At 55.8% G+C, this 54,856-nt stretch overlaps 6 protein-coding genes across 6 annotated transcripts in view; 3 read left to right on the top strand and 3 right to left on the bottom strand.

Moving 5' to 3' along the window:
• ROBO3 (roundabout guidance receptor 3) overlaps positions 1-7,751 on the top strand; it is a 9,197-nt gene extending 1,446 nt beyond the window's left edge. Inside the window, exons 2-26 of the mRNA XM_042837163.1 lie at positions 315-641; positions 949-1,106; positions 1,175-1,295; positions 1,366-1,504; positions 2,026-2,153; positions 2,394-2,518; positions 2,594-2,765; positions 2,840-3,048; positions 3,281-3,362; positions 3,447-3,612; positions 3,695-3,861; positions 3,944-4,047; positions 4,126-4,342; positions 4,418-4,530; positions 4,934-5,105; positions 5,207-5,392; positions 5,461-5,602; positions 5,670-5,740; positions 5,813-5,986; positions 6,059-6,209; positions 6,276-6,437; positions 7,001-7,107; positions 7,188-7,265; positions 7,332-7,436; positions 7,508-7,751. Coding sequence (XP_042693097.1) covers positions 315-641; positions 949-1,106; positions 1,175-1,295; positions 1,366-1,504; positions 2,026-2,153; positions 2,394-2,518; positions 2,594-2,765; positions 2,840-3,048; positions 3,281-3,362; positions 3,447-3,612; positions 3,695-3,861; positions 3,944-4,047; positions 4,126-4,342; positions 4,418-4,530; positions 4,934-5,105; positions 5,207-5,392; positions 5,461-5,602; positions 5,670-5,740; positions 5,813-5,986; positions 6,059-6,209; positions 6,276-6,437; positions 7,001-7,107; positions 7,188-7,265; positions 7,332-7,436; positions 7,508-7,668 — 3,737 coding nt within the window. The 3' untranslated portion in view covers positions 7,669-7,751. The remainder of the gene's footprint in view (positions 1-314; positions 642-948; positions 1,107-1,174; positions 1,296-1,365; positions 1,505-2,025; positions 2,154-2,393; positions 2,519-2,593; positions 2,766-2,839; positions 3,049-3,280; positions 3,363-3,446; positions 3,613-3,694; positions 3,862-3,943; positions 4,048-4,125; positions 4,343-4,417; positions 4,531-4,933; positions 5,106-5,206; positions 5,393-5,460; positions 5,603-5,669; positions 5,741-5,812; positions 5,987-6,058; positions 6,210-6,275; positions 6,438-7,000; positions 7,108-7,187; positions 7,266-7,331; positions 7,437-7,507) is intronic.
• On the bottom strand, positions 7,709-13,414 carry ROBO4 (roundabout guidance receptor 4). The gene is made up of 13 exons (XM_042837165.1): positions 13,303-13,414; positions 12,938-13,216; positions 12,725-12,863; positions 12,530-12,657; positions 11,733-11,848; positions 11,439-11,658; positions 11,240-11,364; positions 10,807-10,978; positions 10,578-10,728; positions 10,368-10,498; positions 9,725-9,847; positions 9,369-9,648; positions 7,709-9,259 (listed from the first exon to the last, which is right to left on the bottom strand). Exons 1-13 carry the CDS (start codon positions 13,412-13,414, stop codon positions 8,041-8,043), a joined length of 3,195 nt encoding a protein of 1,064 aa, XP_042693099.1. The 3' UTR covers positions 7,709-8,040.
• A 438-nt stretch (positions 13,415-13,852) lies between these two features.
• Positions 13,853-17,251, bottom strand: HEPACAM (hepatic and glial cell adhesion molecule). The gene is made up of 6 exons (XM_042837161.1): positions 16,828-17,251; positions 16,311-16,592; positions 16,129-16,222; positions 15,556-15,626; positions 15,418-15,488; positions 13,853-15,341 (listed from the first exon to the last, which is right to left on the bottom strand). Exons 1-6 carry the CDS (start codon positions 17,249-17,251, stop codon positions 15,123-15,125), a joined length of 1,161 nt encoding a protein of 386 aa, XP_042693095.1. The 3' UTR covers positions 13,853-15,122.
• A 3,323-nt stretch (positions 17,252-20,574) lies between these two features.
• On the top strand, positions 20,575-35,454 carry CCDC15 (coiled-coil domain containing 15). The gene is made up of 10 exons (XM_042837162.1): positions 20,575-20,739; positions 22,754-22,903; positions 23,698-23,877; positions 24,449-24,565; positions 27,936-28,094; positions 29,874-29,993; positions 31,804-31,907; positions 33,973-34,152; positions 34,220-34,368; positions 35,118-35,454. Exons 1-10 carry the CDS (start codon positions 20,575-20,577, stop codon positions 35,228-35,230), a joined length of 1,437 nt encoding a protein of 478 aa, XP_042693096.1. The 3' UTR covers positions 35,231-35,454.
• A 1,923-nt stretch (positions 35,455-37,377) lies between these two features.
• Positions 37,378-44,521, top strand: SLC37A2 (solute carrier family 37 member 2). Its single transcript, XM_042837152.1, has 20 exons — positions 37,378-37,449; positions 38,796-38,877; positions 38,987-39,074; positions 39,379-39,457; positions 39,544-39,679; positions 39,849-39,925; positions 39,996-40,162; positions 40,478-40,509; positions 40,766-40,885; positions 40,966-41,056; positions 41,140-41,202; positions 41,548-41,633; positions 42,234-42,282; positions 42,608-42,681; positions 42,970-43,048; positions 43,147-43,244; positions 43,365-43,429; positions 43,511-43,559; positions 44,042-44,069; positions 44,299-44,521. Exons 1-18 carry the CDS (start codon positions 37,391-37,393, stop codon positions 43,551-43,553), a joined length of 1,488 nt encoding a protein of 495 aa, XP_042693086.1. The 5' UTR covers positions 37,378-37,390; the 3' UTR covers positions 43,554-43,559; positions 44,042-44,069; positions 44,299-44,521.
• A 2,490-nt stretch (positions 44,522-47,011) lies between these two features.
• TMEM218 (transmembrane protein 218) lies at positions 47,012-48,610 on the bottom strand. Its single transcript, XM_042837151.1, has 3 exons — positions 48,423-48,610; positions 48,233-48,335; positions 47,012-47,572 (listed from the first exon to the last, which is right to left on the bottom strand). Exons 1-3 carry the CDS (start codon positions 48,608-48,610, stop codon positions 47,438-47,440), a joined length of 426 nt encoding a protein of 141 aa, XP_042693085.1. The 3' UTR covers positions 47,012-47,437.
• Between the last annotated feature and the right edge of the window lie 6,246 nt (positions 48,611-54,856).

Here is a 54,856-nt window from a genome sequence, read left to right as displayed (position 1 = left end):
TTTTTTCCTTTTTTTCCTTTTTTTCCTTTTTTTCCTTTTTTTCCTTTCTGTTTCCCTTTCCTTTCCCTTTCCTTTCCCTTCCTCTTTTTTCTTTTTCCCAGTCCCATGTCTCTGAGGTTCCACTCATTTCCTGCCCTGCACCCTCCTGGCCTTGCTCCCACTCCACCAGTACCCGGCAAGAGGACCAGGGAGGGGACACACCAGGGTGACACGGGGAGACACCAACACCTCTCTCCGCATCCTGAGCCCCAGCCTCTTTCCATCTCACGCCTTTCCACCCGCACACCCCTGGGCTATACCGCACCCTTCCCCAGGCTCCCACCCGCGGCTGGAGGACTCCGCACCCCGCATCGTGGAGCACCCCTCGGACCTGCTGGTGTCCAGGGGTGAGCCGGCCACGCTGAGCTGCAGGGCGGAGGGCCGCCCGTCGCCCACTGTGGAGTGGTACAAAGACGGAGAGCGCGTGGAGACGGACCACGAGGACCCCCGCTCCCACCGCATGCTGCTGCCCAGCGGCTCCCTCTTCTTCCTCCGCATTGTGCACGGCCGCCGCAGCAAGCCTGACGAGGGCATCTATGTCTGCGTGGCCAGGAACTACCTGGGTGAAGCCACCAGCAGGAATGCCTCACTGGAGGTGGCTGGTGAGCCCCAGTTGCACGATCCCCATCTCCACCCCCATCTGTGTCCCTGTCCCCATCCCCATCCCTATCCCCATGGTCTCTGTGGTCCCACACATCTCCAGACCTACACACTTCTGGCCTCGCCCCTTCTCAGACAGCGTCTTAGGGGAAGGGTTGTCACTCCACTGTGTGCTGGAAAATGTCACCTCGGGGCTCGATTCGAACACTTGGAGCAGGGACTTTTTGCCCCCAGAAGGGGCTCCTGCAGCAAAAGGAGTGTAGGGATGGGGAAACCGAGGCAACGACATTGCAGCCTCTGTCCCTGCAGTGCTGCGGGATGATTTCCGGCAGTCCCCTGGGGATGTGGTGGTGGCAGCAGGTGAGCCGGCTGTGTTGGAGTGCATCCCGCCCCGCGGGCACCCCGAGCCCACCGTCACCTGGAAGAAGGACGGCACCCGGCTCAGCGACAAGGATGAGCGCATCACGGTGAGGGCCAGGAGTCCCCAGCAACCAGGTCGGTGTTTGGGCCTCCGCTGAGTGCGGCTCCCTGGCAGATCCGCGGAGGGAAGCTGATGATGGCCACCACGCGCAAAAGCGACGCCGGCATCTACGTCTGTGTGGCCACCAACATGGTGGGGGAGCGGGACAGCGAGCCGGCCGAGCTGGTGGTCTTCGGTGCGTAGGGACGGAGAAGCAGCAGGGGGGGTTGGTGCCGGCAGGGGGTCTCACAGCTGCTGCCCCTCAGAGCGCCCCGCGTTCGGCAGACGGCCACAGAACCAGGCGGTGCTGGAGGACCAGGCGGCCGAGTTCCCTTGTGAAGCACTGGGGGACCCCCCGCCCACCGCCCGCTGGCGCAGAGAGGATGGTGAGCTGCCGGCGGGAAGGTGAGCGGGGTGAGGAGTTGGTGGGGGGCAGCATGTTCCAATCTGGGGCGTCTGCTATGGGATGGGTGTCCATGTAACCCATCCATGTCCCCATTGCACCCAAACCTTCACATCCAACATTCATGTGGCATCCTACACCATGGTGTCTCACATCCATGCGACATCCTGCATTCCTATTGCATTCCACATCACCTTTTGCATCCTGCACCTTCATTACATCCCAAATCCTGATCCAAATCTCTATCATATTCTGTACCTCTCTGATGTCCCACATCCCCCTCATGTTTCACATACTCTTCCCATCCCACATCTATAACACACCCCACATCCTTGTTGCATCCTTCACACTCACTGAGACATCATGCGTCTCCATCCCCATCTCCACCCCTACTGCCACCACGCCTTCCATCCTAGCTGCATCCTGCATTCCCATCATATCCCCACTGTATCCCACATCCCCGTGGCACTCTTGTGGCACCTGGTGCCCTGTCGGCACCGTGGGCTCTGGGGTCTCTCCCCAGGTGGGAGCTGCTGGCTGACAACACACTGAGGATCAGTCGGGTGCGGGCAGAGGATGAGGGAACCTACACCTGCATGGCCGAGAACAGCGTGGGCAGGTCGGAGGCCTCAGGCACCCTCATTGTGCGCGGTAAGAGGGGACCCCAAGTGTGTGTGCAAGGGTTAAGATCATGTCAGGGTCAGCGTTAGGGCATGGAACAGCAGTGGGCACAGCTCTGAGCTGCTAGAGCTCAGGGAGTATTGAGACACTGCTCTCAGACATAGGGCTTGGTTTTTGGGTGATGCTACATTTGGACTCAAAGAGCCTCGGGGGTCTCTTCAGCTGGGGATATTCTGTGATTCTGTGATTCGCTCTCTCCCTTTATGTCAGTGCCCCCACAGCTCATCACCCGGCCCCGCAACCAGACTGTGCCCCCTGGCCAGAGTGTGACCTTCCAGTGTGAGACCACAGGAAATCCTCCGCCGGCCGTGTTTTGGCAGAAGGAAGGCAGCCAGGTCCGTCCCCTCCCCACCCCCACCCCCACAGCACCCCACTGTGCACCAAAGCCTTCTGCCTCCCCCTCTGCCCAGACACTGCTGTTTCCTGGGCAATCCCCGCCGCCTGCCAGCCGCATTTCGGTAGCATCCAGCGGTGCCATGACCATCGCCGCCGTGCAGCCCACCGACGCCGGCTATTACCTGTGCCAAGCCATCAGCGTGGCTGGCAGCGTCCTGGCCAAGGCGCTGCTGGAGGTGGAGGCAGGTAGGTGTGGTGATGGGTGGCGATGCTCCGGGCACTGAAACAAAGGGGCTCACTCAACTTTATCTGCATGGCAGCACTCGCTGAGCCTCGACCGCCAGTGATCCGCTGGGGCCCCGCCAACCTGACGGTGCTGCCAGTGGGGGCCACGGTGCAGCTGCCCTGCTGGGCAGAGGGTGAGCCCCCACCCCATGTGGGGTGGCTGAAGGATGGGCGCACCGTGCCGGGCTCTGAGAGCCGCGCCAGCCTGCTGGAGAATGGCACCCTGCAGATCAGCAACATGCGGGTGAGCTGCACCAGCACAGGGGAACAGGGAGACACTGTGGAGCTGGGGGGGCACTGGGATGCACTGAGCAAGAGGTGGTGGGTCAAAAGGGTGGTGGGTGCTCAGAGTGATGGGCACCCAAGGTGATGGGTGCCCCAGGTGCTGAGTATCCAAGATGATCTGCACCAAAGGTGACGGGCACTCAGGGCGATACGTGCTCAGGGAGATGGGACAGGAGCTCTTCTCCTTGCAGGTGACAGACTCAGGCCAGTATGAGTGCGTGGCCACCAGTTTGATGGGTGAGATGCGCTGGAGTGGGTCCCTGCAGGTGCAAGGTGGGTCATGGGGATGCCATGGGACCAGAGATGCTGTGGAACTGGAGACGCAGCTTCCATGGATCTCAGTACCTTCACCTGCAGGTGATGGATCTCTCCTCTCCACACCACCCCCAGAGCCTGGCATCCTTCCAGGACCACCCTCCACCCCACTGGTCACCAATGTCACCAAAAGCAGTGTCACCCTGACCTGGAAAGGGAATGAGCAAAGCGGTGGCACTACAGTCACCTACATTGTGGAAGCTTTCAGGTACCCCAACCTCCTCTCCAGGTTCAGAGTGACATGGTGACGTAGTGCCACCTTGCCATGGGTCACCTCTATGCCCTCTCAGTGAGGCTGTGGGTGGCCCGTGGCAAACAGTGGCAGCCAATGTGGAGGGTGAGACACACACAGTGCAAGGCCTCACCCCTGACACCACGTACCTCTTCCTGGTGCGGGCACTCAACGCCCATGGGCTCAGTAACCCCAGTGGCATCTCAGAGCCCATCCGCACCCAAGGTGAGACCCAGCAGAGGTGCAAACAGACACGGCATCCTGGGTGCGCCCGCATGCCCACACACCCAGCTCTGCCCCTTTTCAGCAGACATCAGCCCCACGCCTCAGGTGTCCCCAGAGCTGCGTGTGGCCGTGCACCTGCAGGAGCCCGTGGTGCTGCCGCCGGGTGCTGTGCGCCTCGCCTGGACCGTGAGCGTGGGGACACGGCGGGTGGGAGGGGACACGGTGCTGCACCTCCATCACCCCCCTCATCTCCCGTGTCCGCAGGTGGAGCCCCCATCGCCCTCTGTGCAGGGATACCAGGTGCTGTACCGGCGGCGCGGTGGGCGCTGGGAGGCGTGGGATGTGCGGGCACCGGGCGAACGGGGGGCTCTGCTCACGGGGCTGCGCCATGGCCAGGACTACGAGGTGAAGGTGCGGCCCTTCTACCTGCACCTCCACGGCCCCGACAGTGCCGTGCGCGCCCTGCGTATGCCCGAGGCAGGTGAGTGTGGGGCTGGGGGTGCAGGGTGTCCCCGCCATGGGATGCACTGTGGCCGTGATGTTCCACGCCCTGCAGCCCCCAGTGCTCCACCAAGGGCTGTCAGCGTGGCTGGAAATGGCACCAGCGTCCGCATCTCCTGGCAGCCTCCACCGCCAGCTGAGCAGAATGGGGTCATCCTCGATTACCGAGTAAGTGGGGCCTGCAGGTCCCGCATCCTCCCACATCCCATATTCCCATCACATGTCACATCCCCATCAAATCCTCATCACATCCCACATATGTGTCATATCCATCATTCCTACAACATCTCGCATCTCCATCCCATACCTTATCTTCAACATATTCCATATCCTTATCACATCCTGCATCCCACAACCTTACTGCATCCTATGACTCCGCTGCATCCCTATCTCCATCTCGTTCCACATCCCCATTACCCCCCATGTATTGATCTCATCCTACAGCCCTATTACACCCTGTATCCCCGTTGCATTCTGCACTCCCATCGTATCCCATATCTCCATTGCATCTCGCATTTCCAGCACACCGCACGTCCCCAGCCCCCGTCCTAACACTGCGCCTCTGCCCCAGATCTGGTGCTTGGGCAACGAGAGCCGCTTCCACATCAATCAGAGCGTGGAGGGGACAGTGCTGGCCACAGTGCTGCGGGGGCTGGTGCCCGGCGTCCCCTACCGCGCTGAGGTGGCTGCGGCCACAGGGGCAGGTGTGGGTGCTCGCAGTGCGCCCATCTCCATCCGCATCGGTGAGTGCCCCATGGTGCTGCAGCACCCACGAGTGGGGATCTCTGTGGGGCTGGTAGCCAGGGATGGCTGCTTGGCACCGCTGGCATCGGTGTGCTTGCAGCACCCCCAGTGGAGCAGGACGTGGGGCCGGTGGGATGGGGCAGCATGGCGGAGCGCATGGCCGCGGTGGCGAGGCGGCCAGCCTTCATCGCTGGCGTCAGCGGTGCCCTCTGGCTCATCCTCGCTGGGTTTGCAGCATGGCTCTACAGCCGCCGCCGCCGCAGGAAAGAGCTGAGCCACTTCACAGGTGTGGATCGCAGCCTGGCACCCCCATCTGCTGCCCGCCCCACACTCACACAGGGTTTCTTGTTGCAGCCTCCTTTGCCTTTGCGCCCACGGGCGCATCCATGGGTGCTGTAGGGCCGCGTCACGGGCCCACCGCATCCTCACTGCCACCCCCAGCTCTGTCCACACTCACCTTCCCACACACCCCAGCACCAGCACACAGCAGCCCCAGGTAAGACCACATTCCCCCAGACCCGCAGCCCAGCCAGGGGCCCCCATCACCATCCGTATCCCTGCAGGAATGCTCACCCGTGGCTGGCGGATGCGTGGCGTGGTGGTGGCCTGGATGCCACCGAGAGATACTACAACGGTGAGGGGCTGCAAGGAGCTGGCGGTGTGCTGGGGGTGGGACCAACCCTAATGGGGTGGCCGTGCTCTGCAGAGGCCGGCATCTCCCGCTACATCGCCCAGACGGAGCCCTTTGGGCCCGGGAATGCCGAGGGGCCCATCTACAGCAGCATCGAGGCAGGGGGCGACGAGCTGCGCACCTTCCACCGGCCCTGCTCACAGCTTGGCCCTGAGACCTTGTATGGCCACTCAGCTCCTGGGCAGCACGGTAGGATCACAGCAGTGGGGGGACACTGGCACACGTCCCTGTGCCTGCAGCCTCACGTCCCTCATCCCAAAGGGAAAAATTTGGGGAAAGCGGTGCAGACGCCGGTGCTGAGCTGGACCGAGCTGCTGCCCCCACCACCCTCGGCCAGTGAGCTCAGCCAGTACACTGAGGAGGAAGAGGAGAAGGAGGAGCAAGAGGAGATGGATGAAGAAGAGGATGGCATGTGAGTGTGCATGGCTGGGGGAGCTGTGGTGTGCTGGCTCCAGTGCCCAACCTGTGCTCCCCACAGATTGGGGCTGGAGGAGCACTGTCCTTCCACTGAGGATGCCCCCCGGTGCGCTGCCTCCTCACCTGCCACCCCCACGGGCTGCTGGGCCCCGGCTGCAACAGCCTCTATGCCCCACGAGGACACTCGCAGCCTGCAGCGTTTCAACAGCCCCCGTTCACCCCGGTAGGAGATATCACATCACCCCTCACCCCATCGCCCCACCGGCACAATGGGATCATCACCATCCGTGCATGATGCTATCATGAGCCTGGGCTAGAACAGCCTGCCTGGGACATGGCAGTCCAGCCGTGCCGCCATGCCACTGCCCAGCTGTGCTGCAGTCCTGCTGTGCTAAGCAATTCAACCATGCAGCTGTGATCCATCTGTGCCATTGTGACCCAGCGGTGCTGCTGCACTTTAGTCGTGTCACTGAAATTCAGCAGCACTGTTGTTGGTCAGATGTGCTGTTGAAATCCAGTTGTTCAATTGCATTCCAGGTTTGCTGTTGGCATTCTTCTGTGCAGTTGCACTCTGGCTGTGCCTCTGTGATCCAGCTGTGCCGCTGCAGCCAGGCTGTGCCATTCAGTGCAGCCACACAGCTGTCATCCAGACATTCCATCCTACCCCACTGTGCCACCGCTCTGCTCTGCCCTGACACAGCACAGCACTGGGGTGTCCCCCGTGTCCCCTTCTCCCCCCCCTTCTTTCAGACAGCTCAACATCACTCCGTGTCCCCTCTTCCCCAGGAGGCCCCCGCGTGGCACTGCACCCTCACCCAGCCCCCCGCTGAGCCCCCGCAGCCCAGACACATGCAAGGGTCCCGCGCCCCAAGCCCACCGCCCCCATGGCGCAGGTGAGCCCCACAGTGCCGGCACAGGGCTTGGGGGGCCTTCACTATGTGGAGGGTGTCTGACGTGCCATCATCTCCCTCAGGGAAAACACGCCCAGAGACCCCGAAGGGCCATCCAAAGCCCAAAGGCGGCCGCTACCCTCGGGAGCAGTGGACGGGAGGTGGGTGCGTGCTCAGAGGGGGCCGGGGGCTGCCCGCAGCGCTCAGCCCTCGCTCTGTCCCCGCAGCAGACCTGCCGCCGCCCCCACTGCCGCCTCCGGGCGAGACCCCCTCTCCCAGTCGGGAGACGAGCGGAGCTGAGCGCAGAGCTGCCCACCGCCCGCCCCGCCAAGGTAAGCTGGGATTCGGCCGCAGCGCCAAACCGCCGGCAGCGCCGCCAACCCAGCGCCTCCCTCCCCGGCAGGTGACGTTGTCCCCTACAGCAAACCCTCCTTCCTGGCCCGCGGCTGCTCCACCGCCGGCAGCGCCTCGTCCTGCGGCTCCTCCGGCTCCCGCGGGCACGGCTCAGGGCGCAGCCCCCGCCCGGACCCCCTGGCTCCCCGCCCGCCGCAGGAGGAGCGATAAAGCGGCGCGGGGACGGTGACACGGGGACGGGTATGCGTGGGGTGCTCGTTCATTTCTGTCTGTAAATAGGTGTGCACAGAGCCAGAGGGTGGGGGTCAGCTTGAGGGGGTTGAGGATGCACTGGGTGGGGACAAGGACGGGATAGATGAGGGGTGAAGACACTGGGAGGGACAAGGATGTTTGGGACAGTCGCTGGGGATGGAAAGATGAGGACCCTGGGGACAAGGCCAGCTGGAGGGGAACATGAGCAGAGGGCCTCCCACCCACCTCAGTGCTCCCCAGCTGTGCACGTAGCGTTTGCCAGCAGAGAGCCCCTTCTGGGGGAAATGATGAATAAAGCTGGATTGTAGCCAAGCTGGGAGGGCTCTGGCCTCAACACTGCTTTAACACAGGGGCTGCCACGCTCCTGTCCCTTCTGTCCCTGGAAAGGAGCCCACCCCACTGGCTGCCCACTCGCGGCATCCCCATGAGGCTGCCCATCCCTATCCCCTTCCCTGTCCCTGTCCCCAGGGCCACCTCCCCGCACAGAGGGGATGATGCCAGGCCGTGCAGGGGGGCAGCAGCCCCCTCACCACCCCCATCGACGTCCTCGAGGCTGAAGCAGAGGCTGTCGACAGCCACAGCCAGCACACGGGCAAAGCTGGCATCCAGCAGGAAGGAGCCATCAGAGGAGCTGGCCAGGCTGCAGCGGGTGCTGGGGACAGTGTCCTCCGTGACAGACCCCCATCCGTTCAGCAGAGACCCCCCCGGCGAGCCCTCATGACCCCACACCTCGGGCTTCTCTTCCTCCTCTTCTTCCTCCTCCTCTCCCTCGCCCATCTCAGAGGCGGGAGGCCCGCAGATGTACCCATAGGTGTGGGGAGGGGACAGGGGGCGGGGCACAGGGACGCGCTGGGGATGTGCTGGGGACACCTCTGTCCTGGGGGTGTTTGTTGGGCTGTGGGCCTCCTGCACCCTCTCCAGGTCCTCGGCAACCCTCTGCGGGGTGAGAACCCCATCACTGAGCGCTGGTGAGAGGCGGCCGGACTCTGGGGACACGTCTTTGGTGGCCATCAGTGTGTCTCTGAGCACAGACATGTCCCTGGGGTTCTGGGGGACCATGGACATGTCGTCAGGGTGCCTGGCTGCTGGGAACATATCTCTGGGACACCTGGTGGCTGAGAACATGTCCCTGGGGTGTTGAGTGAATGGGGACATGTTCTCCTGGACCGTGGTGGCCAGGGAGTGACTAGAGGCTGGGGACAAGTCTCTGGGGCTCCTGGTGGCTGGAGACTTCTCCTTGGAGTGCCCAATGACTGGGGATCTGCCCCTGGGGCACCCAGTCACCGGGGACACATCTCTGCTAGGTCTTGTGGCCAGTAACATTTCCTTGCGGCTCACAGTGGCAGGAGACATATCTACGGGGCTCCTGGTGACAGACGACTTGTCCCTCTGGTTCCTGGTGTTCTTGCTGTTCCTAGTGACTGGGGACACAGTCCTGGGGCTCCTGGTTTCTGGGGACATGCCCCCAGGGTTCCCAGTAACCGTGGACATGTCTTTGGGGTTCCCAGTGACTGGAGAAGTGTCCCTTGAGCACCCCATGGCTGGGAACCTGCAGGCACATAGAACAAGTTGGCTTTTGCCACTGCAGCACCTGACCGGGGCAGGGAAGGGGGCAGCCTATAGCACCCGGGGCGTCCCCTAGAGACACACAGACTCACCGGGTCCCCATGGGGTGCCAGATGTGCGGATGTCCTGTAGGTGCCACCAGCATCCCAGCACCAATTGATGCCACCGAACTGCGCCGTGGTTTCGGGGAGCTGATGGTGGGCAGCCACCATGGGTCCTCTCCTGCTAGTGCCATGTCACCATCCTGTCCTTTCTGCTGAGGCCATCTGTCCACTGAGTCAAAATGTGTCCCCCACTCCCCACCACACAAGGGCACAGGAATGGCCCTGAGCCCAGCCACCGGCACTGGGGAGCTGTGCGTACGGTCCAGCTCTGCATGGGGACACAGCCATCAGCCACCATCCTGCTGTTCCCAGCATGCCGCCCCATCTCCCTGTCCTGTTCCCACCTCGCTTGCGGATGTGCTCCCACAGTGCCAGGCTGGACGTGCTGGTTTTGGGGTGTTCTCTGCAGAGGTGGCTGCAGCTGGGGGTCGTCGCAGGGCTGAGGCTCGGCAGCTCTGAGGTCAGGGCTGTAGGGGGAAAGCTGTCAGGCTTGGGCACCCTCGGGTGCTGAACCCCTGAGCCCCTCCATCCCAGGCACCATCTGTCCCAAATGGGGGCCCCGTACCCACTGTGTGTCCCAGGCACTCTGTAAGAGGCATTGAGTGGGGATCCCACAGCATCACCTGAGAGTCTCACTAGATTTGGTAAGAGTCCCACAGCATCATGGGGATGAGGAGGTTGGAGGTAGAGGATGGGGTGGCCATAGAACCTTGAAAGAGAGTCTCAGACACCTGGGTGGGCTTCCCAGGGCAGTACATGGGCATCCAATGGCACTGGATGAGGAGTCCAAGGTACTCTGTGAGTGTCCCACAGAACCCTGTGGGGGTCCCAAGTCCCAGTGGGGTCCCGTAGCCCTCTGGGGGCATCCCAAGCATCGGGCGGGACTCCCATAGCACCCTGTGGTGAAGGGTTCCAGGCACTGAGTGGAGGTTCTAAAGCATAGGGGGGTCCCATAGCCCTGGATGGGGGTCGCGACAGAGGGCTCACGAGAGGGCTGGGGGTCCCTGCTGTCGCTTCCCAGGAGCCGGCTGCTGAGGCTGCTGCTGCCACTGAGGTTCTGAGGAACACAGACAGGTTTCCAGGGGCTGCTGAGCCATGGCACATCAGCGTCCTTCCGCCTGCAGGGCAAGGGTTGTCATCAGGATCCCACCCCTCCTGTGCCAGAGAACCCCACAGATCCCCACCACAGTCACTCACCCGTGTTGTGCCATGGAGTCCTGGCTGGCGCGACGCTGGCAGATGAGGAGGAGGAGGGCAAGCAGGGCCAGCCACAGCAGTGAGCCAGTGGCTGCGATGACCGCAGGCTGCTGCAGCACCTGCACCACTCCAGTGCTCCCTGCCATCATCTCTGCAAGGGCACAGTCGATGTCACCCTGTGCCACTGCTCTATTCCCTGCTGCATCCCACAGCAGACCCCTTTTCCTACCCAAGACGCCACAGGTGACGTTGCTGGGGATCCCCAGCCCTGCACCATTGAACGCGGCTACTTGGATGCAGTATCTGGCCCCAGAGCCATGCAGGAGGGTCTCCAAGCGACGTGTTCCTCCGTCCACTGTACGGTTGGTGGGTTGTAGCCAGCCCTCGCCCAGGGACCAGACCTAATGGGTGCCGATAGGTGAAATTCCCTTGAGGAATCCCCTTGGGATAGATTCTCTTGGATGACTGCCCTTAGAAACCCCCTTGGATGGATTTTCTTGGATGGGCCCCTCTTTGATGGTCCCATCGGTTTGACCTCTTTGGACAGTTCTCCCACCTTGGATGGATCCCTCTTGGATGGAACCCCACCATGAATGTATTCTTCCATGGATGAAGCTCCCTTAGATGGAACTCCCATGGATGACACCCTTGTCCCCTCAAACCTGGTAGCCTCGAATGATGCCATTGTGGGCATCAGGAGGAGGTGGCTCCCAGCTCACGATAACGGTACCATTCCCTGGTGCAGCCTGGCCCACGGTGACACGCTGGGGTGCTGCGCTTGGCACTGCTGGGACAGCAACACTGAGCCCCTAAGACCTTCACATAGCTGCCCACATCTCCCTTCCCACCAACCCAACCTACCTTCCTCAGGGATCCAGAGGTGCCAGCTGTTGCTGTCCAAGCCCTGGGTCCCACCAGCGTAGGGTCGGACCTTGAACTCGTACTGGTAGCCCCGCTGGAGTGCAGGGATGACGGTGCTGAGCTCCCTGCCCACGTCCTGCTGGGACCAGGCAGTGCTGGCAGGGAGCAGGCAGCGATACAGCACCACGTAGCCCTCTGGAGCTGGCCCTGGTGTCACCATCTGGATGGAACAAGAAGGGTTATGGGAACATAAGGAAAGGATCTTATTCCTCCACCAGGTAGAGGCGCACCTACCTTCCAGCGGAGCCAGACAGTGCCGTTGGTGGGCAGTGCAGTGCCGTTGTCCAGCTGCAGCTGCACAGCCAGCAGGTTCCGCCGTGTGGCCTCCCACCGGCCTGCCGGCAGCTGCCCTGCAGGAAAGAGCGAGGATAACGGTGGCTCCTGCACCCCAGAAACACTGGAGACCAAGATGCCTCCTCACGTGGTTACACTTAAATGGACCCTTCGGATGAAGAGCTCTTGAACGGCCTCCTCCGCTGCATCCCATGGTGGATTCCCACTGATGCATCTTTCTTAGATGGAACCCTTGGATGGATATCTCTTGGCTGGATCCCACTGTAATGAATCCCCCCTGACAGAACTCCCTAGATGGATCCCCTTGGAGGAAGCAGCTTAGTTGAATCCCATTTGTCCTCTTGGATGGTTCCAAAATGTTCCCCTTTAATCCTCTTGTGTGGAGACTCCTTAAACTGACCCCTACTCAAGTGATTCCCCTTGAATGCACCTTGTCTGAATGGAACCTTTTGGATAGATCCTGTTGTATGGAATCCTGTAGATGGACCTACTCATACAGAACCCCCTTTTGGAAGGATTCCCACCCCCTTGGCTGCATTCTTCTTGAATGTATCCCCTGAGATGACTCAGTTAGATAGGCCCTTTGTTGATGGACGCCCTCGGATGGACTCCCCGTGGATAACGCTTTGGATGAACCTCTTTAAAGCAAACTCAATGAAACTGAGCTCCATGAGATGGCCCCCATCAGCTGCCCCCTCAGATGCCCCCACGTGGTGTCTCTGGTGGTCCCCACTGACCTTCCACACGGAGGCGGGCGGTGGCGGCAGCGCTGCCCAGCTGGCTCTGGGCTGTGCAGACGTAGGCACCACCATCGGCTGCCGTCACCGCGTAGAGTCGCAGCGTGTGCTCCTGATCCACCTCGTGCCTGTGGACACCAACATCCCATCACCCCGTGTCACCCACACAGGAGAGATGACCTCACCGCCTCCTACCTCCCCCAGGGCAGATCCCCACTCTCCTTGTGCCACTGAACCCGCGGTGCTGGGTCGCCCTGCGCGCCACAGCTCAGCTCCACCGTGCTGCCGGCCACTGCTGTGACATCACTTGGCCGCCGCACGATGACTGGCTTCTCTGCAGGGAGGAGACATCGGGGAGGTGACGTGGTGCGTCTTTGTGCCCCAGGACCCTCACCCACTGCAGCTTACCCAGGATGGTGACTTGAGCACCCCGGCTGTGCCGCTCGCCTGCTGCGTTGGCTGCCACACAGACATAGACCCCCGCGTCGCTCCTGCGTGCCGAGGCCACCCACAGCTTCCCCTGGGTGAGCTGGTGACGGCCCCCAGCCAGGCGCAGGGTGACGCCGTCCTTCCTCCAGGTGACGCGGGGCTCGGGCTGCCCGGCGGGGGGCACGCAGTCCAGCTCCAGCGCCTGCCCTGCCACGACCACCAGGTCCCCGGGCTGCAGGCGAAAATTGTCCCGCAGCTCTGTGGGAGAGGGCACACGTCCCTTGGTGGAGACGCCTTTTAGGATATCCCCCACCCACCCATCGCCATCCCCATGATGTCCTTACCAGCTGGGCGCTGGGTGCTGTGTGACTCCATGTCCCCTCCGGAGGGGTGGCAGCCCCCCAGGCACAGTGCAGTAGCCCAGAGCCCCAGCGCCATGGCCCAGCCGCCCTCCATGGCCTCCCGCTTTGTCCCTGGATGCGGTCCTTCCCGGTAGGGTACAATGGCCGGATGCGAGGGACGGGAAGCACTGGGGGACGCAGTCAGCCTGGCTGGAGGAGCAGCCAGTGGGCTGCACGGAAGGGTGGGTTAAGGAGAAGTGAGATCAGCATGGGGCGGGGAGGGCTGCAGGGCACAATGCCATAAGTAGGGACTGGAGTGAACAGTCTCAAAGGAGCACTGCAAACTAAAATCTGAGGGAAATTTCAGCATTTCCCAAACTGTCTTCGGGTGCTACTTCCCTCCAACTTGGTATTTCCCCACCAGCTGTCTTGCTGACCTCGTTCTTGCTGCCTGAACGGGTGCACTGAGTTGGTTCTTCCCAGCTGCCACCCGTCTTCCTCACATTGTCCCCCCTCCCAGCACACCGCCCCAACACACTGAGCACCTTGGAGCTGGGTAACACATGGAGTTTATTGGTTAGTAGCATCCACGAGTGCTTGCTCACGCTGAGCACCACGGGCTGCCCCAGCACCTGCTCTGGCGCCCCGGCCCTTCGGCTCTGTCCTAAACCTACTCCTGGGGATCCTGCAGCAATGCATATGGGTGCGCTGAAAAACAGGAGATTTTCACAGAAAATCCAGAGGCAGCAGAGGGTGGCTGGTGGCTGCAAGGGCACTGCTCACTGCTGGGACTTGGGCCTGTGTTTGGGTACAGTGCAGCCAGAGGGCTGGGGGCCTTTCCGCTGGTGTGTGTGGGTGTGCGTGCGCATGGGAGCCGGCACACCAACTGCATGCATGGGGTTGTGGTCATGTGCACAGTGCTCTTGCACATGCATAACACGTGCATGCTCCGTGCATGTTCTTCTCCCACACTCCATGCACGCTCCTTCCACACGCCCCATGCTTTCTGAACACTCATGCTCTCTACACGCTCCATGCACATTTGGAGCATACTCCAAACGCTGGCAAACTCTCTGCAAATTGCACACTTACCTGCATGTTCCATGCACATGCCATGCACACATTCTGCACAAGTACTTCTGCTATGCAGTCTGTCTGGTCTTAGCTGCATGCTTGGTGCACGCTCTCTTGACACGCTTTTGACATGTTTTATTTATGTGCTCTTGCACGCTACCTCTGCATGCTGTGTGCATTCTGTCTATACACTCCTGTGCATGCTCTCTTGCGCCCTTTGTACATGCCCTCTCTCCATACTCCAGGCTGCTCTCTCCACTCAGTCCATGCACATTCTCTTGCAGGCTCTGTGCACACTCTATCTGCATGCTCTCTCCGTATATTTCATGCACCATCTCTCTGCATGCTCTGTTCATGATATCCCCGCACAATCTGAGCACACTCAGCACTCTCCTGCATATGCTCCTGCACGCTCTCTTTGCACACCACATATGTGCTCTCTGCATGTTCTGTGCACGCTCTGTGCACACTCACTCCATGTGCTCCACGCTCACTTTCTCTGCAGACGGCGTGGGCTCTCTGTGCATGCTCCACATATGTCCCACGCATGTGTGTGTGTGTGCTCCCCATGCGCCCCACACCCGGCCCCACGGCCACTACAGCAACACCCCAGCACCCCAACGGAATGGAAGGGTGCAGCTCCGGCAAAGTTCAATACCAAATTAGTGACTTTCCACCATGCCCTGTGTCACCCCTCCACGCCTGGGCCAGGCCGGGCCATGCACGTGTTCCCCAGCACCACCGCTAGCTCAGGCACTGATCTCCAGGGCGCTGCCTTCCTCCTGTTCACGGATGGCAGGGACCCCGGTGGCCCGCAGCAGGCGCGCAGCAGAGCGGGATCGCGCAGGGGAGCCGGGGGGTGAGCGGGGTGGCCGGGCTGGAGCAGGTGAGCGATGGTAGCGGCGAGCCCCGCGTCCTGGTGAGCGCCCAGCGGGTGGTGATGAATCCTCCTGAGGTGCTGCAGTGTCCTGCAGGGACAGCATGGCACTGCGGTAAGCGCAATGTTCCGGACTGCCCTGCAGTGCATCCCCGCCACCCACTCACCTGCTCCTTGAGGATGTAGAGGGCCAGGGGGGTCTTGCGATCATGGTCGGCACCACGAGGGACGGTCTCAGCTGCGGGAAGGGGAGTAGGTGGGTGCCCACAGCGCGGTGCTGCCCATGCTGCCAGCGCCGCACTCACCCTCGTGCTTGGGGTGCTCCTCATCCTGCTCTGTGTAGTCAGGGGGAGGTGGCTCTGCTTGCTGCTTCGGTCTGGAGAGTGAACAGAGGCTGTGATGATGGTGGCCATGGGTCAAAATTATAGTAACCGTGACAGTCATGGTGGTGGTCATGGTCACGGTCATGTTGGTGTTGATGCTGATGGTCATGGTCACTGCCATGGCAGTGACGGTAATGATACTAATGAGAGAATGGCCCCAAACACAGCCATGGGTGACCATGGTGCTATAGGGAGAGTGGAACAGGGTGAGATGGGATAGGACAGGATGGGACAGAACTGGGTGACGTGGGATGTAATGGGATGAGGTGAGAAAGGACAGAACGGGGCAATTTGGGATGGGATGAGATGGAATTAAGTAGGATGAAATGAGACAGAATGGAACAGGATTACAAGGGAGGGGAGCAAATGGGATGAGACGTGGCAAGATGGGATGGAAAAGGGAAGGATAGGATGGGATAGATCAGGGAAGATAGGATGGGACGGGATAGGCTAGGAGAAGGATCCCTTTGTCTCCTGTATTCCCCCAAGCCATACTTCTTGGAAGGTTTCCAGCAGGCACAAACAGTCACCAGAGTTACGAGCAGGAAGATGCCACCCGTAGAGAGGATGATGTAGAGGGAACTCCGGCCTAGGAGAGAGCAGTGAGGAGGAAATACCCCCAAAAGCTTAACCAGCAGCATCTTCCAGCAATGGCCAGCTGTGGGGACACATCTTACGGTAGACAGTGAGCTTGACGGGGACACTGCGGCCCTGGCTGATGGGATTCTCCACCAGGCAGCTGTAGATGTCATCATCTGCCATGAGGACACGAGTGATGGTGAGGATCTTCTGGTCAGGGGAGAGGAGGAGGCGGGAGTCGTTGTTCAGCGGCCGCCCATCCTTCAGCCAGGTGTAGGTGGGCTTGGTGCCATTCTCGTGTGAGCAGTTGAGGGTGAAGAACTCGCTGAGCTCTAGCACTGTTGAGGAGGCCACCAACACTTGTGGCTTTGAGATGGGGACTGTGGATGATGGGAGCCCGGGTGACACCAATGCCCTGCGGGACATGGATGGACCCAGGGGATGGGGAAAGGACCTCAAAACCCCACTGGGGACACGATTTGGCTGCAAGCAAGCCAGAACCATCTCTCCATATGGCCAAACTCCCCATAACTCTCTGCTGCCCAAATCCCTCCCAGAACAAAGCTGTCCTGTTGGGAAAACCCAAACACGTCTGGCAACCCTCCTCGCCCTTACTGTCCACAGTGAGGTTGATGGTCTTCTCGCCAGTGAAGGTGTCATCGGTGATGGAGACCTCCACCTCATAGCTGCCCTCGTCGGCCAGCTGCAGCGGGCTGATGAGCAGCGAGCCATTCTCCAGCACGCGGATGCGGTCTCGGTAGTCGGGCCGCAGGTTGCCGATGATCTCGGTGCCGATGGACTGGACGACGGTGACGGGTTTGTCCCGCTTCAGCTGCCACTTCACCACCGGTTTGTCGGGGCTGGCGCTGGCGTAGCGCACTGACAGCAGCGCCGCTTTGCCTGCCGTGCCGCGCACCAGTGCCGACGGGCTGGTGATGTTCACCCCCGCCAGCAGACCTGGGGATGGGGGGAGACAGCGGGCGCCGCGTCCCGGCTCTCCGAAAAAGGGGAAATCCCCTCCCGGAGCTGCGGCAGGCATCCCCAAGAAGCCCTCGACTGCAGCACCCCCATTGTTTGCATGGAGTTCTTAAAAAACGCGTACGTTGCCTCAAAAAAGTGCATTGCAAGGGCTGATGCAGCTCTCTGCAAAATGCATTGGAGGGGGTTGATGCATTGGTTGCATCAGCGTCGATGCAATCATTTGCAAAGTGCATTGGAGTACTGACAAGAAGTGCGTTGGTGGGGTTGGTGAACCTCTTTCCAAACGCACAGCGGAGTGGATGCAACCCTTGCAAGGTGCACTGCGGGTCTGATGCAACTCGTGGCAAAGATGCATGCACAGGAATGACATTTTTGCACTGCACCCCCTGTAGAGGATGCTCTTGTGCAGCCAACACTCCTCCCTCTGTGCACAGCCACAGAGAAGGGGATTGAGTCCCCGTGTCCCAGTTTCAAGGGGACCCACCAGTCCCCATCACCCCATGGGGAAATGCAAACTAGCTGAGCTCAAAGCAAGCAACAAACAGCTTACAAAACTGTTCTTTGGAGAAAAAGAAATAAATACAAAAATAAAGAATGGGTTTACTCCCCAAAACTCCTATCTCCACCAATTTGGGGACTTCATGATTCTCTGTCCAGATGGCATCCCTCAGAGGTGAACAAATACCAGACTGAACAGGGGAAATCAGCTGGGGAGGGTGAGGAGGGAGGCGAGCAGAGCAAGAAAGGGTTTAAACAAGCTCGAAAGTCACGGGACCTATTGGTATGCAGCATCCGTCCATCCGCCCTCCCCAACAGCCATGAAGCTCAGCCTTGAAAAGGCACTGCGGGGTGAAATTCTGGGGGAAAATCTGGCTGGAGGTCTAGGATGCAACCCCTGCCCCATCCCTCAAACACAACTGGGTGCCTGTTTTAATCCCACTGCTTTGTTTTTTCAGGTTTTTGGGGGGATAAAGGGAGGGATTTAGAGAGCATCACACAAACCTCTCCAAAACTCTAATGCTTCCCCAAAAGGTCAATGATTTCTTCAACCCCACCCCCTCCACTCCATGTAATAAATTTTGGAGTTCAAAACTGATGCACTTTGCATCCTCAGTCCGACATCTTCTGTGCTACTTACGGGTCCAAATTTCAGAGAAATGGTGCAAAACAGCAGCTGCCTTCCTGCACCAGGCCCAGGGTGGGGGCTATTACCTCAGGGGGTGCTGAGTCCCCAGAATCAGTTTTCTGGGGGGGATTTAGGGAATTTGTGATACTTTGGGGTGAGCTGCAGCGGGATGGGGGTAACGGGAGATAACAGGGGCGACCAAAGGGCTGTGAGGGGAAGGTGAAGAGTGAGCAAGAAAAGAGCTGGGGAAGCCAAGGAGCTGCCAGCGCACGGGGGGCCGCCCCCCTTCCCCCCTCCCACAGCACAGCCCACTTTCCTGCAACGGAGTTCTTTTCGTATCTTTCAGCCCCAATTTCCCCCTTTCCACCCCTCTGCCAAGAGAGGTAGCAGCACCCATCCACCCCACCGCCCCCTAACCGTCCCCGAACAAATCCCCCATTGCATTCCGTCCCACCCCATTGCGGCGAAAAAAGAAAGAGCGGAAAGCAGCGCGGTGCAGGCGGTGCCAGCGGCCCCTACCTGCATGCAGAGCCAGGAGCCAGGCGGCGGGCAGCAGGCGCGGGGTGCCCACAGCTCCCCACATTTCGGGCCGGCTGCGGGGCCCTGCTCTGCCTTGCGGTCCCGCTCCGGGCACGTCCCTCCGTGCTGCTGGCCCTAAGCCCGGGCAATTTTTTTTCCCTTTTTTTATTTGTCCCTCGCACTCTCAATAGAGCCCTGTGTGTTTCGCCTCCCCGGCAGCCCGAGCTGACACTTGCTTGGGGAGAATTCACCCAGATTTGCAATTTTCTGTCCCCTTTCCATGGGATGGCTGGAGAGTCCCGGGCGATTTGGGGAGCAGGGTGCCACGTCCCATTTCCTTGTGCTTTTTTTGTTGTTGTTGTTATTTTTTGGGGGGGTCACATTTTGCAAAGCTGCCCCCACCTCCAACCTGCGCTCCCTTTTTGCTGTTTCCAGGCTGCGTTCCAGCTCCAGTGCCAATTAGTTCCCGGCACGGCTCAATGGGGCAGCGGGAGCGGGGCAGGCTGCCCGGAGCTGCGTCCCACAAAGCGCTGCCAGCTCCTCGCAGCAGAGCTGCGCTGCCCCGGGCTGCCGGCGTGGCTCAGAACGCATCCGGGGATGCTCAGAGGTGTTTGGGGGCGTTGGGGGCACTTTGGAGGATGCTCAGCGATTTTGGGGGAGTTTTTTGGGGGGAGCGCTGGTGAATGCTTGGAGGAACATAGGGAGGTGATCTGTAGGATTTTCGGAGATTTTAGGGGGATGTTGGTGAACGTTCAGAGGTGAAATGTTGTGGGGGATCTTTCAGGGGATGCTTTGGGAGATGGTTTGGGGAACGCTACAGGGCAGCTCTGGGGGTGCTGGGAGGGGCTTTCTGAGGGGGTGCTCTGGGATGGTCCAGGGAACGCTGCTGGGTTGCTCTGGGGATATTTGATGTTGTAGGGGTGCTTCGGAGATGCTTGGAGGGAGGTTTCGGGGGTGTTTTGGGGTGCCTGGTGAGATTTATGGGGGTGGTGCTCCCCAGTAAGTGATGTTTTCAGGGTTTAGATTGCGTTTTTGGGATGCTCTGTGGGATGTTTCAGGGAGATGCTCTGAAGGCTGTTTGTGGGTTGCCTCGGAGGATGTTTCAGAGGGATGACCTGGAGGGTGTTTTTGGGATGCTTTTGGGATGCTTGAGGGGAGATGTTCTCGAGGGCGACTGCAGGATGCTCCAGGAATTGTGGGGATGATGCTCTGTGAGGACTCTTTGGGGTCGTGCTCTGGACTGTCTCTAGAATGCTCTGGGGACGCTTTAGGGATGCTCAGGGATGTTTCAGAGCGATGTCCCGGGGGCTCCCAGCGCACGCACACCCTCCACACCATCCTCCCAGCCCCCGCCCCAAACCCCTTTCCGCCCGCGGCGGGACGCGAACCGGGGACGATGAGGGAGGGCGGCACGTGGGGGAAATGGGCGGGAAAACGGGCGGGAAAATGGGCGGGGCCGCGGGCGGAAGTGGCGCCAGGATTCAAACGAAGCGCTGAGGCGGAAGCGGCGGTTGGTGCGGTCCGCTGTGGGGCTCTGGGGGGCAGGAGTTCGAAGGGGGTCTACGGCTCAGGCGGGGCGAGTGGGGCTGTGCGGGGTGGCGAGGGATGATGGGCTGTGCGTGCGGCGGGGTCTCTGGGCCGTGAGGGGTCGCACGGGGGCGGGGGATGGCGGTGTAGGCCGCGGGTCCGCCCTCACCCCCCGTTTCTCCTCAGGAGCGGCCCGGAGCCGTGCCGGAATGCCGCCATCCTCCGGACCGCGGCCGCCGGCGCCACGGGGGGCCTTGGGACGTCCGGCGAGACCACCGCGGACGGGACGGGCGCTGCTGGGCGAGAGGAGCCTGCGGGTGGCCCCGGTGGGCGCCTGGGTGGAGAGCGGCCCCCGCGAGCAGAGCCGTGCCTTCGTGAGTGCTGTCCGGCCCCGCCGCGGGGGTGACGCGAGCCCCACCTGGGGCTGCAGGCAGCCGGGAGCACGAATTATTTTCTCTGATGGGGCCCCGAGAGGCCCAGGTGCCCGTGTAGCCCCGCCCCTCCCTTCTACATGCACTGAATTTGCTCACTGCATTTTTTATGAGAAACGTTGATTTCAGAAGCGATCAGATGAAGGCCCTTGCTGATTCCATAGAGAGCTGCTGTTGATTACTTAATTTTTTACACCAGCCACTGTAACGTTAGCTGGATCTCTGTTTCTAGCTTGCTATTGGCAGCTGACCTCTACCATAGGTAACAAAGCTAACGATTACTGGCATTTTGCCCCCTGCCAGTTCTCTTTGTATTGTTTGCCACCTCTCTGTTTGTGCCTAAAGGATGTTTGTGAGCAGAGGTTTTATTCCAAGTTACTGATTTAAAATAAAGAAATGCTGTAGGGTTTTGAGCCCACCTATGAAGTACATCCATTAGAAATACTGAAGAAAATCTTCTCTGGTGCTTATCTCAGGGATTTCTGCTTTGTGGGTTATTGTAAGAGGACTAAAAGTGCATTAAGTATAGGATGATGAGTTCAGTCCCCTTTAATTAATGTCAAAATGTTACAGAAGCTCCTGTGCTTCTGCAATGATTTATTTCCATATTGTAATTTAAATTCTGAAAGGTTGAGATAATATATGGAAATGAATTGTCTCTGTATTCATGCAACTTCCACTGCCAAACTTCGAGATGAGCTGGAGCTTTCCTGGGGCTCAGGTTTTGAAGCCAACTGAGAGCTGCTGGTCGTTGTTGGGGGCTGAGCCTTTGCAGTGCATCAGAGCACCTTCTGCATGTTTGCCACACGCCAGCTGTGCTCTTGCCTCCCCTTTGCCCTTGTGCCTTCAGGTGTGGGCAGAGTTGTGTGAGGTTATTGAAGCTTGTTTAATACACCTGCATACAGCAGTGGGTCGTATTAAAAAATTAAATGAATGCCTTCAATCAGCATTGCTAATGAGATTGCCAGCAGGGAGCATGGCGAGTTGGAAATGGCATCTTCAGTGCTGCTAGTAGTGTGGAGTTCTGCCTGCCTTCATGCTGTGGTTGTGCCAATGGGGTCCTGCTGCCATTCGTTTTCCTGGCACTGAGGTGTGGGGTGCAGCCATCCCTGGGATTTGAGGCTGTAAAAGTATGTGGTGGGTGGTAGGATGTAACCCATACCAACCCTGCAGCCCTGTCTGTCAGCTGCTTACAGTGGCACCACTTATTGCCCTTCGATCTCTTCCTCAAAGCTGTGTTTGATGTAAAGCAGTATAAAGCTGAGCATCTAAATAAATAAAACTGAATTACTCTGCAGCTGGTGACAATCTGCCCCTGCAGATCCCTTTTCCAGGGTTTTGCCCAGTGACTTGTTTATCTGGCAGCCAGGAAATGGAGCTGGTTTTCTTTAAGCCTTGGTAGTGTTAGCAGGATTTTCTGTTGTGGCTTCAACTGGGAACTATGAAAACCTAATTTCTAGGTCATTCCTTTTAATCTTTCACTTTGGATGGTAAAATCACTGTCAGAGCAGTAGCTCTGCCTGTGCTGTGGTCTGCAGTGTTTGATATGCGTCCAGCACTGCTCTTGCAAGGCACTCAGTGAAAAATGCACAGAGCATTAATGTGACCTGGGCCAGCCCTGTTCTTTGGCTTCGAATATTTGAGCATCTGTTTGTGGAACGGTGATCAGGAGTCACTGCATCAGGCTATGCTCTTATTTTTCCTTTCTGTGCATGGGGTCAAAGGAGGAAGCGTGTGTGCTCTGTAACAGCACCTGGCTAGTTAGATTTGATTCTAGCCAGTAGCAATCCAGTGTACGTTGTCCAAGCTGGGACTTTGCACACTTGAAATAAAATATTATTATGAAGCTCACTGGGTGCTGCTTATCTGGCCTGTTGCTGCAGGTCTTTGGAGGGGAAGCAGGGATGTGGGCTGCAGCGTTGCAAAACCACGTGAAATCTGCTTTCATCTCTTCCAGGCTTCAGCATTTCAGGTTGAGGAGGAGCTGAAGGAGCAGCAGAGGAGGAAGGCGATGAGGCTGAGGCACTTCCAGGGAGAGGTGAAGCGCCGGGTGAACCAGCAGGTCAAGACGAGAAGAAAGCAGCAGCTGCAGAGGTCTTGTGAGGCGGTGAGCAGCTCCTTCTCTCTGCCGTCCAAAGCAGTGCGTCCCTCTAAACCGGCGGAAAAACATTGTCAACCCCAAGTTAGGGTATCAGTAAGAGGAAGCTTGTGGCTCCAGCACCACTGCTGCAAGGGGCAAACCCACAAGTAAGGCAGCCCAACACCTTGGCTTGCTCTGATGCTGGAGGTGCACTGAGCCTTCTGTTTCAATGGAAAGGTCGCTGGCTCTCTGGGGCAATATCTAGAGAACAAAGTCCTGCTGACCCCTCAGATCTTGAGTGTTAAAAAATAGCCAGGCTGAGTTGTGAATGGTGCAGGTGTCTCCTGGCTGTGTCAGGGGAAAGCAGCATGTTTCTGCTTGTCTCTTCACATAGCAATTCCCAAGCAGCAATTCCATGACATACTCTCATTTCCCTCCAAGAGCTTGTTTTAGATGATCCTTTGAATGTATTATTTAATCCTTCCTCCTCTTAAACTCCAGTGATGGTTGCCAGAAACTCACTGTACAGTGAGAAAGGGAAGTACTGAAATACCAACAATTCTGGACACCCTGAGGGTGTTTGGGCTGCTTCCAGCGATGAGAAGGCACGGTCGAGTGGGAACGTCCTCAGGTTACTGCCAGAACCACTCAGAGCAGAGAGCTGCCAAGCTGCTGGTGTTTGCTTGTGGTTCTTTAGAGTCCTGGTTTTAACCACAGGAGGGTGCGATCCTGTAAGCTCAGCATGAGCTTCTGCGGAAGCACGTGCCAGCCAGGTGGGAGATGATGACTGGAGATTTGCACGTGGTTTTTTACCCTGGCAGACAGAGAAGGAGAGCAACCTTGCCGTGCAGTGCTTGGGCTCGGTGCTGCAGCAGACCCCCCAGAAGAACACGTGTGTGTTCCGGAGCCGCCCCCTGCCCGCCATCTGCAGCCCTGCTGCCCTGGCACAGCAGGAGGAGCACGGAGTGCCCAGCGAGCCCTTCCAGCAGCAAGCTGCCCAGGTGCGTGGGGCCCTTCCACCTCATCCTTTCCACCCCTGTTCCATCGTGCTGAGTGCTGTAGGATTAAGATGGAAAATGGGCGACATTTTGTTTTCTACCCTCTTACAACACTTGCCTAGTATGTTTATATATTTTATGCTGAACGAAGCGTTGGCTTACGCTTGTTTTTAACAAATGTTGGTGTACCGCTCCGTAGGACACTTGTACTTGCCCCGCTGCTTGCAGATACAATGAATTTTTGTTAAAACCTGCTGCAAATCCTCAGCTGTGACCTATTGCTGTGCTGGGATGCCATGTTGGAGAGGAGGCACTAGATGGTGCTACCTCATTGAGCGAGTGTTCTGCAGATGGACTGTGTGGGACCCTGAAATCTCGGCGAATGTGTTGTAGGGACTGTCGTGTTTTCAGTAGTGGTTATGGTGCGTTTGGCACATTATAATGTGTTTATCAAGGAGCTGGTGTTGAGCAGGGCCCATTGGGACGCCTCCTTCATGTAAATGAACTCCTTGGTGCAGCACTCCTGGAGGATGTCTGCTGACTTGTGTCCGTCCTTCTGTCCTCCTCACGACAGCTCAGCAGAGCCATGAGACAAGTCCGGCGCAGGCTGGCATCCTGTCGGACGGTGCCCAAAGGCATGGAGGCCCCAGAGCTCCCCGGCGGCACGTGGACACGAGGCCAGAGGCAAGATGTGAGTGGGGCAGCTGGGCAGGGAGTGAGTTACCTGCAAGGCCGTGGGCAGGGCTGGTGCGAACTGCAAACCCGAAGAGTCACTCGGGGAGGTTCTTCAGCAAAATCTGTGGCTTTGTGATCCTGGTGGTGACGTACCTGCCCCTGGACGAGCAGGGCCCGAGGGCTCTGTTGCGTGGATGCTTCTGTTCTTGCAGCCACCTTTCAGAGAAGGCAGCAGGACAGTGGGTAGAAACACCTCTGTTTGCAAGAGTAATGAAAGATAAACTAGGAAGTCAGAATTTAAATAATATTTTAAAGGCTTAGATTGTAATCTGGGGATCTGGGAGGAATGCGGTGATTGGCCCACGCCTTGTGTGCCCTTCAGCAAACTTCAACTGCTCTTACTGCAGCAGTCTGTTTTGTGAACGAGACAGAGACCTGGAGGACTTTCCTCATTCAGGGCTGGCTTCAGGCTTGTTGGCATGCATCTCCTTTTCTCAGAGCACTAAGAACATAGGAGCCGCATAACAAGATTAGTCCCAAGTGCCTGACCTTTTGTGCTGTTGAATTTCATCCTGTTCTGATTGCTCAAGATCAGCTTTATGCCACAGCTACTGGCATAACTGTGTCCTGCTTTGTATGCCAAGTCCTTTTTTTAACTGATGTACTTTGCCCATCTGCAAGTTCTGGAGAATGCTAGCAGCAGCCCAGCCTGCTGTTTTGTCTCATTGCCTCCACTGGAGCCAGCTTCCTGCCCATCTTGCACTTCTTCATTCCCTTCTCTTTTCGGGTTCATCAAAGGTGAAGTGCATTTTGGCTAGCTGTTATCTAGAAAATGCCTTTTATGTAAGGGCTGGTCTGACTCTTCCTGCTCCGTACTATTGGGTGTCTGTCTGAGAAAGTTAGCTTTGTGAACAAGAATTGCAGAAACGCTGTAATTATGGCTCAAAGAACTTGTATTTATTTCAAGCACCGCATGTAGCTTCTACTCAAGTCCTCGATGCTCAGCAAGATGGAGAGAGAACATTACTTAGCTGTTGGTGCTGCATCCTGACATGAGTAACAGCCTGTGCAATGCAGGCCCTTGGAGCAGGCAGCGGCTGTGGGATGTGTGGTGTGCGAGTCACACGGGTTGTCCACAGCAGTGAGGAACGAGTCTGGGAGAGGCTGCGGGTCACCACATGCACCCTTACCTGAGCTGCAGAAAAAGGCTGATCTGTGCTTCCTTAAAACCTCTGACAAGAAGGCGCTCTTAGCTTTTGTAGACAACTTTAGTCCAGAGTGAATATGTTAATTCATTGCACTGCTTTCTCGTATTATTCCAAGATAGAAAAGAAAAGAGGTCTTCTGTTAATGTGAATCTTTCTTCCTGCATACACGCCTGGTTTCCATGGTCATAATTAAGACAGCAGCTTATTCCCTCCTTTTCGGGGGTAAAGGCTGTTGCAGTTAACACTTTGATGAACTGTTGCTCTTCCTTTTTGTTGAACTTCCTTGTGCTGCCTTCTCCATCCAGTCTCTTTCATTTGGATGCAAGCATTTAAACTGTTCTGGCACTTCTACAACTTCACGTGGTTATGGGGTCTGCGAATGCCATCAAGGCTGATATCACCCTGGCTGATAATGAAATTACTGAGCAGTGCCCACTTAGTCCTTTCCTTTCTCAGCAAACCCAGTGTGACCGAGTCTTGATAGTGTTTGTCATCACTACTGCAAGTCCTTTTAATGGTTTTACCTAATAGATGTTTCCTTCCCAAAGTGCTGAATTAGGCCATGTCAAAAGCTGGGCTAAAACTGAGACGTGTGCCCATTCCTCAGGATCTAGATCTCCTCTTGTGTCTGAGGGGGCTCCTACCAGCTTGTCTGCCAGTCCTGGAGGTAGCCTGGGGCAGGTCCTGCACACTTACAAAAGCAGTTTCAATTTCTAGGAATATTCTGACTTTTCTCCTTCCAGGTTTAGTCCCGGATTTTCCTTGCTGCTGTTACTAGCTCAGAACGCTGCTTTGGCTGAAGGCTGATGCACACAAGCATAAGATGGTGGTGTGCCTGGTGTCCTCTGATAGCTGTCCCTCTCCTTGTCCCTTCCCTACTGAAAGCCTGATTTCTTGTTACCTTGATGTCTCTTGTTTTACTTACAGCCTTGGCCTTTGTGGCACTTGTTTTATGTCCCTGTGTGCTTGTGTTGTCTCCTACGTGATTCTTTTTGTAATCTGAACCATGCTCCATTTCCTCTGTGCTCGCATTGATCATGGGCACCAAAAGAGCTTGGAGCTGAGCCAGGTTTGTCTCACTGTGCATCGTGGCTCTCCACTCCGGCAGAGTAGCTTATACTTGTTCAGTTAGCATTGCTTACTGGATCATCTGCTTTTTCAGTCCCGTTTTCCACCTTTTGCTTTTGTTTTTCCTTCTTCCCAGTAAAGACTTGCATTCCCTGTGACTGTTAAACAAGAAGTCTATTTCCTGAAACCACTGCTGGTCTGTCCCAGGGATTTCTTTTCAGGTCAGACATTTTTCAGAGATCTTGCTGGTCTGTTTCCTGCTGCATGTCTGATTTCCTGCAGGCAGATACCTAGATTGCAGTAGTGTGGAAATTACTGGTCCTGTGTTCCGGGTGATCCTGCTTACCATGCCTTTTGTTGCTTTGTCTTTAGTGTTTGTAGGTCTCCAGCATGATAGCACCCGAATTCTTTTCCCCAGCTGATTGTTCCCCAAAGGTTTGTTTTTTCTCTCTGCAGTTTCATTTCCTTCTGGCTCCAGGCTGCCCTCCATGCCCCATGTATTGCAGCAGCACAACCATCTTGGGCGATTCCTGGCTTGACCCACATTCCTCCTGTTGATTCACTCTGCAAGCAATTCTGCTCTTCCCTTCCTGTCCCTGTTTCTATCCTGCTGAAGGGATAGCAAGGAAAAAAAAAAAATCTGGCTCAGAGCTTGCTTCTGGCATTTTGATTTTTAGTTTGTAGGAAACAATCTGCTGCCTCTCAAAATATTGTAATACCCTTTCAGGAGCCTGCCCACTTACCATCTGAACGAGCACAGAATGAGCGTCGCTCAAGCAATCCTGCTCACCCCACATCCTTGCAGTCAGGAAGTGTTGCCTAGAAAGGTGTAAAGGTGTTTTCTTTCCATCACCCCACACACTTCTGTCCCTCTGTTTCTGCAGTTGGTGAGAATGTAGTCAGGAGCCACCCTGCTAGATTTTCTGGCTCTTAAGCCCTGCGGTGATGTTTGAATACATTGCATTGCTGCCTGCCAGATCTCGACTAGCTTCTCAGAGCAGGTGGCCTGAGGTTAAAAGTATGTCTAACCCTTACTCGAGGACATTGCCTTTGCATTCTGCACCTAAAGCAGTCACATTTGAACCTCACGTTTCCTCCTCTCTCCTCCAGGAATCAGTGCTGTGTGCCCCAGTGTCCACTGAAGGTGAGAATGAGGAGCTTATTCTAGCAGGACATCACGATCTTCCAGCTGAACTGAAAGACCAGATGACAGCTCCACATCAGGCTGAGCAAGATGATGATTTTTACATCAAAGTGGAATTTAGAAAAGTGAGACATGAGTCTGGGCCAGTTGAACTTAAGAAGTGCAAGTCTTTGGGGATTACATTCAGGCAGGGGCAATGAGGCTGCTGTTGTAGTTCCATTTGCACCTTCACACCTGGCAAGCTTGTGCCTGCTGTCACCTCTGGTCAACAAAGACCAACGAGTGTGAAAGCAAGGTGAGATCGGTGGCTTGGAGAAGGCTCTGTGGCGTGCACTGCACGAGGGCTCTGCAAGAAGGTGCACAGGAACTTGTATCTTGATCTGTAGGCACAAGAGCACCGTTTTTAAGTGCTTGGAGCCTGTTAGTAGGTAAGTGTAATGAGAGCTCTGTTCCTGCTCTTAGAACAGCCATATCGTTTCGACGTTGTGCTCTCATGGCTTTGATCTGAGCGCTGTGGCTTCCAAAGTGGTTTCATGTGCGCCTGCCTCGTCATGCCAGTTGTCTCATGCTCCGCAGAAATCTGAGACTCACTGTGCAATTGCACTGGGTGCTTAATCAAGCTCCAGGCTGGGGCAGCAGGACCGCAGCTGTCCCGTGTCCTTCTGCCCTGCTGGAGGCAGTGGTGGGATGGGAGAGCTGTGCATGCATCAAACTGGCCAGAAACCTCTGTTAAAAGGGGAAAAACCAGAAGATTTTAGTCAGAGGAATGAGCCGAGATCGCTCATCCTTAGGAGCACCATTAATGTGCATCCTCCCAAGAAGGGAACTAATGTATTTATCAATGGGTTTTCTGTTTTCAGGCAGCTTTATTAAGCATCTGAGGTATGGAAATGTTTTGCCCTTTGGATTACTTGGAATAGTTAGCAAATACGATATGGCTGAAGCAATATGTGCTGCTTGTTTGGTGGCTGGTCCAGCTGAAATACTGACTTGACAAATACCTTGAGTGGAGTGAAGAAGGCAGAGGGTTTGGGGAGATGCTGTCTGTTGTCCTCTGCACTTTTCTCTGTGTTGCTATTGTTTTCTTGCACTTCATGAAGTTCACAATGAAAGTTCAACAGGTGAGAGGGTTTTATGAATCCTTGTTTGGACTGAAACAGAAAAGTCTAAGGGTACCTCTAGAAGAGTTTTGTCAAAGCTCTGTTCCGCATGCTCCCACATGGAGATGCAGAACATGTCTTCTCTCTGGTGATGGGGAGAAGCCAACCCGCTGGAGTGGTGTGGCACTGATAAGCAGCTGAGCTCCATCCCTCTACTCTGTCATTCCCACTCTTCAACAGAGCAGGGTGAGAAAATATGATGGAAAAAACAGCTCGTGGGTTGAGATGAGGATAGAATCTCAGAATGGCCAGGTTTGGAAGGGACCTCAAGGATGTGAACCTCCAACCCCCCTGCCACATGCAGGGCCACCAAACTCCCCATTTAATACCAGACCAGGCTGCTCAGGGCCCCAGATATCACTCACTGATAAGTCTTCATGGGGAAAAACAGATTTGATGTAAGGAGATGAATGTAATTTATTGCCTATTGATAACAGATTAAAGTAGTGAGAGCTAAAAGCAAACTAAAATTACTTGCCTTCCCATCCCCCCTCCTCCTCCTGAGTGCTGGAAGGGAACAGGGAATGGCATTCAGGTGCTCCGTCTCTGCTGCTCCTTCATCCTCACTACTTCCCTGCTCTGTGTGGGTCCCTCATGTGGGATGCTGTCCTTCTGAAGTGATCCTGTGTGCAGCTAATGTCCCCAGTGTTACTCTGGGGATTATGCAGAGAGGACCCACCTCCAGCCTGGAGGACTTTCTGGAGGAAAGAGGAAGGTCGATGCTGCTCTCCTGTTATCTTTCAGTTCTCTGATGGATCAGCGAAGGATTTGAGCTCACCTGAGTCTCTGCAGAGAACGACCCTTGGTTGTCGAGCTCCCCTTGTCCTGTGGGCTGGCATAGACCAAGAGGAAAGCAAGAAGCAGGTTTGTCTGCTGCAGCTAAGTGCTCATTGTTTTGTGTCTGTTTCAGGAGTAAAATGCACGGGAGCTAGGTGATGCTGCTGGCTCAGAGAAGAAGCCTCTGGAGCAGCAGTGGTGCACGAAGCATCTGAGTTTGTCAGTGCTGATGGTTTCTTGAGCAAACCCACCAACTTCCTTTTTTTTTTTTTTTTCTTTTCTTTTTTTAAGTCTGTTGTGACCCTATGTGCCAACACCAGTTGCTATTCCCACAATATCTGGGATCTGAATGATGCAAAAATGCTTAAAAATGCTTTAGGAAAAAAGGTTTGGTTCCTTCAACCTTGCGAAATACAGGCTGTGAGGTGCTGTGATTTGTTCTCTGCAGTTGCATGGAGAGAGAGGGAGGAGCTGCCAAAAATGCTCAGTGAAAAGAAAAGAAAAAAATTGAACAAAGCCCCAGTTTATCTTGTTTGTGTATGAGGCTGGGAGTATAAAAGGTTCTCTGCATATCAGCACACAGCAGGAGGGATGGTGGCTTTCAGGCTGCAGCCGTGATGCTTGCAGGAGCTTGGCTGTGCTCAGCGTGAGCTGCTCCGCTTGGTCAGCACAAGGCAGGGAGTTTCCTTCCTCTTGGCTGGCACTTTGCTTGAGCAGAGCAGTGCTGCTTAACTCAATTCAGGAGTGGCTGAAGCATATTGGGGTTTGCTGTGCGCTGCTCATGGGATCTGGCCTCTTTCTGTAGCGTGCTGAGGGTCTGATTTAATCACCAGGACCAATCTGTGGCCAACACTTTGGCTCATGTTAATGCAGGAGAGGTGAAGAGGTTGCTTCTCTTGGATCCCTTAAGAAAATGGCTTATTTTTTCCTGCTTCCTTCTGACTTGAACATTTCTTTTTTTTTTTTTCCCCAACTTATTTGTAGTCTACAGCCTAAAACTCAAAAGGACTTTGAACAAATTGTGTTTTTGTTCTTTATGTGCATTTTCTAACAAGCTGATCCAGAAATTCAGTTGTGGTTTCTAGAAGTCATGACAGCAGCTGGGGTTTGTCAGACTGTTCCTTCCCCCCTTTGGTTCCTTCTGCCCCTTGCTTTGTATCTTCTTGGCTCTGATTCATTCTGAGATAACTGGTTTTGCAGCAGGATCTTCCATGTGGTTTTTTTCCATCCAGCTTTCTGTCCTTTCAGCCTGCCAATCTCTCCTGTGCCTTTACATCCAGCTGTGCAAGGCTCTGCAGAGAACAGGGTGAACACCCTCAGCCCAAAGCTCCTGGTATTGATGAGGAAGCCTGTGCCTTGAGCTTGCTGGAATCGTGGGGCTCAGGCATGCTGCGTGCTGACTGCTTCCCCTTCAGGTGGGAGCGCTTTGCCTGTAAGCTTTAGCCAGCAGCTTTCCTCCCCCTTGCTGCAGCTGTGGGTTTAAGCTGAAGCCCAAATACGGAATGTTTGCAGTTCTGCACGTGGTGAGTTCAGCTTGGGGTTGTGCACTGTTGTTTATACCACACTCCTTTAGTGGGATTAGGTGGGAAATAGGACTTTTTCCAGGAGGAAAGCAAGAGTTCAGATGAGAGATTCCTTATCCGTAGGAGGATCAGTCAGAGAGCACTGGTACAAAGCTCTCCAGAGCTCCGTGATGCTTTGGTTCTCCTTTCCTCGTCTCTCCATCTCTTTCTTCAGTCCTTGACTGTTAAGAGACTTCTGAGGATCCTTTGGAGAAAGAGTGAGGATTCCATCTTGGTGATCTCAAACTCCAGAAGTCAATCTTGAGTGTCTGTACTACCTAATATTGAGTCTGCTCCAAGGCATCTTTCTCAACGCTGCACCTTCATTCCTGCAGCGTCGGATCGAGTACCTGAGGTGCAGGCGTCTCTTCATGAGTGCCGAGCGAGAGCAAGTGAAAGAGCAGCAGAGGCAAAAGGAGCGGCAGAGGAGGATTGCTGGGTGAGTGCGTGTGGTGAGCAGCACCCTGTCACGTGCCCCTTGCAGCTCACCCTGCAGGGCATGGAGGCTTTGTGGAGACTCCAACACCACGTGATGGCACCTCTTCTGACTCCTTTGCCTCTTTATGAACTTCTAAAGATGAATCAGGAAGTCAGCTGAGAGAAGCCCTTCCTGTGTTGGTGCACAAACCATTAACTCGGGTGGGTTTCATTCACCTGAAACAGGAACAGAGAACCAGAGGCTGTGCTGAGTCCTTTGGAGGCACCCAACAGTTCTCTGTTCAGTTTGTGAGTCCCCGTGCAGCTCTGGGGGGAGCTGGGAGCTGAGGGGTCAGGCTTGGAGAGACGCGTTTCGCCGCAGCGCAGTTCCCTGGGACACCAACACCCAGCCCTCGTGCTGCTGCCACTGTCAGAAGCATTGGGGTGAGATTGGCATTGTTCTTGAGCCAATCTTCTCTGGATTTTTATATCAGACCCTTCACCCCAACAGCTATAAACATCTGTATGGCATAATAAAAACTTATTTTAGCATTTGTTCCCAGAAAGAAAAACTCAGTATGTACCTGGAAGTCTCCCTGTGTTTTGGTGACGGGGTCACCTTTCCCATTAGGGGGGTCCTTAAGGAGAAGCTCTGCAAATTCACACTAAAAGAAGGAAGATGCTCTGCATTTTTGTCTTTGACTTGCTCTGGCATAAAATAACACGTCTCCCTGATCTCCTTGTGCTCTGACTCTGGTTCTGTGGGACCAGGCTGTGAGGGCAAGATTTGGCCATTCCATTCCATTTAAATGCAGTTTCAAAAAAGGAGTGTAGCCCAGCTGTCACCTGCAGCCACTTCCAATCAATCTGAGGGGATGACCAGCAGGCAGCAGAAATGCTCCAGCCCTTAAGTGACTCCAGCCTGCTGCAGTGCAGCGTCCTGGAGCGTGAGGTCCTGGCATTTTTTTGGTGGTCATTTTTTGGACAGAAATTGCAAAGAAATGTTTCTCCAGCCACGTTCCTGAAACTTAAATTGGTGCTCAGAGATTTGGAGGCACTTTCTTGCCCTGCGAGTGCTGGTGAAATGCAAGGGACCTCATAGTTACTGCTGGATCTCTTTTTTTTTCCTCTCTTTTCTTTTTGTAGTTGCAGGGGCTCTGCTGGGCCTGCAAGCTGCTCAGCAAAAAAAGCAGTTTTTGCAATTTCTTCGCGTAATGCTAAGCTGCCCTTGGCCTTGGTTTCTGTAGCGGAAGATTTATGGCAGTGTAGTTAAGGCACTATTACCACTTCATAAAAAAGAGTTTATAACTTGACAAGAGAAGTTTGCTTTCAGTGCTTTCATTCTGAGCATTCGTATTTGACCCAACAAATAGAGTAACATCTAAATGTCCCATTCGATTATGCTTCCTTCCCCTGGCTTCTCCCTAGCTGTGATATTCTGAATGCCTTTGGGCAGAGATCAGTGTGTAATATGTGATAACATTTGGGACACATCAGCAGGAATAAAATGGCACATGCTTTGGTTTAAAGTCTTTGTGCTTTGTAATTGCCACCTTCAAGGGAATGTGCTTTGCAGTTTTTGAGTTATATAATCCAGATTCCATAAAAGGGGTTGTGGTGCCATGTAGGTGCAAGGGAGAGTGAGGCAATGGGCAAGGGTTTAGTTAAAAAAGGAAAAATAAATTAACTTCTTGGAGCCTGTTCAGAGTTGGTGTGGGATCCTTGGAGTTTTTCTGTTGTGCTTCTGCAGCCTTATTTTCCTTGTCATTGACTTCTTGCAAGGACAGCTTAAAGCAGAGTCCAAACTGCCCAGCTTGAGGAAATCAAATGTGGGAAGGCTGAGCAATTGTCCCCAGGAACTGCTGCTCTCTGGGTAGGTATAGAGGACCTCAGGCACCATTCTTAGTTTCTTAAGGGTGGAAGAGCATCTCGGGAGGCTTTTTAAGAGCACTGCAGTTGGCTTTTGAAGAACAGGAGCGTGTGTCACTGTGGGTATTCGTGGTCCAGCACCTGTCTTGGTGTGGAGGTCATGTTGGGAATCTTCTTCCCCGTCTGAGGAGGTCAGTGAAAGCTCTCTGTGCCTGCAGGATTAAGAGCAAGAAGGAGAACCAGCGCCAGGTGGAGGAGCAGAGGATGCAGGAGGTGGCTAAGCAGCAAAAACCCTTCCTGGGGGATGTTGTCTGCAAAGTTCTGGCCCAGCTTGAACTGGAGGAGAGGAGGCTAAACGAGGTCAAGCAAAAAGAGCAGCGAAATAAGGAGTACACAAGGTGAGCTGGCAACAGCTGGGCCTCTGCTCCTTGTGCTGAGCCTAAGTGACTGCTTTGTGCCTTGCAGGTATGTCGAAGCTTTAAGAGCCGAGGTGAAAGAGAAGATGAAACTGTACAACATCAACTTGCCTCCCCTGTGCTCCTGCAGCTCTGACTTCTGGGAGTCCCACCCTGATACCTGTGCCAACAACTGCATCTTCTACAAAAACCACAAAGGTAGGAGCTCCTGCATCTCAAGAGGAGATGGCACAGACCCTGCTGAGGGTGTGGGTCTGACCGTACCGAGAGAAATCAAACAGGCCAGATGTCATTCTGTGCTTCAGGTACACCTTAACTGCACGGAGCTGCACCAGCTGCTGGCTTGCCTGATGCAAGACTGGGGCAGCTCAGGCATGGTGTGTGGGGAGGAGCCGGGTGCCTGGCTGCTCCTTACCAGTCCCTTCTTCCTCTGTCTCTTCAGTGAGCTCCATGGCATCATCAGCAGAATGCCAACCGCTGTGGCAGAGCGTTAAGTAACTGCTGTAATGTTGACGGGGAGAACAAACAAACTGGTTAAAGGCATGGGAACCCAGTGGCTTTTGTAGTGCTCTGCTTAAATGCCAAATCTGCTCTTGGGAGATTGCTTGTAAGAAAGCGATGGAAATCTTCTTTATGTGAGAGTGCTCTGATCTCGGCCAAACACCTGGCTGAGTAATTGGGAGTCATCCGCTAGGTGGCTTTCCAAGCTGTAGAAATGGAAGCCTTATAGAAACCTCTGGCTGACAATAGTGCTGTGTAAGGAGGATCCTACAGGTGGCTGTATAGCCTGTAGGTTGTAAAAAGAGTGTGGAAAACTACAGGCATCTTGATGGTTTTTTTTTTTTTCAATAGCAAACAAAAAAAGTGTTTTTCTTGCATGAGAAGCCTGAAGCTTTTAATCAGTGAAATGCTCATCTTGTAACACTGCTGCTCCCTTTCCCTCCCAGCCTACAGCCAAGCACTGCAGTCTGTCATCTCATCCTGTGACCTGGTGGATGGAAGGCAGAAGCTGCCCCTCCGCCACCTCGCTGCTCTCTGCACCTGCCCTGCAAAACTGTGAGGAGGGCAGCGGTGGCGGTGCTGCAGTGTCTCAGGGCCGGAGCTGCACCGTGCCGATGCGTTTTGATGCAGTTTGTGCTCAGGTTTGCACATCTTGGACTGGGTGCAGTTGGCTATTGCACAGGACAAGGGCAGGTGTGGAGGAGCAGATTGCTCTGTGCCCTTGGTTAGAGTCGAGCACTTGGATTTCACGTTCAACTGCAGAATAAACTGCAGCACAGATGATGCTCTTTGGTCTCATTTGCGGTGAGAAATGAGCAGAAAGAAGGTGCCTGGGGTTGAATGTCATGTTGTCTCATGCATCGCTGAAGCCCTGCGCCAGCGATTGCTTGCAGAGGCTTTTGCTGCAGATGTGTGTCCAGCTGCTGGAGGTGTGTCTGCTGCCTGCCCTTCACCCGCCCTGCTCACTTCGTGGAGGTGGGAGCCCGGGCACCCGGCCGGTCTGGGAATGGGGTGCATGCTGCAGCTGCTTTGGATGGAGAAGCCCTCTGAGCCCAGCCCCCGTCCTTTTCTGTTCAGTTCCATATCGTGCACCCTGGCCCCTGACTCTCAGAGCAAGGCCTATTGCTTGCTGCTTTCTTCCAAATGAGCACCTCTCTAATTACAGGGCAACACCCAACCCACGCTCCTAGGGCCAGCGGTTTCCTCTGTGAAGAATGGGCTTTGCTGTGGGAAAGGTCTGTTTCGTCTCTTGGCACAGCTCTTGGGATGCTGGGACAAACTTGTTCTGAGCAGAAGGCAACACTGTAGGCTGCTGTGTGGCACCCACAGGGCTGCTCCTCTTGCTTTGCTGGGACCCTGAGTATCTCTGAACTGAAACTCCATGCCGCCAGCTCCCCATCAGAGCTTCATTTTCTTGCATCCTGCTGGGATGCCGTGATGACCAAGCCTCCTCCTGCCTCCTCTCTGCCATTAACCCAGGCAGGAAGGGCAGGCGCCCAAGCATGCAGCCCCGCTGCTGCTGCCGCTGACCCCGAACCGTGGCCGGAGGTGGCTCAGCACCGTGGTGCCAGCACTACTCATTAACTGGGATTTGCGTCATGGGAAGACACTGAAGATGGCCCTCGAGGGTCGCTCACCTCGTCCAACCCACGAGGATCAGGGCTGGGGTGTCCGCGTCGCCTTGCTTGTGCCCTGGGGCTCCAGGGAGGCAGAGGACCCGATTCCCGTCCATCCCGTGGGCTGTAGGCTGCATCGACGCTGAGCTTAAAGGGATGGCGGTCAAATAGAGCCACGGTCAAGCTGCCGTCACCTGTGGGTGATGCTGAGCCCTGCTCACGCCCCATCACTGACAGTTCTGTGTAGTGGCAGTGTCAAAATCCACGTCAGTCGACTTCGGTTCGCCCGCCGCTGCGCAGCAGGTTGGCCCGGGGCAGCCGATCCCGCAGCCCTTCCGTGCGCTGCCGGGGGATGGGGCGCAGGGGGACCTGAGAGCCGCGGCCGTGGGGATGCCGGCGCTCCTGGGCAGCCGTGAGCTGCGCCCCGATTTGTTCCTCCTCAGTTTCTCTTTGTCCCTTTTTCTTCATCCTCCTGTTTTTGTTTGTTTTCTTTCCACTTTTTTTCCCTTCTATATTTTTTCTGATTTCGTTATTTTGTCTTTTTTTTTCCATTTTTTTCCCCTACTTCCTTATCTTTTGTGTTCTCATCTTTCTTTTTTGTCTTTTTGTTCCTCTATTTTTCTGGGTTTTTTTTTCAATTTTTTTCTTTTTTTCTCTGTTGTTTTATTTTCCACTTTTTTTCCTTTTCCTGTAATTCCCTTTTGCTCTTTTTATTTACTTCATCATTTCCTCTTTTTTCATTATTTTTGTTTGTTTTCCCTTTATTTTGTTTTCTTTCCATTTTCCTTATTTACATTTGAGTTGTGCGTACTTTTTTTTTTCTTTCCCCCTTTTTTCCCCGCGCTTCTGTTTCGTTTTGTTTTTTCTTTTATTTTTTTTTTTCCACCCCTCCTTTCTTCTCTTTCTTCCCCCTTTTTCTTTTCCTTCTTTTTTTCGTTTCTCACTTCTTCCATCACCTGTTTAGGTTTTTTTCTCCCCATCCCCCCCGCTGGGGCGGGCGGTGCGGGGCTCGGGGCGGTCCCTGGGCGGCGCCGGGCGGGGAGCGGCGGCCCCGGGGCACTAAAGGGCCGGGAGCGGGAGCGGGGAGCGGCCCACCGCTCGCCATGAGGGCAGCGCTCGCTCCCGGCATCCGCCTGCTGCGCGCCGTGCCCCGGGACAGCCGGTGAGGGAGGACCCGGCGGGGGCGCGGGATGGGCAGCGGGGAAACGTGGGGGGCGCTGCGCTCCGCTGCACGGGGATGCGGCGGACGGGGATGCGGCACGTGGCAGGGTGGAGCTGCCGCCCTCGCACCTCGCTCCTGCCGTGTCGTCCGTATGGGCTGCGTGCCTCCCCGGCCTCGGGCAGTGGTGGGCAGAGGGGCCGGTGCGGCGCTTGGGCGGTGGGAAAATGTTGCCGGGTGCCCCGAGGCTCAGCCTCGCAGGGCTGCTCCAGGCAGAGGACGCGTGGTGCTGGGGGAGCCCCTGAGCGCGTCCCTGGGAGCAGTTAGGGATACCGGGTTCCCCCTCGGGACACGCAGAGCCTGGGTTGGGCGCTTCTGCAGGCATCCCGTCCGTCCTGTCCTGCGGGATGAGGTGCCGAGTCTGCGCCGGGTTAATGGAGCAGAGCGCTCTGCAGCCGCGGCTGAACAACCCGGTTGCCGCCTGCTTCCGCTCTGCTTGCCCTGCTCTGCTGCCGTCTTTTCCACCCCCCAGTTTGTCCCTTGGGCTCGGGACGCACACGGGACGTTTCTGTTCCTCTTTCTAACTCGCAATGCCCTGCAGTGCTCAGCAGTGATTTCATTATAAAATTGAATGGCTTTCCATTGTTTTTGTTGTGTTTGGTTTCGTTTTTTTTTAATCAGGATGCAGAGTCCCACTCTTTGGGTTGGGATCTTCCAGGTGCTCTTCTTCAGCTCTGCTCAGAGCAGCATCCTTTGGAGACACCTCTCCCCATTTTTCCCAGTTTCCCACATTTAATTGGAGCAAACAGGAGGGAACAAAGCGTGCAGCCCTCCTCCCTTTCCATTTCCCAGCTCGGTTTTGCTGAGTGCTGGCGGTGCTGTGACTCCACCACGCTTCCACCCGTGGCCCCGCGTGACGTGGGGCTGCAAGGCCAGAGAAGCCCCAGCCCAGCCAATCACTCCATTAGCAATAATCCCACTCTTATCTTTTATCCCAATTACAACCCCAACCTCAGGGCACTGCACTGCCTGGGGAAATGCCTATCTGGAGCTGATCCACCTAGTAGAAAGTCCTCCACCATCCTCATAAGAACCAGGGGTATTCAGGGGGAGAACTGAGAGAAAATGGCCGCACTTTTCCCCTTTTCCATGCTTTTCAAAGGAAGCTGCTCAGCTCTCCATCACAGGCTAAGAGTAGTATGCCTACACCCAAATATTGCAACCACTCCCTGCAAGGATCCATCCTATGTCCTGCTGACTCTCATCCTCCTGATCTCATACTGAAGAATGGAATTTTTTGAGGTGGTAACTGGGTTTTTTCCCCTATCCCTGACTCCCCTGTCCTGCAGCTACCGTGGACTGACGCTAGTGCTGACCTTCCTCTCCTACACCAGCTACCACCTCTCCCGAAAACCCATCAGCATCGTCAAGGTGAGCGACACAGCACCCCGTACCCACATCCCATCTCCCGTATCCTGGGAGGATCCCTGAGGACCTCCCCGGACTGCACTCATCCCATTTGCTCTGTGCACCCTCCCAGAGCCAGCTGCACCTCAACTGTTCGGAACTGGGCACCAACCCCCACAACGACTCCAACAGCACCACGTGGTGCAGCTGGGCGCCCTTCGGTAAGGCTGGTACCCAGCACCCCAAACGCACCCAAATCTCAGCTCTGTGCCTGGAGGCAGTTTCAGTCATTAATGGGTTAAGCTGGGCAGGGAGGGGCCCAGCACTCATTAGGCTGGAGGTGATTAAGTGGTGCAGGATTGTGCCCTGTGCCCCAGACCAAAGGACAGTGAACGCTGAAATCAGGACAGGGTGGTCTGACTCCCAGCTCCCAGCTCCCAGCCCTGCAGCCCGACCTGGGAGGGTCTGTGAGGTGGGGATGGGGATGGGGATGCAGCCGCAGCCCTAATGCTTTCTCTTCTCCAGATCAGGACAACTACAACGAGCTTTTTGGTGCTCTGGACAATGCCTTCCTTGTGGCGTATGCCATCGGGATGTTCATCAGGTACAGGGGCTGTGCTCGTGTTCCCCAGCTCAGCCCCACGCTCCCCGTTTGGCACCACTGCTCAGTTTCCCATGCTCTCTCCACAGTGGCATTTTCGGGGAGCGGCTGCCGCTGCGGTACTACCTGTCAGTGGGCATGGTGCTGAGTGGGATCTTCACAGCACTCTTTGGCTTTGGCTACTTCTGGAACATCCACGTCCTGTGGTACTTCATCGTTGTGCAGGTGTGGCCTGACCTCATCTCAGTTTTGGCGTTTCCTCCCCGCTCAGTGTGGGCGCCGATACCGCCCGCCCAGTTTGGCAGGTGCTCCCAGATGACACTCTGGGATGTCGCTCTGCTTCCTCCTGCTGGGAAAAATACCCACGTTTGGGTGTTTGCTCTCTCCCTGCCAGGTGTGCAATGGGCTGGCACAGACGACCGGCTGGCCCGCAGTCGTGGCATGTGTCGGGAACTGGTTTGGGAAGGGGAAGTGAGTGCGCGTCCCTGTCCCCGTGCCTCCTGCTCACAGCCGATGCTCATCCCACTGTCTTGCCCCACAGGAGGGGTCTGATCATGGGCATCTGGAACTCACACACCTCCGTGGGCAATATCCTGGGCTCTCTCATCGCGGGCGTCTGGGTGTCCTCTGACTGGGGCTTGTCCTTCATCGTGCCCGGCATAATCATCGCTGTCATAGGCATTGTCTGCTTCTTCTTCCTTGTGGAGCGTGAGTGGTGATGCGAATACCCAGCATAGATTTTCTCTTTGCTCATTTCCAAGTGGTTTTGATGACCCCCAAAAGCAATTTCATTTTGGAGGCAAGCAGGGATGTGTCCTCGGTGCCGGGAGCAGACTGAGCACCACAGGAATGCTCAGCATCCTTTGGGATCACACCCTGGCCTCCCTTATGCATTGTCTTCTTGTAGTTAGCTTTGCTCAGAAACATTTTGGGAGGTCTTGTGGGTTTTTGTGGGGATGTTTCACTGCCAGGGACGTGGCCCCTGCAAGGCAGTGCTCTCAGGGGTGCCTTTTCCTCCCACAGATCCTGAGGACGTTGGCTGCAGCCCCCCCCCAGCAACACGTGAGTTCCATCGCTGTGCCTGGGGTGGGTGGGCCCCCCAGCCTGCAGCCACACATTGCCAGGGATCAACTAGCTTGTAAATGCCTCGGTGCTGTCAGAAATCTGAATGGTGCCTGGCTGCTGGGATGCTTACTGCATTGGTGCAGGCATCCTATGGGCCAGTTCTCAACCCAAGTCCTCACATCCCAGCAGCAAACTTTATCATTTCAGCAAACCTTAAGGTTCAGCCCCACATCTACTTGCTTTTAGGATGCATCAGATGAGAAGGATCCTGAAGGGGTGACCTCTGAGGACTGCAGCAGCACTGACTCCAAAAAGCTGGCTGAGGAGCTTGAAGCCATCAGCTTCCTCGGGGCGCTCTGGATCCCCGTGAGTCCCTTCCTCCATACGGCCCTGGCAATAAAATTAGTGGAAAAATGTGCTCCTGATGCCGTCTTCTCTCCTCACAGGGTGTAGTGGAGTTCTCCCTTTGCCTACTCTTTGCCAAGCTGGTGAGCTACACCTTCCTCTACTGGCTGCCACTTTACATCGTGAATGTTGGTGAGCTTTTGGAGATGCAGAGCAGAGCAGGGTAGATTCAGCCCCTCCTCACCTGGCTTCTCACCCCGCTCCTCTTCCTGCAGCTCATTTTGGTGCCAAGGAAGCTGGAGACCTGTCCACCCTCTTTGATGTTGGCGGTATTTTAGGTTTGTGGTGCGCCTGGGTGCAGGCTTGGATCAATCCTTGGGGACAATCCTGGGTCTCTCTCACCCAGGATCACCATTCCCTTAGAGAAAATATCTTTTGTGGAGAGTTGTCCGTGGGTGCAGAGAAACCATGCGCAGGCAGCCAGCTCATGGATAAATGACAGCCCTTCTCTGATGCGAACATACTGAACTTGGATGTTCAGTCTTTAAGATATTTAACTTCGGGGGCATCTCGCTCAGAAGATGGGACAAAAGAGCATCCCAGTGCAGTGAACCACTTAATTTGGGGCTAACCCAGTGTGGCACTGCTTTGCCCTTGGGACTGATGTGATTCCTTTATTGCAGGCGGGATATTTGCTGGCCTCATCTCTGACTACACTGGTGGCCGGGCCACCACGTGCTGCGTGATGCTGGTGGTGGCTGCTCCCATGGTAAAAAAATAAAAAAGACCCCAAAGGGATCTTTGTTCTCCATCCCACTCTGTCTTGAAGGCTGGGCAATACTGCGGTGAAGCCTTGGGGTCTCACTGAGCCAGTCCAGCTTTCATCCCTTTGCTTTGCACCCTGAAAGCTGAGAGCCCAAGCACCTGCGTGTAGCTCACCTGGCTTTGCCACCGTGAAACACAGCTCATTAGCTGTAACCCAATCCATGCTGACTTGCAGCTGTGAGCCTTCTTCCCACAGCCCTTCTGAAGCCCTTCTGGAACCACGTGCACCATGGCCACATCCAACAGCCACAATAGCACTGCTGGGGCAAATCGGTGCCTGGCGAGCAATGCTGCGCCATAAATTGCCACAACCTGTCTGTCTGGGATTCAGTCTGTTGGGACACAAGGCCAAGCCTGTGCCCCTTCACCTGCATCCAGCCAATGCTCACCACTTCCCAGCCCACTTGAAAGGGGCTTCAAGCTCAATGCAGTGATGTTTTGGGTCTCCAAGGGGCTCCCATCCTGCACCTAGGGTTATGATGCTGTGAAATTTCCAAGGAAAGTGGGATACTGAGGATGGGTTTGTGCTTTGTCTGTCTTCCAGCTGTTCCTGTACAACTATGTTGGACAGAATGGCATTGGCACGTCTATAGGTAGGGAGCAACTGCGTGCAGTGATTCCAACACTGGTGGGCAGTGCGAGAAGTTCCACTCACTCTCCTGACTGCATTTCTCCCCTCAAGCTGGGGCTTAGGGCACCCTCCTGGCTTTATTTTGGGAAGGAGACCCTGGATGTTTTTTTCATTACCAAACCAGTGGGCTTGGCTGGGGAAAACATGAGCTGTTGAATGCAATGCACACAGAGCAGGACTCACTGGGATGATGCTCCCACATCCCGCAGCTCCTGGGAGCATTCAGCTTCTGCCTCTCCACCACATCCTGGCTCAGGGCTGACCCCAGGCCGTCTTTTTCCTTGCAGCAATGCTGATCGTCTGCGGTGCGCTGGTGAACGGCCCCTATGCACTCATCACCACGGCAGTGTCAGCAGATTTGGTGAGAGTCACGGGGCTGTGTGCATTTTTAGCTGTGTTCCCACTCCTGTCCAGAAAAGCAGGATGGTCACACTGTGCTTTCTTCCTACTGCTTCCTCAGTTCCCAGCTGTGTGACTCCTCTTTCTGTTCCCTTGCATCTCCCCTAAGCCTGTACCTAGTGGGAGAATTTGCTCACGAGTCACAAGAATGCCACATCCCTGCATACGCTCAGTCTTCCCATCTGACACATGGAAATTGCCAGCATGTGTGGTGCTTAGGCTGTTCCTCCTCTCTCCTCTCTTCCCACAGGGAACCCACGAGTCCCTCAAAGGAAACGCAAGAGCCCTCTCCACCGTCACAGCCATCATCGACGGCACGGGATCCGTAGGTCTGTACGGCCGGGGCTGCTGGGTGTTCTGGTGCTGTGGGGCTGGGATGCCTTTCTCCCCTATTCCCATATCCTAACACCTCTTGTGTTCCCTGCAGGTGCTGCTCTGGGGCCTCTCCTGGCAGGGCTTATCTCCCCCACCGGCTGGAATAATGTATTCTACATGCTGATAGCAGCTGACGTCTTGGCTTGCCTGGTAGGTCTCTCCATGGAGGTTCCACAGCGTGAAGGTTCAGCCCCACAAACAGCATTCCCCAGGAAAACCCCCAAAACGCATCTCCCAGCAATGACAAAGCTCCCACCTTTCCTCTTGCAGCTCCTTGCTCGTGTGGTGGTCAAAGAGGTGCGCGCATGCTATGGCTGCTTGGCGAGGAAGAGAGGGTATGTCCAGCGTGGCATGGGGATGTTTGTGGGACATGGCCGAGGGATCGCAGTGCTGAGCACCATCCTTGTGTCTTGTAGCTCTAGTGTGCAGCTCACAGAGTCAGTGCTGGATGGGAAGTAGCTCGGTGTGAGTACCTCCAGCTGCACCCGCTTCAGCACCAGCACTGAATGCAAACACTGATCAGCCCCGGTGCTTGGCGTGTCACTGGCAGCCACACTCCAGCTGGAGGTGTCCCTGCTCGCTGGGGAGTTGGACCAGACGGCCTTTAAAGGTCCCTTCCAACGCAAACCATTCTGTGATTCTATGATTGCAAATAATTCCATGGCCAAGCCAAAGGACCCAACCCCAGCGAGAGGCCGTGCTGCAGGCAGGCACTCGGCACATCCCCATCTCCAATGCCTTGGGACGCACAGTACTGATTAACTCCACACAGCCAAATTTAGAGGCTGCCCACCTGTGCTAATGAGTAGATGATGCTGCTAATCAGCTCACGGCCAAATTGCTGTGGGGAGGGTGCACCTAAATCATCTCCAAATCAGCACCGGCCAAACGCCACGGTGAGCCGTGCTGTGCAGCCCAACACGAGCTCCTCCATCTTGTGCCCGCAGGTGAGGAGCAGCGTCGGTCCTCCTGGCGGTAAGTGCGGCCGGAGCTGCGGCCCCACTGCCGCTTCTGTGCTGTCTGCACCGCGCTGCGGGCGGCGCCTCTGGGGAACGCTGCGGGGCTTCGGGCCGCTCCCGCTCTGTCTGGAGGTGCGGCGGTGGCGGATCTTCCCCTCGCACTTTCCTCTCCCTGCGGCCGGAGCCCGGGAGCTGCTTTTCCCTCCCTCCGTTCCCGCTGCTCAGCCCTCGCTCTGTCCCCGCAGGTTCAAGCGGTTCTGACGCGTCCTCGCCAGCCGTCCCGCGCTGCCCAAGGGTGAAGGCACGCGGCCGCCGTGCCGCCATGTCACCGTGCCACCGCGCCAGCCCCGGGCCTGTCCCGCCACCATTTTGTCTCGGTGGGAGGAGGAGGCGGCCAGGAGCAGCGGACAGTGCTGGGGCCAGTTCTGCGCCATCGGCTGTTTTATTAATAAAAAGGTGCAAAGCCTGCGCTGCCCACGTCTGTCCGGGTGCTGCGAGCTCCCTGCTGCGGGCTCACCCTGCCCTGCACGCAGTGCTGTGGGACGTCAGACCATCACTGCAGCGGCAGCAGCGCCATCCCTTCCCGGAGAGCTGCAGTGCAGACGCTGCTGCTCCTCGCCGCTCCGTTCACCCCGCTCTGCTCCGCTGTACCGCTCAGCATCAGGACAGGAGACAGGTCCCGATGGGCGCATCAGCACGCGTGCTCTCGTTTCAGTGCAGGAGGCTGACGGCCTTCGTTAGCCATCTCCTAATTAGAGGAGTGGAACAGGAGGGCCACCTAATTAGCGTGATGCCAGCTGTGCAGCCAGCTGTGTGTTTGGGGGGGCTCAGTATGAGGGGTGGCGTGGATTGGGGCGCGTGGATCCTGGCCCAAAGAACACATCTGGGCCCTGTGTTTTATTATGCGCTGATTTCATCGCTGGAGAGGAAAAGAGGGGAGAAAAGAAGAAAAACAAGGCCCTGTGGAGCAGCGTGCAGCGTGTCCCTGCGCAGCGATGGATGGATTTGGAAAGCAATGGCCACTGCTGTGCACCCAGCAAACTGGGGAGGAAAGAGAGAAGTGATGGGGTACCAGAGAGAAGCAAATTCCCGGTTTGCCAGCACAGTATCACCGAGATGGGCTGAGAACAGTCAGCATCACAGAATATCCTGAGTTGAAGGATCACTGAGCCCAGCTCTGGGTACATGTGAAACTGAGCTTAGCCTTAATTGCAATGGGAGGATGGGGAAGGCTGAAATACACACCTAAAGCAAAATCCCACAGATGTGACACACACACACAGGGGCTTGTTGCAAAACCACAGGCTTTTTTCATTTCTTCCTTTTTTTTTTTTTTTTTTCTCCAACTTCTGCCCTTTGTTGCCTCAGCTCACAGTTTTTCCAGAATGAACTGAAGCTGCGTTCTGCTGCAGCTGGGCTTGGAAAATGTGAGCAGCCCTGGCTGCAGTGCTGGGAGCACCGGAGCCCAGTGCCAGGAATCAGACATTGCGCCGGGACTTCAGAGACCAACGGGAGGGCTGCATCCCTGGGTCGATCACAGCACCCGGGCACTAAAAAGCTCATGCTCCTCTGCTTCGGAAAATTGGGATTTTAGGGCACGCAAAGCTGAGGGGCAGCACCGCATTCCCCTCTAGCAGCCGCCCCTGTGAGCTCATCCATCCGCGACCTGCAGTGCTGCTCTCTGAGCCGTGCCAGGAAGGGCCGAGCTGCCTTTGGAGCAGTGCTGGCTCTGCAGGGGTGAGGAGGTGGTTCGGGCACGGGCTGTAATTACCCGCGCAAGGAGCAGCCGGCGGGCGCTGAAGGGCTTTTTAATTAGCAGCCAAAGGCAAAGCGGGCCTCAACAGCGGGAAGCTGAAGTCAGCAAAGTCAAGGTGGAAATCAGAGGCCAGTTCTGTGCCAGAGAGAGTAATTAAACGCCAGCAGAGCGCGGCACGCGGCGTGAGGAATTGCCGTCACTCATAGACCTTAAATCAGGAGCAGGAGATTCTCCTGTGCTGGGCACCAGAATCCCAGCAGCCGAGCAGCCCCGCTCCTTCCTAATGAGCGGGCAGAGCTTGGTGCAAGGAGGGCTGTCGTCCCAGCAGCCCATGAGCAGCTTTCAGCCCGCTGCTGCCGCTCACAGCACTCCTGATGTGGGGGTTCTCTTGCTGGGATTTAGCACCATCCTCCCGGATGGGATGTGGATCATCTGCAGGAGGAGAGCAGGCAGCAGGAAAACAGTGGGTGATGACATCTCCCTGAATCCCAGCATCTGACCAGCAACGGAGGATCACAGAATTGTAAGGGATGGAGAAGACCACTAGGACAATCATTTTTGGTTCGGGGGGGAGACAGCAGCAAAAGCCTTGAAAGCAGCTCTGGCTCACAGTGATTCCTTCCTTCCCCAAAAATAAACAGGAACTGTCTGGAAAGGCCCTGTGTGGAGGGAGCAGAGCTGCAGTGCTACACCCAGCATGAATGACACTGCAGAGCACCCACAGCCATCGGAGCACCCCCCAGAGGGGCACAGGGCAAGGATGGGGTCTATCTTAATGGTCCCCCCGAGTGCCCCCCAGGGGCACTAAGGGGAGCACAAAGCAAACATTCTGGGTGTATTTCCAGGGAGAAGCCTCACACTTCTGCTTTTAGGGCTTTTTTTTAGCACTTCAGCTGCACTGCCACAGCTTCCCTATTTGTGAGACGCGGCACCAGCAGTGAGGCTTTGGGAACTGTTCACTGCTGTCACTGCTATTAAGATGAAGAATCAAATACAAATTCTGTTTCAGGCTCAACTTCAGAATCTCCCAGAGAGCAAATGCTGGTGTTGCATAACTGGGAGCAGAGCACAGGGAGCATCCCAACCCCCCCACACCTGGAAAGGAGGAGCCTCACAAAAAGCACAGAAAGGCCAGCTTTCAGTACCACCAAAGTGCTGCAGAACTCCTATTATTAGAAAATAGATAAAGACTGGGCCAGGGCTTCCTTCAAAAGTTTTATTAATGTTAAAAAAAGAATTTAAAAAACCCAACAATTTGTGAATATTGATTCAGTAAAAAATCAACGCCCCAACTCGGTCACCCGGTTTATTGCCACGAAAATGGGATCCACTTCTCGGGGACCTTCCCTCCGTGCTGCTGAAATAAAACAAAGTGAAGAAACCACCCTCCCTCCGTTCCCTTGAAAAAAGGACAGAAAAAGGAGATAAAGTATTAACTCAAACCAACCGAGGCCTCAGGCTGAGCCTGAGACAGGTGGGCTCAGAGGGATAACCGAATCGGCTGGAAGAGGCCCCCCGGATCACTGAGCCACCAACCAGTCAGTGCTCCATCTCCGCTCATCCCATTTCCGCTGACGGGCAGAAGGGGATCCACCGAAATCCCTGCAGAACGGCTCCGTGGCACAGCCTCACCTCCAGCAGCGCAGCGCCTTGGCGTGGATCGGCTCCAGGAGGTGCATCCCCAGCAGCAGCACGCAGCCCAGCAGCAGCAGGGCCATGAAGGCCAGCAGCACCAGGCGGCCCACCAGGAAGGTGTCCACGATCTGCGGGCAGAGCACACCGTTACAGCCTGCGCCCCTTGTGGCTGGGAGAGAAAAGGGAGAACCAGGAAACTTCTGGGGCTCCACTACATCATCCTGGTCACAGAATCTTCAGGTGCAAACAGAAAGATTCAGAAGAAGGCAGGAAGGCAAGAAGGCTGCTTCCAGCATCAGCCCCTCGGTTCTGGGGCTGCCCCAGGGCTGCGTGCCCCGGCTCCATTGAGCTGAAGGCACTGGCGCACAGCCCCAGGATGCTGCGGTGAGGGTCTCCTGTGGCTGCCGCGGTGGCTCTTTCAGCGCGTTTCACTTTTTAATTAGCCAATTAGCAGGGCTTCATGCAAAGAGCCCAGGTCATGCATTATGTATGGACGGGGAAAGTCCTGCCCGACCGGGGGACCAAGAATACAAGCCGGCCATCGGGGCCGGCCGACGGGAACAGCGGTGCCCTGCCTTTATGTGCGCGGGTTTCACCCGTGGCAGAAAGAAGAAGAAACCATAAGGATTCGTGGCACGGATCGGCACCACGAGCAACAACTGGTTTACATCAGTCCGGAACGAAACGCACCTTGAAGCAGAGCGCGGGGGAGCCTGGAGAACGAAGGGCGGAGGAACGGGAGGGGAAAATCGCTAAGAACCGCTCGAGGGCGGAGGGGGGGAGCTCACCTGGGGGCCCGCGGGCGGCCCCGCACCGCCGTCCTCCCGCGGGTACAGCAGCAGCGCGGCGCTCAGCAGCGCGGCGCACAGCGGCACGAGCAGCGCGGCCAGCCTGCGAGCGGAGCGGCGCGAGGCCTCAGCGGCACCGCGCCACCACCGCGCGACCGCCCGCGGCCCCGCCGCGCGCCGCCCCCCTTACCGCGCGGCCCCCGAGGCGCGAGCGAGCAGCAGGCAGAGCAGCAGCGCCAGCGCCCACAGCCCCGCCAGCAGCAGCGCGCCCGGCCCCGCGCCCAGCGCCGTTCCCGCCATGCGTCCGCGCCTTCTGCCTGGCAACCGCGCCGCTTCCGCCCGATCGGCGCCGCCCGCCGCGCGCTCCGCGCTTCCCATTGGCTGAAGGAAGGGGCGGCTCGAGGCCTTCCCGCGCCGTCAGGCTGCCGCGCGCCGTGCGGGTCTGGGCGGTGCCGAGTCCGGGTTCGGTGCCGGTGGAGCAGCGCCCGCGGCGCCCCGTGACGCTCACCGGCCCACCGCAGTGCGCGCCCGCGGATGGCTTCGTGTCAGCGCCCGAGAGTTCCTCGGGAGGAGCCCCGTGCTCGGCTGGGTGGAAGCCCGTATGCGGTGCTATAGGCGGTGCTTCACCGAGCGCTGCTTGACCCGCGTTTTATTTCTGCTGCTCCTCCCGTGAGCCCCCGCAACCAAATAAAATAAAAGGCAAAACGGAAAAAGAATCGAAGAGGAGAAAAAGCAAATTGTGAATTGGAAAAGATGGGGAAGCAGCGAAAATGGAGGATCTCCACGAGTGCAACTTCGTGGGCGTTCTGCACGGGGACGGGTTGGGGCGGCACGCGCGGGCTGCACGAGCGGCGGTGCTGGCAGGGAGCACAGCTGGTCGCTGCAGCGCTCAGTGCGGGCTGTGCTGCAGGGCTGTGAGGGGCCCAGGCGGGCGCTGCTGGTCGGTCGAAGCCTGGAGACAAAAGCAACGAAACGTCCTCACTGTGATTACTGTCATCGGTAACGAATTGTTTATAATGACTGTTGAGTTGTTATATGAATGCTTTTATTACTATTAATTTGTGACCAAATCGCCCACCTGCAGACTGGGGGAGGTGGTTTTGGTGGGTGTTTGGGGATGGAGAGGTGATCCCCTGGGCAGCTGGGGCTGGAGACGAACGGAGCCTTGCAGAGATGCGATTTCCCAGCACTGAGGCTGATGAAGCGCAGGCCCAGCAGGACACGGAGTCACCTTTCTCCAGAGGCCGCAGGGCAGGGCGGGTTGGATCAGAGCTTGCTTGGAAATTAATTGTGTGAGGTACAGGGCAGGGTTGGGATGAGGGGTCTCTCTTGGGGCGATAGTGCACAGCTGTGATGGGCAGCACCGTGCTGTGTCCTGCACTGCACCAGAGGTGCCAACCCGAGGCAAAATGGAATAGCTATGAAACAAGGAAAACAAGAAAGCCTCCCCCGGCTGGACCAGCATGCTTTGGAGCTACTTTCTGCCCCAGAACATGGATTGAAATGGAAATCCCCATCCCGCTCCATCCCCAGTGCAGTGGGCTCTCTGACTCCAAAGATGAAAATGGGGTGAGGCCCAGCAGCAGGGAGCTGCGAGAGGTCGGACAAAGCCGTCGAGTGTTTCCCTCAGCACAGCAGAGCAGGCAGAGCAGAGGAGCTGATCCAGAGCCCCTTGCACCACTGTAAAGCCTGCAGTGTGACACTGACTGTGGGCTGGCTTATCAAATATTAGGAGCAGGCGCTGATGCAGGTCTATCCTACTCCTGATTTAAAGACGGCTGAATTGCTAAATATTTTTATTAGCAGCGAATTTGCGGCTTGCTGGAACTAATTTCACGCCCAGTAGATATGGAGCTTAAGCTGGGGATGGCGTTAAATTGCTCTCTGGTACGGGTGCATAAGTCCTTTGGGGATGATGCTGGATGGGAGCGGGTGCCAGGGTCCTTTTGGGGCATCATTTTGGGGCAACATCTCTGGGGCCTGGCTTTGCTTTTGGAGGGGCTAAGCTTGCTGCAAGCACAGAGGGAGCAGGGAGCAAGGTTGGGAAGATGCTCTTTGTGTTTTAGGGATGCATTTGGCATATCTGTGATATTTGGGGCATTGCGAGCGACAGCATCCTGTGGTTTTTCACCACGTCTGGAAAAGGCTTTTCCATCGCACTGCTGCTGCTGTGGGTTGGACGTGGCACAGATGGGGAAGGTGGGCTGTGGGCGGCACTGGGCGCAGCTGGGACGGCGCAGGGCGACGGGCACACGGCGCTGTGGGCTCTGCTGACAGCCACAAATGCCCGTGCTGTGATGAGGGCTGTTCGATCCCTGCCCGGCATCTCCCCAGCGTCACGCACAGACCGGCCGGGGGATGAGTTGCCCTTTTCCAAAGAGAATCACTAATGAAAGAAAGTTAAAATAATATAGGAGAGTTCATAATGGCTCCGGTGGGGATACGGCTCTCTCACAGGAACCCATTTCGTATTATCTTTCTCCTGCTCATGGCGGAAATCAATTTTAATAGCAGTGACAGGAAATGAGGATGTAAGACTTCAAATAGAACAAATCCTGCAACGCTCAGAAATAATAAAATGGGATATGAAGTCACTTTTTAAATAAAAAACTTGATCTTGTCAAGAGAAAATGCGCCTAAAAGCACCCAAACGTGCTGGGCTTGGGGGACAGAAGTGGTTCTCACTGTTGGGTGAAATTTCCCCCACGATCAGCACACAGTCTGAAGCTGAACTCGTACTGCTTTCTGGGATCTTTTTTCCTGTTAGATCTCATCCAAAGGTGAAGGGGGGAAAAGAAAGCCTGGAGTGGGGCAGCGCTTCACTACTGGGCAGTGGCTGTGCAAAGCCCGGCCTCCATCTGCAGGACACCGTGTGATTGTAACTGAGCTTTTTGCTAGCTGTTATTGTTTTGTTTATTCATTGTTCTTTTATCAGTTATCATTGATTTGATTACCAGTCCTTGGTGCTCTGTTTCTATAGTAGCCCACTGACATTTTTTAACCCAGGGACATTGAGGGTTTGGGGAGCCTCCCAGACCAGGACGGGCTTCTGCAGACACGGCATTCCCTAAAGCACATCGCGAGGTGTCCGTGTTGCCTTTTCCCATTGCATAAGAATAGGAATGCGGTCACTGCTTCCATCCTTGCTCCAGAACCTTTTCCAGACACGTGCGATACCGCAGAGCCATTCGATGGAACTCCCAACACTTAACTTTAAGTGGCTCATCATCATTAGATCTTTTGGTATTCCTCGTAATGGCGCTAATCACGGGCCACTCATTAGATTTTAATGTGGCTGTAATATGTTCATCCATTGTCATTCAAGTGCAATTTGGCTCACTGGAAGGGCTGAGCGGTGTCACTGGGTTTGATGGCAACGCCTTGCGTTCCCCTGCCTTGTCAGCCAACAGCCAGGCGCTCTGTGGTCTTCAGAAATTAAACGGTGGGGTTTTCAGAGCCTTTGGGTTTGTATCAGCACTCTGGGGACGTCTGAGCTGACGGCTCACAGCTTTGTCCCATCACGCATGGGCAGCCCCGGGTTGGGGTCACACCTCTTGGGGACATCCCTGGGCATTCCTGCTCCTCTCCAACCTGATTTTTATTACTGATTGATGGGGGAAAAAAAAAGGAAAGAAAAGCAGTTAGAAAGAGAAAGGAAGCAAGTCCTTTCTGCCCTTCCAAAACCCCACGATGGCATCCCCATGTTCTCATGTTCTCCAAGCACATCCTTTTATGTCAGCCCTGTGGTTTGGGCCGGGATCTGGAGGAAACACTTCAGTTTTCCCAGGTCCATCTGTGAGTCTCTGGCTGACTCCAGCAGACGCATTATGAGGCGTTTGGGTGGTAGATGGGATGCTTTTGGGGAACTTGGGCAGAAAATCAGAAGTTGGCTCATCAGATGGCCTCCTGTAATTGCAGTGCAAAGCCCCAGTCACAGCGGGGGCTGTTAAAAGCAGAACTGAATCTTTGCAAACTTTCATGGGTATAATTTCAGGAGAGATCAAAAAAATGACTCTAGCATCGGGATGTAAAGCTACTCAAAATTCAAAGTTTATAGTCCATCTGTCTCTTTGCTTCAGGGAGCCTGTATTAAATTTATTGCTAAATAAAACAAATAAGCCTAGCAAAAATCGGCACCGAAATCTGCATACCCAGATGAGAATTAGCACACGTCTCTTGCTATGATGGCTGATTCTCAATTTGCATCTTTAAGGAGTTGTGACCAGAGCTGCATCTCCTGTGTCCCCGTGGGCTGGGTGAGCCCCCAGCATGGACCGAGCCCAAAACACTGCAGGTTGAGCCCAAATCCACCGGGCTGCAGCAGCACAGAGCGTGGATGGGAACTGCGGCTGGGAGACCCCGAAGGAGCAGCAAGACTTTATTACGGCTGGAAATTAAACATTTAAAAGCAGCAAGTTGGCAGTGGGGATTTTCTAATAAAAGCCATTTCGCCTGCCATTTACCCAGCACTTCCATCCAAAAGGACCCCAGCGCGCTTTCCCAGCTCAGCAAGGTGTCATTAACCCCTGGCCGGCCGATGGATGCCATCCCTCCTCCTGGTGCCTATGGGTTATTGATAAAGCCTTCGCTGTACCCCCCTGCACTTACCTGGTAGGGGCTGTTATGTGCGGAATGCACCGTGCCTTGTTTGTTTTCCAGCAGCAAACAGCACTGCTGCGCTGCTGCCACGAACGTTTTGGGTTTGCTCTCGTTCCCAGGAAAGTCGTGTGCTGGGATAAAGATAACATCGTTGAGCAGTGGTTCTCTGAGCAGTGGTTGTCTGCTGATGTACCGCAAATGGAGGGAAATCAGAATAGCAGAATGAAGCACAGTTGAAAAAGAGGTAAAAGCTGGAGGGTCCCTTCGTTTCAGCTTCATGCCTTAATCAGTTCTGCCCGTGTTCCTGTGATGCTGAGGTTGCGTTGGATGACAGTGATGGATGACTCTCAAAACTCAGTGGGATTTGGGCAAGGCGTGGGAAAGCATGCGAGCCCTAACTGACATCCCAAATATCCGGCACCAACGCAGCACCCAGAGCTGCAGGGCCTGCAGGGGGCCGGGAGCAGCCAGCAGTCAGCGTGGTGCGTCGGGCTCCTTGGAGCCTCCTGGGTGGGTTTTGGGTCGGCCGTTTGGGGCTGAGCCGTGGCCTCTGCCCAACACCGCACCTCACCCGGGCTCATCATCCACCTCTCACTGTTTTAACATCTGTTGCTTAATAATTTACCCTCTCCTCCCTTATACATATTTCAGGGGATTTCAGCATCTCCCATCATGGCGTGCGTCAGGAAATCCAACACCAGCTCCAGTGCAATCTTGGAAGGAGAACTGAATTATTTATGGTAGAGTGGTCAAACGACAGAGAGCGAAGCACCAGGCCTGGTGTAATTTCGTGTCTCCTGCAGCCAGTTATGTAAAAATGTAAATATTACAAGTTATCTGTGTCACTGCTCTTGCCAAATGTTTAATATTTTAGTAAAGTTGCACTGAGTACTCTTGCCACTTCACAGAAGGAACTCGGTGTGCTCTTGAATAAGTGCTAATTAGTTTGCTCTAATTTACAACTTCAAGTGCACAAAACACAGCCTTGGTGTGGGTGTGTGGTGCAAAGTCCCTGTTTTTGCCAAAAGGGTTTAATTTTAGGAAGGTTTCCATTTCCTGATGTGGGACGGGGAGTTTTGAGCAAGGGTTGGGGGGGTTGGATTCCCTTTGCAGCATCCCCTATGGAGGAGGTGTATTTGATATCAAAGTGGCTGCACTTGATATCAAATCTGGATGCGTTTCGTACCAAGCTGATGGAAATTTGTGAGGGGGAGAAAAGAGTGGAGTGAGAGCCAGTGCTGCCCTCAGATGTGGGATGGGTGCTTTACGTATGCATCCAGCCCATCCCGTCCAGCCCCACACCCCACCATTTCCCCCCAGCCCTGCGTGGAGCTGAGCACAGCTTTATGGCTGCTCTGCTGGGTGCTGCCCATGCAATAGCAGAGATGCGGGATGAGCGTCCAGCCCCGATTTGTGCTCCAAATCCAAACCAACACAAAATCCCCAAAAGTCACTGCCCCAAGTCAAAATATAAGGAAATATATGGAGAAAAACAGAAATTTCAGTGCATTTCTCCCCTTTCGTTTTTTTGCGAAGAAGGAAAGCCAGGCGGATAGCCCGCACTTCTGATCTTTTTGTGCTGTTTAGCAAAGGGAACAGGCAACACCTCGCCCACGTGCCTCAGCCAAGAGGTGCTGGGGGCGCCGGCTGCATTTTTTTTAGCAAGAAGCCAAATTTCAGAAGTTTATTTCCAGGAGCGCGGAAACAAAAACGGAGCGGCTGGAAGGCGGCCGTCCAACCAGCGCCCATCGCCGCCAACGTCCGCGCTCGATCCCATCGCTCCCACTGCCCCCAGCGCCCATTGTTCCAGGTTTCCGCACTGCTTCCAGCGACTCCCGCCGTCCTCAGCACGCCCAGTGCAGCCACGACTGCGATCCGCACCGAGCACCGCCCCGCACCGCCCAGCACCAGCGGCCCGACGCGACCCGGCCGGCGATGCAGCGCGGTGAGCGCGGCACCAAGGGCGCGCGGCGCGGCGCGAGCCGCTCCGGGACCGTGGGCGGGGCTGCGCGCGGCGGTGGGCGG

The sequence above is a fragment of the Centrocercus urophasianus genome, unplaced genomic scaffold (genome assembly GCF_019232065.1).
Source record: "Centrocercus urophasianus isolate 14NV4802_14NV808 unplaced genomic scaffold, USGS_Curo_1.0 seq_689, whole genome shotgun sequence".
Taxonomy (NCBI): domain Eukaryota; kingdom Metazoa; phylum Chordata; class Aves; order Galliformes; family Phasianidae; genus Centrocercus; species Centrocercus urophasianus.
This window is presented reverse-complemented; position numbering and strand designations above follow the sequence as displayed.

Excerpts from the sequence above, each read along its gene's own strand:
- CCDC15 (XM_042837162.1), top strand. The coding sequence starts at position 20,575 with ATGCCGCCATCCTCCGGACCGCGGCCGCCGGCGCCACGGGGGGCCTTG. Across the intron at positions 34,153-34,219 it reads CGAAATAAGGAGTACACAAG|GTATGTCGAAGCTTTAAGAG; the intron begins GTGAGCTGGCAA and ends TGTGCCTTGCAG. Across the intron at positions 34,369-35,117 it reads CTTCTACAAAAACCACAAAG|CCTACAGCCAAGCACTGCAG; the intron begins GTAGGAGCTCCT and ends TTTCCCTCCCAG.
- SLC37A2 (XM_042837152.1), top strand. The coding sequence starts at position 37,391 with ATGAGGGCAGCGCTCGCTCCCGGCATCCGCCTGCTGCGCGCCGTGCCC. Across the intron at positions 38,878-38,986 it reads AACCCATCAGCATCGTCAAG|AGCCAGCTGCACCTCAACTG; the intron begins GTGAGCGACACA and ends GCACCCTCCCAG. Across the intron at positions 40,510-40,765 it reads TTGGCTGCAGCCCCCCCCCA|GATGCATCAGATGAGAAGGA; the intron begins GCAACACGTGAG and ends ACTTGCTTTTAG.
- ROBO4 (XM_042837165.1), bottom strand. The coding sequence starts at position 13,414 with ATGGAGGGCGGCTGGGCCATGGCGCTGGGGCTCTGGGCTACTGCACTG. Across the intron at positions 10,499-10,577 it reads GACTCCATGGCACAACACGG|GCGGAAGGACGCTGATGTGC; the intron begins GTGAGTGACTGT and ends CTTGCCCTGCAG. Across the intron at positions 9,848-10,367 it reads CAGGGACCCCCAGCCCTCTC|CCCTGACCTCAGAGCTGCCG; the intron begins GTGAGCCCTCTG and ends TTCCCCCTACAG.
- TMEM218 (XM_042837151.1), bottom strand. The coding sequence starts at position 48,610 with ATGGGAAGCGCGGAGCGCGCGGCGGGCGGCGCCGATCGGGCGGAAGCG. Across the intron at positions 48,336-48,422 it reads CGCGCCTCGGGGGCCGCGCG|GCTGGCCGCGCTGCTCGTGC; the intron begins GTAAGGGGGGCG and ends CTCCGCTCGCAG. Across the intron at positions 47,573-48,232 it reads GGCCGCCCGCGGGCCCCCAG|ATCGTGGACACCTTCCTGGT; the intron begins GTGAGCTCCCCC and ends CTCTGCCCGCAG.
- HEPACAM (XM_042837161.1), bottom strand. The coding sequence starts at position 17,251 with ATGCCTGCCGCAGCTCCGGGAGGGGATTTCCCCTTTTTCGGAGAGCCG. Across the intron at positions 16,593-16,827 it reads CATCAACCTCACTGTGGACA|TCCCCATCTCAAAGCCACAA; the intron begins GTAAGGGCGAGG and ends CATCATCCACAG. Across the intron at positions 15,627-16,128 it reads TGCTGGAAACCTTCCAAGAA|ACCGAAGCAGCAAGCAGAGC; the intron begins GTATGGCTTGGG and ends TTCACTCTCCAG.